Genomic DNA, 60,948 nt, shown 5'->3' on the forward strand with positions numbered 1-60,948 from the left:
CCAGAGTGGCTGCTGGAAGCCTCTGGTGTTTGAGAACCCTAAAAAGCCTCGTCTCCACCCCCCTGCTGTCAGTTCCTCTGTATCCCAAAAGTTCGGTCATCCCTGCAAACTGGGACGCTCACTCATCTCTCATTGCCAGAAGCCCCCTTCTTTCTCCCTGGGCTGGGGGAACAGGTGACAGAGCAAGGCACATCAAGAGGAAGGAGTGAAGGGGGATGCTCTGAGGGAAGGGAGGCAGAAGGGGAGATGGGGCATGGACCCCCAGACTGATTTCCAAGGGGCCCTGCTGCTCAGACATGCAGATGTGTTTGCAACAGCCAGGTACCCCTTTCCCTCCTGGGAGCTCTCCAGCCACCTTCCTTGGAAAGAGTGAGAGTCTGCTCATCCAGATCCTTTGTTAGAGGTGCAAATCACAGTAACAGGGAATTGCCAAAGACTGATGCCTTTGGGAAGGGAAACGCGTGCCCTGACCCTACTCAGCAGCTCATACTGTGTTTGGGGCTGGCCTCTGGCCAGAAGTTGCTGCTGCGGTGTCTTGAAAACACTCAGAGAGCCAGGGACTTTCCAGGAGCCTGCTGCCATAGTGGGACACAGACTGGGCAAGGAAGGAATCTGGGCTCTGTGACTGCAGAGCTCTCCTGGGCTCCTTTGCGAGCAGAGGGAGTCCTGTGGTGGGTTGGTCTGTGCTGGTGGCAACTTGTGACATCTTCCCTCCTTCCTTCTACGTCATTTGTCTTGTTACCACATAGGCTCTGGGAGACACTTGACCAGGGTAGATGGCTACAGGATCAGAGCTCTCCCAGCTTCTTCAGCACAGGGGCAGTGTTCCAGCTGTGCCAAGTCTGGGGATTCATCCAGGTGCTCAGCACCTGGGCACCACTGTCTGGGCAGGTTGCACAAGTAAGGGCTGGAAAGGCACTAAGTACCAGCATGGCTCTCCTTTCTCTGCCCTGTCCTTATGCCACCAATGCTTTGGGATTGGAGGGATGGGTGACAGCACACAGGATGCCTCTGGGGACCCGTTCCCCATGCTGCCAAGTACTCTGGGGAGATGCACCTGCAGATAATCTGCTACTGCCCATGTCCCATGCCTGCTGCTTGCCCCAGGCTCTGCTGCCCAACTCCACACCAGCTTCTGTGTTGCACAAGTGTGTGGGGAGCTGCCTCCCCCTGTCTGGGTGCTGGGCACGTGGGTATCCCCCTGAATGGGATCTCTGTGCGTGAATGATGGAGAAAGCCCCAGGAGTGCAGCCCTGGCACACTGCCTCAGGCAGTCCTGGAGGAATTCTTGTCTCGTGGCCCAAGAGAGGGCTGCACGGCAGTTGTTGATGATCCATGACTCCAGCATTGCCTTCTCCCTGCTGAGGGGAACAAGAATGCGGGCATCTTACACAGCTCTGCTTTCTACGGCAGCTGGGACTTTGGTCTTCTCCTGGGTTATTCATTGTCCTTGATGACTATTTATCAGGGTCATTATCAGGAACTGTTGGAAAGTCCTGGGCTTACAACCCAGCTGTCAGGCAGCGGGGCTCTTGAAGGGGTTTGACCCCCACTATCATTGGTTAGACCCCATGAAGGCTGCCCATCCCACTGGGCCTCCCAGGACACAGCTGGTATGAGCATTGGGACTGGAGCTAGCCAAGGAGCTGGAGGCCAGGGTGAGTGAAGAGGGGCTGTTAGCAGCGGGTGGTGAAGTATGGCAAGGGGGACTTCTTGCTGGTGGGGGTTGTCCAGGGGGCCTGGAGTGATGCTGGGACATCATCTCTTCTCAGAGGAGCTTTGGAGCAGGGTGAGGGGCAGTGACACCAGATGCATCACAGGAAATTCCACTTAAATAGTGGGGGAAAAATTTTCAACTTGGGGACATTTCAAACACTGGGAGAGGTTGCCCAAAGCAGTTGTGAAACCGTCCTTGGTCTCTTCCAGATTGTGCTCTGGTGATTACCTGAAAACATAAAGGTTTCTGAACGTCCTCTCCTGAGCAGGAGTAGTGTCACCCTAGCTGCTCAGGGCTTGGTCTGGTCAAAAAGGCCATCTCTTTGGATGGCTTTTGTCACCACAGGAATTTCCTGTGGGGTCCTGTTCAGCTCTCTGGGTTCACTTCTGCATAGTCCCCATCTGTCCAGCTACGTCCAGCTGTACAGGGTCCTGCCACCCTGCCCTGTGGGTTTTCACATCCTTGTCAGCACATTCCTTCACCTAGTCAAGGTCCCCACTCATCCTCAGCTCCTCACAATTTGCTATCAGCACCAAAATATGGTGGGCTGTGCTGTTTCCCCCAGCCCCGTTGCAGTCTGGCCCTCACACATCCCAGCCCTACAGCTGTATTCAGCTCTGTTCTGCTGGGGAGCTCCCCGAGGCAGCCAGACGTGGATGGGGGCTCAGGGGGAAGGGCTGTGGGCTCACCCTGAGACGCTTCTCACCTATTACTTGTGTCAGTGGTTTGGCTTGGAAGCAAATCATGAAGTGGGGGAGCAAAACAGGTTGACTCCTTGGTTTCTTTAACAGCTTGGCTACTTTCCAAAGTCCCTTTCAGGGGAGTAAACACCCGACCCTCTGAGAGCAGGTAGTGGCAGGTTGTGAGACTGTGTAGGAAACTGGAGCCCACAAACTCATCTAGCTGTGATGGGAGCTGTATCTCCAGCATGTCCCCCACCTGGCACCCCACACCATGATGGGCAGCCGGGAACAAGACAGGACGTGTCTGTAAAGGGGGGCTTGCAGCTTACAGGAATCCCCCACCCTCTACTTCTGCAGCCCTTGGCCGGCTGGTGGGCTGCCTGCCAGGCTGTCCGAAAACGAAAGCAAGGAATCCAGAGATAAATAGGAGCAGCCTCAGCACGAGGCAGCAGTGCGTGTTCTGCTCCCAAGCCTTGTCCTGCTACCAAGCCTTGTCCTGCTCCCAAGCCTTGTCCTGCTCAGCACCCGAGGCAGCACCATGGCTCTCCGCCTCTTCCTGCCGCTGCTGCTGCTGCTGGCTGCCACCCTCCTCATCACCCAGGCTCAAGGTGAGGTATGAGGAGCCGTCCTGCCTGCTTGAGCTGGTATGGGGCAGGGCGTGCAGGTACTCAGTGGGGTCTGTGCAGGGTGCTGGCCGGTGAGGGGGGTGTTTTAGTGCATTGGCGTCTGGGGTTTGCGGTTGTATGTGGGGCTCTGTGTGTCTGTGCGCCTGTGGCATTGGCTTGCAGTGCTTGCTCGGCTTGGGAGCGTGTCTGTGTGCATGTGGCTGGTGGGGCAGCAGCACCCGGAGCTCAGAAGAACAGGCAGGAGAATGAGGTTCAGTCCCTTTTCAAGGAGCTCATCTCTGCCTCAGTTTCCTCTCCACCACTCTTGGATGTGGTGTGTCATATTCCTGGGGCCAGGACTGACCTGTAACTGGGCACTGGGGTTGAGAGCTTCCAACACCATGTTCTGCCCAGGATCACCCCCAGCAGTGACACCAAACAAGCCCTGTGCTGTCAGCTGGCACTCTGTGCTGAAGATGTCCCGTTTCACTGACCATCCCAAATCCCACATCCCCTCCTTGCTCACAGGCATTGGAAGCTCAGCCTCAGACTGCTGCCTGAAGCACAGCAAGAAAGACATCCCCACTGGTGTGGTGGCATCCTACCGCCTCCAGGGACCCGAGTCGGGATGTTTTCTGCGTGCTGTTGTGTGAGTACCCTGTGGCGGTCAGGACCACTTGGAACAGTCTGGCTTCAGACAAACCCTCCCCTGTCCTCCCGCTGTTCCCCACCTCCAGCAAATCTTTCTGCTGCTCCCCCAGGTTCACCACCAAGAAGAACAAGAAAATCTGTGCCTCTCCCTCTTCTGATGCTGTCCAGAAGTTGATGCGCCACCTGGACAAGAAGGCCAAGAATGCCAAGAGCAGGGCACAGACCCAGCGTCCCAGGAGCAGACCCAAGAAGCAGAGGCGGGAGCGGGTCTAAGTCAGGCCTGAAGAGGTGGGTGAGGGGGATCAGTAGGGTGAAGGTGCTGCACCCCATTCTAGATCCTTCTGTGTGGGTGGGTGGGCATTCAGCTCCTGGTGCAAAGCCTGGGAGAACTGCCAGAGCCATGGCTGGAGCACGGAGGCACTTAGGGAACGACTCTCTCCTGGTTTGTGCTTGCCTTGAAATTAAATTTGTTTCTGGAGCTGCTGGGATAAGGCAATGCTTGGGGATGGGCAAGGCAGGTCATACTAGGGAATGGCCCCCATTTGGGGTGGGTGTTCTTGCTGAGACCCTCTCCATCTCACCCCCTCCTCCTTGCCTTTGTTAGGATGGATGCCTTCCCACTGGTGACTGACCCACGGCCCGGCAATGGCAATGGAGATACACAAACCACACACCCACCCACCCGCCGACCCCAGGGCGGGGATGGGGCAGGCTGGGGAGGATTCCCGCTGCCCCAGAACCTCTTTGTTGCTGCTATGCCTGACACAGAGATCCCCCAGCACCTGCAGTGCCTGGGTGTTCTCAGCAAAGCAGGCACCCAGGTCGTCACTTGTCCCACGGCCAAATAGGTGGGGACCTGGGAGTGGGAACTGAGCCATGGCCCCTAGGGGGAAGTGGACAGGCTTCCCACTGAAGGGGAGTTATTTAGCCTAGCAGGATGGCCGCTTTTCCTATGACTTTTTTTGGGGGATATTATACATTTGTATTTATATTTGAAAACTGTGCTTTCATTCAGTCTTCCTGAAAGACTTTACTTCTGTCTCCTCGTGCTTCACAAAGTAGCCCTTATGCTGCAGGCTAGATTTTCTGGAAGGTTTCTCTTATTTTTCTACCAAATAAACCATGGCTGCATTTTATTTTCCTCTCATCTCTTTGCTCCTTTTTGGCTTACAAGGCCGTGGGGTACTAGGCAGGTCCCAAGTCCTGTGGTCCTACTTGAGCTGCTTGCTGGGTGCTTCTTTGTCAAGCAATTAATATTGGCTGAGATGCAGAGTTTTGGGGTAACAGTGTGGCTCTGTGTCTAGGCTGTTCTAGTATTTCAGTTTTTATGGTGCACTGTTGCATTGTAATTTGGATAAAGATAGCCACAATTTGTCCCTTTGGTTTTTTTATTTTCTTTTTTAGGTAAAACGCTTCCATGAAATAAGAACTAATTTTTCAATTTAGTGGAATTACACCCTTTTAGCTCCCCTGGCTACAAAATTGCAATGAAATCAGAACAAATTGTTTGGTTTAGTGGGATTTTATCCTTTTCTTTCCCCTGGCTTTGCTTGTGTCAGGGATTCAGACACTGTTAAGACAAATGCTTAGTTTTCTGGGAAAAAAAGCACCAGGATCCCTCTTATACTTATTTACCAAATCTGAAAAGCCCACATGGGGAAAAATGCATGTGAGGGTGTGAAAGTGGGGGAATAGAAGATTTCGTAAAATTCATTGTAGACATCCTGCAGCCATTTGAGACCATCTCTATCCCAAACCTTTAGTGAGGGAAGTCACTAAGTGGAGGACACCTTTAGGTGAGACTGCAGGTAGAGGTGGGACAGAACCCTGGGACAGGGCTGGAGGGGAAATGGCATCTCCCTGTACTTGCAACTTGCCCTCCTTGGCATGCTGAGAAGGAGCAAGTTGAACAGCTGTACTAGAGCCACACTGCTATCTGCTTGCAGAGATTTTGAATGTGGACTTTGGTCAGTAAAGGTCTATTAAGTCATATAAATGCAATAATAGGATTTGCAGAGCTTAACAGTATCAGCACGGGCTGTGTGTTCATTGGAGTAAAGCTTGTAGCTGAGTGTTTCTACCAAGTACATATATCTGGCTTGACTGCTTTATTAAGAGGGCATTTAGGTGTATTATTTTGAGGCTGTGTAAAGTAACTGTGAAGTCCAAGATACCGGCTCTGAGCACGGGACAGGCACTGAGCTGTCTCCTTGCTGCTGCCTCCTCCACATGGAGCACGCGGCCGTCTGCCAGACCGGCTTTTGGACAGGATGTGTGGCAATAAAATATGCTTTATAACCAAACTCACTCGTTCCGGCTGTTGTGATGGGCTTTGGTGGGGTCGGAAGGGCTGCATGGTGGGGTCCTCTCCTGCCCCACACACCATCATGCCCCAGGTCCAGGCTTTTGCAGTGTTTCTGTGCGATGCGTCCCTGGGGTGCTCAGGCTGGGAGCTCTTGGCACAGGGGAGCAGTGCAAGTCCCCTCTCTTGTAGCTGTGTTACCCAGCAAGGTGGAGACATCCTGGTTGCTCATGTGATCGCAGTGAGGGGTTCTGAGGTGCCAGAAAACATGGGCACAACACTGGTTTGGACACAGCATCTTTGCTCATAGCCGAACCTGTCCCTCCAACTCTGACCCATCCTGGATGTGCACTGCTTGTTCAAAGCAGGGGCTCTGTGCTCCTTGCTGCTTTGGGACAACAGCAATAAAACAGGTTATTAATGAGGCTGTGCTTTGCTGGGATCCTGGGAACTGACACCTGCATACAAGGAGCCAGCTGGGGGTGCTTGGGAGGGCTGGATGAAGCCCTGTATTTGATGGGGACACACTGCATCCAGGGCTTAAGGTTGGCCCTGCCTCTGATGAACTCCTTGTGCTAGTTGTGGTGCCAGGGGATTGTGAAGTGGTCACAAAAATTCTCTAGAAATGAGGTCCAGCCCGATACATCTGCAACCACAGACAACTAAGCATGAGAAAACGGCAGGAGTGAGCCAGCATGTGTGAAGCATGCCCTGGTGTCACTGTGGCTGTGGAAGTGAACACTGCACAGAAGAGCTTGTTCCCTTTAAATGCTAGGAGGCCATTAGGCTAAAACAGGTTATAATGACATGGTTGTGGTGGTGTTCTCATTTGCCCTAAAATTTACCCAAAACCCAGGGTCTGGAAGTGCACCGGAGTTTGTCCCATGCTCAGGAAGGCACACGTGAGCATGGACACAGATGCATGCATGTAACCCCGTGTGTGCCTGTGCCTGCACACACACAGGTGTTTGCACTCTGCTTCCAGCTTTACTGCCAAATGCTGCTTCCCAGGAAAACAAGGTGGCAGGGTTACTCTCGAGGCAGGCGTGAAACAGATGGCCACAGTGCTGCTACGGTGAGATGGCACCAGGCAAACACCTCTGAGGAGATTCCCTGATAGAGGTGATGAGCTGGGACCTGCAGCACTCAGTGGGCACCAAAATTCCTTCGTCACAAAGGACCTGAATCTACAGACCCCAGCTGGGACAAGAGATGTGAAGAAGAAGGTCTAAGACGGTGCAGAAGTGAAGCAGCAGGAAGGATTTGCATGGCTGTACGCCTGGGCAGGGAAAACCTGCTGCTTTGCCCCATCTGCCAAGATAAGGCAGTATTGATGAAGTGTGTGCTGGGGTAGTAGGTAGGCAAGGGCTGTATAAAATCCCACCTAGGCATAGAATCAGTCTGCAGGGAAGGAAAGAAAGCTGCAACAATGTCAAGCTGAGCAAAAAGTTAGGAAAGCTCAACCACCCTGGAGCAGAAAGGCTTCAGTGACAGCAGAGAGCAGCCAGGCGAGACAGAAGACAGAACACGGCCAAGAAAGTTTTGAGCCCAGGCCAAATGATTAACTCAAGTCATTAGCTGGTGGAGACAATGCTCTGGGGGTGTGCCAGCAGTGGAATGCTCTGGGCTGTGATGCCAGGCGGAGCTCCAGCAAGGCCCACCTGGACAAAGGCACACCAGCTCCGTCCCTCCATGCCATGTCCTTGCCCAGCAGCAGGAGCTGGCTGTACTGCAGCAGCCTCATGGGGACCAAGGGCTGCTTTTGGGGCTGCACGGGTGTTAGAGGGGCTTTGGTTTCCAAGCAAAGCTTCAGGGTGTTCTTTGGTGTTCTCTCCACCAACACTGCTCTCCTGAGGTCTGCCATGGTCTTCAGAGCAGAGAGGAGGTGGAAAAGTGGCTGGTGGGCAATAGGGGCTCTCACCCTTCCTGCCCCAAAGTATTTCGCAGTCCTGACCATCTCCTGGCACTCATTCCGTCCTAGAGGGCACAGCCCAGAGCTTCCTCTCAACCCTTTTTTTGCCTACGTGTAACTCCCAGGTGTCCTCCTTCCCCCACCTTTTGTTTTGCTGTCTAAAGATCCTTGGCTTTGGGGTGTCTCATGCTGCTATTCCTCCTTCCATTTCCCCAGAAACTGAGGTCCCTCTGCTTGTCTCCAGTCCTTGTCTCCCCATTGCAGATCTGCTCCTGGGCTGCAGAAAGCACCTGCTCTACTCTAAGGATGTCATGTGTTGGGCCAACCTGAGCCCTGACCCAGAGTTGCAGCAAACCAAGAATTCCATGGTCTCCCTGCCCATTGTCAAAGAGCCAACAGAGCAGTGAGAGCAGCCCCCAAGAGTTTGTTCTGTCCCATATGCTTGTAGATCTGTCCACAGGTGAATTTGGTGTGCAGCCTCACTGGGCATTCTTCCCTGCCAAGCCTGACACAGGAGATGTCAAGGAAATTGCTGTGGGCTGCTTTTTGTACAGGTCTTCGAGATGTCCCCAGCCATCCCCTCTGGAATCCCTGGACAGGTGGCAGAGAGGAAGGGCTGGGGGCATCCCACCTGGCCACTGACATCTCCGTGCTATTTGCAGGAAGCATCTGGCTGGGAAACTGCAGCCCAAGGGTGATGCTGAGGGATACATGTGTTGCATGGATCTTGGGAGATGGTCACTTGCCTAGGAGTGCAGAGCAAGACACGAATGAAGGCTCTTGGATCTGCTGCTCATCACTCATGGTGACCTCTGGGCAAAGCCATGCTTATTAAATTTTCCCCCCTTATCTCCATTTAAATCAGAATGACTGTGTTAACTCAGCTAGAGGAGATCCAGTGGGGCCCTGAGCCCCACAGTCTGCTGTGGCCTCAGTCCCTGTGCTACACCAGGACTGGGAATGTGGTAGGAGCTGTGTGAGGCTGCCACGAGCTGGGTGTTGCAAGGGGAATTGAAGCAGCTTTAGTGCTTGCCCAGAATTTCCCAACAAAATGAATGCATCCAGGCCAGATCCCACTCCAGGGACTGGCTGTAGCTGGAATTTGCTGAAATTCCCCCTTCGTCCTTTCCAGCTCCGTAGCTCAGAGGTGGAAGGCAGACCACTACCAGACAGCCCGGGAACCAGCTGTCCCAGGGGCTCCTGCGGGCCATCAGGTGTTAAGGAAGGCAGCAGCATGGCCAGTGCTCCCTGAGGAGAGCCCAGGGGTGAAGGTGATACCCACATGGTCCGTTTACATTTTCATGAGTTGGATTTCCCACAGGGATCATTTGTTCCTTCTGATTTCCACTTTAATTAACAACTGCATTATCGAGGTTTCTGCAGGAGTGAGTGCTCATGGATGCTTCATGCTCTATCCTGTGGTGTCCTTGGGGCTGGAGCTCTAGTGCTCCCTAATTGCTCAGGAAGAGGTTTAAATGAGTCAGTGCACACAATGCTCTTCCTTCATCCCCACCAAATCCCCTGCCAGCTTGTGCCTCTGGGAACCCTGGACCCTGAAGCATTGCTGTCTTTCCCATCTACACCACCTCTTCTCGTTCCTGAGGCTCAATTCTGTGGGGGGGATGGCTGACCTTCCTGAATGCCACAGGGATGCACTTCAGAGATGACTACACTTTTCTTAGAAAACCTACTGACCCCAGTAGAGGGGGGAAACCCACCACATTCCCCTTTCACAATGCAGGCGGAAAGCCCCTTTCCTCACTCTCTGATGTTCTTCCTGGGGAGCAGAGGCGTGTGAAGAAGCTGTGCTTTCACCCACTTGGCTCCCAGACAACTGTCATGAGGAAGAACAACCTCCCTTTCCTGCCCATGTAGTTGGAAGGGCTGTGGGCAGCTCAAGGGATAGGGGGCCCCTGCAGCCGGAGGTGGCTAAGAGGTTTAGTCCCAGATAGATATATTCCCAACTCAGCATGCTCCTTTTGGTGTAGAGCCAGTTGGGAGCCAGCAGCAGGCGGGAGAACCTTGTGCCAGGGAAGTGGTAGCTGGGGACACTCCTGCTTGCCATGGAGTGCAGGACCCAGCAGTGCCTGGAGGGGAGTCCCACAGCACGGGACACCCAGTAACCCTTGGTTGTGCTCCAAGATCTGTCAAACACACTGAACATGCAAGGAGATGTGGGTTTGCTGCCAGGCAGCACCCCCAGCACCTCTTGCCAGTGGGTCAAGGCTCTGCTCTTGGGACCCACTCTTTGCAGAGGGCTCCACACCATCAGACCAACCCCCAGCGAGGAGCTGGCTCTGGGTTAGGAGCAGTTCTGGCCACCAGCAACCAGGAGCTGTCAGCCTCCCTGCTGTGACATCTCTTTGGCAGCGCTCTGAGGAGATCAAGTAGAGACCAGGTTGCAGAACCAGCCTACATCCCCAAACCTGCAGGGAGCCCAGGGCTGATGGCAGATGCTAATCCTCCACCACCTAAACTCGCCTTCTGCTGGCTTGTGAGTGTCAGCAGGTGCTGACTGAAGTTAAGCTGGCACATCCTGTTTGTGCTACTCCTCCTGCCCACCAGCCCCCGCCTGATCCCTTCCCCACAGCGCTGGCTTGCCAGGGCACAGGAACAGACAGAGGCAATGCTTTCCTGATGGAGGGGATCACCCCACATATCAAGCTGGTGACGGTGCTGGTGCCAATGCACGCATACAGCACCATGTCTGGTGGCATGGCTGGAGTCTCCTCTTGCTTCTTACCATGGAGTGGGGAAGGGGCAGAGCCTCTCCTACTGTTGAGAGGAGCAGAGGGACTCACTGAGGTCCCTGGGTCCCAGCTCTGTGCCTTGTAGCCGGGTAGATATTTGTCCACAGTGCTCTCCACTGAGGTGCAAGGACAGTCCAAAGCTTGAGCAAGGGAAAAGGTGCAGGCATAGAGACTCTGCTCCAGACTTCGTTCACCTGTGTTGCTAAGTATTTTTGCTGTTGTCAGTGGGAATTTATCTGCGTGCATCTGGTACCTTTACATTTGTCCTGCCCCTGGGCCCCTCACAGAAGACCCTGACTCTGGCAAGCCTCCAATCCCCTACAGAGCAGCTGCTGACAGCAGTGAGCCTTCCTTCCCTGGGCTGACAACCCCAGGGCTCTCTGCTTCCCACAAGGGACTGAAGCAGCCTGGTTTAAGGGACATCACTGCAGGTGGCACTGGCACTGGCACGGTGGTGAGTCACCATACCAAGGAGAAACAACCCCCGTCCCTGTGCTCCTGTGAAGATTCAAAGCGGGAGTGCTGGTCCTCTCTCTCGGCAGTGCCCACGCAGCGGGTGAGCTGCTGGCAGCCTGCACCATGTACACAGCCTCCACGGGGGATTTCTGCTCTTGCATGGAGAAAACCTGTTTACAGGAAGCTCTGTAACTGCTTTTAGCCAAGAACCCATTTTCTGGGACACCTGCAAATCAGGTTGTCTTTTGGCCTGTGAGATCTTGGCCCTGGGGAGGGGCATGATGCAGTACTGGGCTCTCCTCTCTCTGCTGGCTTCGGATATGCCCCCATGCAGGCATCAGGGAGGGCAGGGAGAGACAGCCAGGCCCCAGCAATCAGATGGGGAGACTCTGGGGGGGAGACAGACATCACCCCTGTAGCAACATATACCCCCAAAATGGGGTTGAGTCAAGTTCTACCCCCCATAGCATCAGAGGGTTGAGTCTATGCAATATTTAATGTGAATGTCCCAGAGTTGTCTTGGAGAAGAGACTGGGAAATGTGTGGGGTGAGATGCCCCATGCGCCATCCCAGGGCCCTGGGGTGCTTTCACAAGGTAAAGTGACCCTGGATGTGCCTGGTCCTGACCAGCATCACCTGTGGCCTGAGTGCTGGCAGAGAGGGCAAGAGTGTTTGGCTACAGGACTACGGAGCAGCTGGCTGCAGGGAAAGCAGCTGCTGGGATGTTCGGGAACTGCTCAAAGATTAAAATCCAGCCTGTGGCAAGACTTGTTGCAAACTCCCAACCTTCTCCAAAAGAAAGTGAAAGTCATGGGCTGGAAGGATATATAAGCAGCGGGGAGCAGCAGCAGAGCACAAGGAAGCTGTGCAGAGCTCACCTCTCCTGCCTGGAGTTCCATCGCCTCCAGCCCATCCTCTGCCAGACTCAGCAGCAAAATGCAGCAGCTTCACCTTCTCTGCCTCAGTCTCCTGGTGCTGGGACATATCCTGGATGGTAAGAGGGGACCTCTCAAGCTGCCTTTCTTGTGAAGGAATGAAGGGAGAGAATTCAGTTTCTTCTCTCTTTTGCATTTCCAGCAGACTTTTAGAGGGACAAGTAGCTGGGGCTCTATCACAGCCCTCCTGCATCCTCTTCTTGTAACCTGTCCCACAGGGACTTTGTCCTGCCCAAAGTCCATACAGGAGCCTGCGGGGCTCTGGGGCTGGGAAGGTGAGTTTGGGAAAGGCCATGGAGCAATCCTGCCTCCCAGTGCCCTAGCCCAGCTTGCACACATTGGCCTGGGATTGCCTTGGTCCCATTCTCCCCAGTACACCAAGGGAACATTCCTTTCACCCTGTGGTGTGGGGCAGCCTGGAGGCAAACGGCAGGGCTGGGAGCCAGAGGGAAGGTGTCTGGTAGGGCAGGGTCCATGTTTGAGGGGCTGTTGGTGTTGGACATGGCGTTTGCACAGGTCACAGCTGTCTGGTTGGGTGACATTAGAACCTCTGCTCTGTGGTGGGAAGCTGGGGGTGGGTCCAGACGCCTTGTGGTGTTGCACCAGACCTTGCTGCTGGGGGCTACAGACATCCGTGGGCGCTGCCAGCCTTGTCAGGCATTAGCAGTGAACACAGCATTTTCTGGGAGGGTGACTCTGGATCTCCTTCTCTGCAGGGAAGTGCAGACAGGTATGTCCTTCAGCTGTCACAAGAAGGATCCGTGGGGGCGCTGGTGGTGGGGTGGCTGCCAAACCTATGATTGCTTCAGTAAATAAAGCTGAAGCCATCCCCAGCCCCTTGGAAATGTGTGTCTGTACTGCAGCACCCTGACGTGGGGTAAATAAAGACCGCTGTGTCCTGCCTTGCTAGCCGGGGTGCAGGAGGGACACAGTCATGCCAAAGGGTTGCCTTCTGCCTGTTTAGTGTTCCCCATCTCCTTTGCTCTCTGTTGGAAGGGGGCAAAGGGCTCCTGGCACTGGGGTGTGAGCACAATAAAGATGGTGTCTGTGTGCCCAGCCAGGGCAGCGTGCAGCACCATTCCTGCAGGCACCATCCCGCCGCAGCCCCTTCACCCTCCAGGGAAGCTGGGAGTGGTGCAGCTGACCTCAGCCTCCATGGTGTGTTCCTTCTCCAGTGCATGGCGGGAACAACGTCCTGGACTGCTGCCTGCGGACAAGCGAGACGCCCATCCCGCGGCGGATAGTGCAGGATTATCGGCTCCAGCTGGTGCAGGACGGCTGCGACATCCCTGCTGCCATGTAAGAGCCCACGTGGTGATGGCTGAGGGAGAAGGCCTCATGATGGCCAAGGGATGGACCTTGCAGGGAGGCAGGATTGGAGGCAGAGGAGGATGGAGGAGGGACATTGAGCTGGATTTGAGGGCGAAGGAATAGGGAGAGTAGCGGAAGAGATCCTGGAGGTCCAGAGGCTCAGTCAGAGGGGGAGCAGCTGAGAGGGGAGAGCATGAGACAAAAGCCAGGGGAGAAAGTCATCTGAAGGTAGAGATGGAGCAGGGCAGTGAGGTAGGCATCGGGTGAGAGCTTGAGCTGTTCTTGAGCATCCATGGGGTGTCCTGCTCACTACATCTTACTTTTTCTCCTCATGGGCCTGGAAGATTCATCACCACAAAGGGCAAGCGCCTCTGTGCACCCCTCCATTCCCTGTGGGTGATTCGTCTCCGAGAGAGGCTGGATGCCAGCTCTGCCCAGAGGGTAAGAACCATCCCTGTTCTCAGCCAGGCGTGAGGTCACCTGTGGCGGGGGTTATCCACTGCCAGAGAGGCTTTTCCAAGTGCGACTGGGCTGCTGGGAAGAGCAGGGACATGATCTACTGAGCCATGAATAATTTGTCTTGGTCTCCATCCTTCCCCCTTCCAACTGGGACCAGTCTGTCTCCTCAGCAGTCCCTCTTCCACCCCAAATAAATGCATCCCTGGGACTTTTGTCTACCCAGTGTCACTCTTCTCTGAGCCTGGCGTGTGCCATGGAAATGGCACCGGGAGCAAAATCCCTCCTCACTTCTGCCCTGCAAGCTTGGAGTCTGCTGCTTGTGCAAATTCGTGGGGAGGGCTTGTGATGAGTTTGGTGGGCGCTTTGCAAGCCCTGACAGGTCCATCCCCACCATGGCTTGTCCAGCAGAGGAAGGGACTCTGGGGAGGCTCCTGCCCAAGGAGCACACTAATACCAGTTGGGTTTTTCACTTCCCCAGGCCAAACACCAAGGCAAGTAGGTCCCAAAGAAGCCCTTGGCTGGTCCCAACAGCTGGAGTGGGACCAGGTCCCAGCCGTGAATCTGATACTAATGGAGCCAACCTGCTTCCACCTCCAGTCTCAGGGCTGACCCTCCTTGAGACTCATGCCAGTGTGTGGGGCTGGGCAGAGCCCTGTCTGCTCTCTCTTTTTCCCTCTGTCCCTGGTGTGATCCGGCAACCTGTGACAGCCTGAGCCAGAAGCTGCTGGACTCCATCACCTTTGCAGTCTGGAAGCTGCTTGATGGACTGATCTGCGAGGTGAGCTGGGGAGTCTCAGACTTCCCTTCAGCACAGCGGCTGTGACCTCCAGCTCTAGCCTGATCCCTTTTTTTTCCATTGTGAGCCCCAGCCTGCAGTCCTTCTGCATCCCTGGGAAGGGTTGCCAGCACAGGGCAGTGTGGGGAAGGAGGGGAATGATGGAGAGGTTCCACAGTGGCCACGCATTGTGCTGATCCTTGCCAAGCACAACTCAGATGCCCTTGGAAAATGCATGGCTGATGTGGTTCCTCTCTCACTCCTGGATTCCCTGCACTGTTTCCCTTCTGCCTTTCCTTTCAAGGGTAGAAATAGAGCCACTAATGTGCAGCAGGCAGTGATGTGGCTCTTATCCCCTGCCCCCTGACCATGCCTGGAGGTCATGCTACTCTCAGGTTATTTGCTGCTAGGTCTGTTATTTGCTGCTAGGTCTGTTCATTGCAACAATTCCATGTGTATACTGCTTCTTTACTCTCTTTTTAAATTTTTTTTTATTGTGCTGTGATTTTGTTAAATAAAAAGAAAAACCAGCAGGTAGTTTTCACGCCTTGTGTTTGAGCCTGAAAGCCAATGTGGAGTGTGTGGTGAGCAGACAGCATTGCCTACTGTGCTGCAGTGGCAAGGGGGCTGTGCTGAGATGTGGGGAGAAGGAAAGAGGATTCATAGGGGTGAGAAACACAGCAGCTGGGCTGCAGGTCTCTCCTGGGAGTCTCTCAGCGCAGTGGCAAAACAAGTGCCCTGCTCTGCACTGCTCAACCGGGCTACAGGAGCAGGTCCCTGGGGAAAGGTGTGCTGGGATGGGGAAGGAGGGAGCATGCCAGTGTTGCATCATGCAGCCTGAACCACTTCAGTCCTGCCTGTGCAGATGCTGGGTTGGAGCTCTCCATCTCTCAGCTTCCACAGGAGCATGGGACATGGAAGAAGAGCTGCAGGAAGAGCTGCAGCTTTGTCTTTGCAGTAAAGGGAAACTGAGGAACAGTGTGGTTGATTACTCCAGCAGGTCAGTTCTTGCTGGCAGCTGGGGTGCAGGTGAGCAGAAAGATGAGCTTTTGGGGCAATGGAGGCTGCGAAGACACCTACTCCTGGGCACATCCATGGGTAAGGCACAGATGGCAGCCCCCCTGCTCCTGCCACTCATCAACAGTAGGCTGAGAGACTGTGCCCGTTTTCCTCCTGAGCCTTGGGTCTGCTGTGCACTCAGACTAAGGTCTTACTGTCTCAGACTGTCCTTATGTCTGCTTTTGCCCAGGCCATGTGATGTTTGAACAAGGCTGTTCTGTCCAGCTGAAGCACGGGTGGAACACGCACAAGTGGGATTTGTGTGTCCAAGAGGCAGGCACTGCCCTCTCCTCCCAAGCACCACTGTGTGTCTCTCTACATCATTAAATTAGTCGGGTTTGGTGCTAGCCAGCATGCCTGGGCACAGGTTGGGAGTGAAATGGACCAGGACTATTCCTGAAGGCAAGGGGGAGCATGGCCACCAGCCCTCAGGGAATGGCATCCATAGTGGTGCCGTGGCTGGGCTGTTCAAGCCGGGGAGTGCCCAGGTACCTGATGGCTTTTTGCTGACACCTCTTGGATGCAAGCTTAGTCCTGTCCCTTCTCCTCTCCTGGTTGCCTGGCTCACTCAGTTGGTGGCTTGTTTCTCTTTCAGGTGTTCTCCCCTCTGGGGTCCTCCTCCCTGGTATCTGCCCACACACTGCCCAGGGCTCAGATGTCTCTGAGCGTGACTCTCCCAGAGCACCAGCTCTGTCCCAGATCATTAACTATAGTGACAGCCCCAGCAATTCAATCCTGGGCAGAAGAAGGAAGAGAAGGAAGGCTGGTATAGGAAGAGAGGCCAAGACAAACAGTGTGAGTAGGAAATGAGAATAACTGGCGCTGGCTTGGACAGAAGCCTTCCTGCTGCTCGCTCAGTGACCTGTGAGGGGGCCGTGACTGGGGAGGGGGAGGATGTTTGGCATGGATCTGCTCTGAGGCTGAGCTGCTGCAGCTGGAGCTGGTCCCTGTGAAGGACAGGGACTGCCAGAGGGGCTTAGCCTGGGATGGATCAGATTCGTCCTTGGCTGCAGGCTACCATGACAAGGAGAACAGTGTTCTGGACCAGGAAAAATGAGGGAGAAGGGGCTTGCACTGCTCTCTGGGATGCTGGAAGCAGGTTAGTCTATTTCCATAAGAGTTTGAGGGATGTCTTGGCCAATCAGCCCATAGGAGCATGGTTGCAAAGCCCAGGATTCCCATCTCTCCTGGGAGCAGTAGATGTGTTCTCCTCAGAGCAATGCAGCTGCACACCACAGATCCCTGGTAGGTCCTTGTCTGCCATGGTTCTCAAGTGGGTGTTGATCCAGATCCCAGCTCTGGCAGCATGCTGCTCTTACCCCCCAGGGGAGGACAAGAGGAGATGCTGCCCTGGACCAGGTACGTGACCCTGGCTCCTGTCCCTCCTCCAGCCCTGCAGCAGCCTTTCCCCCCTGTCCAGAGCCCAACTCCTCTTGGAAATCTGTCAAAACCAGACTGGTTCAGTGCTCAGTAAACTAGGGAGTGAGTTTCTCTGATTCAAAATGTCAATGATCTCTTCAGAAGGAAGCAGCCACTTTCCTTAGGGAAAGCAGCTAGTCACTGCCACGTCAAAAACATCGGTTCCCAACCCAAAGCTAGTTTCAGTAAAAAAGTCCTCCTGTTTCTCACTCCCCAGACATGTTTTTTCTGCTCTTTTCCTACCCTCACTGCATCCTCAGGGATGGGTGGTGCAGGACCAGTATCCACTGCAGTACAGTGCAGACATGCCCTCAGTAGCTCTGGAGTTACGTGCAGGGATTACCTTGGCTCTGGAGCATTGACTGAATCACCTGTAGCCCTCTATTCAAAGCTGGGACCTGTATTTCACATGTTGTGGAGTAACAAGATGCTATAACTGTGAAGTTTTCACAGGGAGCTGGCAAAACTGCTGCTCTCTTGGTGACTGTGCACAAGGCAGGAGAGAAAGGACAAGGTTGCATCTATGCAAGCAAACTGAGCAGGCTTTGGGTTGCTCCCTGATAGCCAGCACTCACAGCTGGGATCATGAGAGCACTCATGTGCCTGGCATGGTGAAAGCAGTCTTGGATGCTTCACAGGCTGAGTTCAAGGGGCACCAGACACAGCAGGCACAACCTGCTGCGGTCTCAAGGTGTCTGACCTGGCACAGACATACCCAGCTGGGAGGTAGGATTGAAGGTTCCATGGCAAAAGCACCCATCTGCTTCTCTGCAGCAAGAGCAAGGCACCAAGGTAAATGCTACGTTGGCCTCCCTTAGTGCCCTGATACCCTTTCCAGGCATTTTACTGGAACTGGTTTTGTCCCTTGCCTCCAAAGAGATGGTGTACGGGGGCTTCTTCTGTAGCCATCATCCCCCATGTGTTGCACACGCTGCTTCTGGAGTGACTGGGAAGGAAGTGGCTGCATCCTCCCCACACGGACCTGCAGGCAAGGTGAGCAGCACCACAGAGGCTAAAAGCTGTTCTGCCTCTCACAGCCTTCACTCAGCTTCTTCACAGGACTCCTGGGTGTGCAAGAGTCAACAGGAGTTGTGGACATGCCCTGGGCACATTTGCCAGTGCAGGGGCCAGTTGTGCCCCATTCTGGTGGTCTCTTCTCCGTGGTGCCAAGGCAAGGGGCTGCTCTACCTTGGCACAAGTGCCAGATCCAGCTGGCAGAGGCTCAGGGACCTGTCTGGATTTATCTGAGGAGATGAGACATGGATGGTTGGGAAGGGTGGGAAGCCAGGTGAGGAAAAGCCCCTTTAGTCTGTTCCGTTTTACTGTTAGCTCTTGCCTAAACAACATGTGTGGATGATGGAGAGGATCCAGACCTGGCATCTCTCATCCTCAGGCCCCTGCTTGCTCCCCCCTCATTTCCAGCATATCATCACCACTGCTGCTTGTCTGGACACTTTGTGCTGAGATTTGTCCTGTGGGAAGATGCCAGCACTCTTAGCCAGGCCGTGTGGTTCCGAGAAGGAGCTGGTGCCATTCCTGCCGTGCTCCTCCTGCAGCTGAACTCTCCCTGGTGGCATTGCCCAGCCTGCACCTCCATGGCCTCATCCCTAGGACTGGAGCATGGGATTTCCCTGGCCTGAGCTCCTGGAGTCAAATTGAGCCCAAAAGTTGTCTTATATGGAGACCTTTGTGCCTAGACAGAACTTGACTCTGCTTGTGTTTTTAGAAGTAGCAGGAACTACAGCTCATTGCAGTGTGGGCTCAACCACGAGCCAGGCGCAGCTTTGCCCAGGTCCCAGAGCTCAGAACACCCTTTGGAAAGGAAGGGGGGACCCATCCTCTCTGCCTTCAGATGCACCCATCTTCTCTTTATGCACAGTAGCAGTAAAAGCTGGAGATAAAGACAAAACCAGGAGGACAAGCGAAGAGAACACTTAACCTGCTGACAGAATGCTCTGGAAAGTACCCGTTACCCATCCCTCTGGAACAAGCAGTAGGCAGTGACAGGAGGCTCAGTGCCATTTCTATGGCCCTCCCCACCTCTCCCTCCTGTTTTCCTGCTTAGCTGTGCCTCTAGGTAAGGCTTTCTTCTGCTCTCCACAGTGCCTGCCCAGCCACAGAAGGCTGGGGGGAACCTATCCTCCCTTCTTTTCTCAATTGCTCTGCAACCACAGCAAAATGGCCTGATTCAGGGAAAAACAGAGCTGTTTCTGTCAGAGACTGAGGTGAGGGATCACCACCAGCTCAGACTGCAGGGATGGGACTTGGAGGGACTAGTAAAGATCTGGTTAGCTCTGCTTGGGATGAGAGGGACAGCCATGGGACAAGAAAAGATGAGAAGATTTTGGACCTTCTCATGAATCTGTGAAATTGGTGTGCAGCCTGAGGCTGGCTGGGATGTATCATACCCCTAAGCATGTGAAATCTTTCCTTGTCCATGGTGAAAAGGGAAAGCCAGAAGGTTGGTGATATTAAGGCAGACCCAGGGGCTCTTCCTGCAATCTTTCTTTAGATCTAACAAGCACAAACCTCTAATCCTGCTGTCTCCCTCTGTCTGCTTGGGCCCCTGCTGCCCAGTTTCTGCCCAGTTTCCTTGGATCCTTCTGCCCTAGATAGATTTTACTGGCACAGTGACTGTTCTGTGCCTGTCCAGAGGATCTGGCAGCTGTGCTGTGTCAATGCAGATTTTCAAGGTGTGGTGTTCCACAAGCTTCCTGGCTTGGGAAGTTCACCTGCTGCAGCCTTTGGTCATTCCTTTCTCCAAAGACATTGTATTCTTTCCCACTTTCCCACTTTCCCACAGAAAACAACATTTTCTTTCTTGCAGATGTTATGGCTGGGAAAGCCCCTCCTCTGCTGGGATGTGCATGGACTGTCCCCACACTGCAAGCCCACAACTGTGTTTACATGGACGCTCCTTAATCCTGTTTAAATTATCAAGCTGTGACTTTCTGCTCTCTGTGGGAGGGACAATGCTCCACAAATGTGAGCTGCTGAGGTGGTCTTTGGCAAATAAATCAAGTGCTTTCCTTGAAAGTACCTGCAACTTATAGTTTCCCACCTTTTCATTTAGCTGACACAGCTTTTGGAAAGGCACCAGGCAGCGTTTACGGTGATGGATGACAGCCACTGCACTGCAAAGAACAAATGCAGAAGTGTCCCGGATACGCTACAACTACAGATTCAGCCTCTTCTCACAGTGCTTGGTTTCATTTCCCAGCCACTGCATTGTCCTCTGACCCTGCCAAGGACAGCTACCCCAGGGAATTCCCAGTGTCAGAGCCAACAGGGCTGTGGGTTTCATCGCCTGCCTGGGGTGAAAGCAGGGCTGAAATCTGCTGTGTTGAACCCAGCTGCTTCTGAAGGCTGTCTGTACTGTGCAATGGCTCTTTGCTGAGCCTGTGGGATTCAGCTGGCTTCAGGAGGGCAGCAGATACTGGAGATGCTGTCACTCAGCTCAGCACTCCTCACTTTGGATAGGGAGGCTCTGTCCTGTTTGCACTGCTTTGTCCCCCACTGCAGTACAGACACTTGCAGCAGCAGATACTTTGCAGCTTGACAGAGGATGGTAGGAGGGATGCTCTCTACCTCTCTAAACTGCTCACTAGCCCTGCTGCCAGCAAATCCAACACAGGTGGTTTGTTGCAAAAAATAGCATCTCCTGGCATGCCTGTGTGCTGTGAGCTGGTGTTCAAAACTGAGTTACTGCAGACTGAAGCAAAAAATCACCACAAAGAGCCATTTGTGAGTCAGCCTCATACCAAGAGGTGCTCAGGCCCCCAGCCCAACTTGGCAGCTGGTGCAGTGCTAATGGGAGAAGTGGGGGTTGTGTTGCAGCTGCTGGGAAGAGGAAAAGGGGATACATGTCCTGCAGCTTGCTGTCACTGCATCCCAGCACCATCCCCTTCCTTTTCAGCAGGGCCAGCTGCTTGATTTTTCTCTGAGATTTCTCTAGTGAGGATTTTGGACATCACTCATGAGTGGTCCTGTAGTGCATGAATTGTAAAAATCCAGATGGGACAGCTGGACTCTGGAAAGGTGTGCACACACTTGGGAGCGTTGTGGAGGACAGCAGTGAGTTTGATCAGAGGTCTGGATGATGTGGCCTCAAACAACAGGCTGAAGGATCTTGAGTTAATCTTGCTTCCAGGAATGGATGACACGCTCTCCAAGTGCACATATATAGTGAGGAGAAAGTGAAAAGAAGTACTGAGTTTAATTCTGATAAGTTGAGAAACCACAGGGGTCGGGCTTTTGGGGGGAAATTCCATTTAGCAGGAAGAGGCGGATGAAGAAATGCTGCATGTCCGCTGCCCGAAAGTTCTACAATAATACCAGAGCTTGTAAGAAACTGGAAGTAGTGCTGGCTCTGGCTCAGCATAGCATGGGTTAGATGACCCCAGGCAGTCCTTCCTAATCCTTTTTTTCCCCCTGTTATACTGTCCTAACAGGTTCCTAGGGGGTGAGGTGGAATTTCTCTGCCTTATTGTGTACTTCTGAGGGCTACATGAAATCCTTCACTTCCCATGACCTTGGGAACCTCTCTGAAAGGTGGAGAAGGGAGGATGGAGTTACACTCTGAAGCCCCCACTTACTTGTTGGATGCTTGATGTGAGGCTTCCTGTGGTCTCAAGAAAACCTTGGTCCTGGATGCAAACCCAGGATCTGACCTAGTGCCCATGTGATGAAGGTGCCTTGGGAGCATGGGGAGAGCTTGCCAAGGCAGACTGAAAGAAACAGATCTTGTGTGTCTTCCATTAGCAGTACCTTTGAAGTGGAGCAAGCTGTGCGATGCTAATAGCAGAGTGTGAACCATCAGCAGTGAAAACCAGCGTTCTTGTTGTCACCATCTGGGCCACATGCTAGGCCTTGGCAGGCTTGGCTCAGTTTCACCAGCATAATTTGAGTTTGGGCTTGAGAAAAAAAAAGAAAGCAACCCAAAGAGATAACAGAAAAGAGCTCTTCAGGGTGAACGTGGAGCCAAGGAGTTTAGCATCAAACGCCTTTTGAAAGCAGCTGTGCAGCCTTGCTCAGGGATAAATAAAGGCTGGTTTGAAGCTGGAGAGCTAGCTGGCAGAACACACTGTTCCCATCTTGCCAAACACTTCCCAGACCACCTGTCCTCGCAGGGCTGGGTTCCCCGCAGAGCTCTCATGCTGCTGCATGCTCTGGTGGAGTGCATGGGTGTATCGCCAGCATCCTGATGCTCAGCCCAGGCTTGGTGCAAGGGCACAGCTCAGGCTCATCTTGAGGGGGAAGCCCTTGCAAGGCTCTTTCTCTCTCTGGAGATCTCAGAGAGATGGAGACCATTCCACTTCGTGGTATATCCTCACCCTTGTGATGTTTCCAAGATTTGGAGTGGCAGGCAGCTGTGAGAGTTTGGCTGGCAGGAGATGGGCACTGCCTGGCCCCAGGGTAGTGCCAAGCAGAGGCCATGGTTTTGGGTTGGTGCAAGGTCTGAAGCACTGGAGTCAAGGGAGTTCTAATCAAAGCAGGCCCTCAAGTCTCTTTGCTCAGTGCTCTAACAGAATAAGGAAGGACTCAAGCAAAAAAAAATCTGGAACGAGATCAGAAGCCAGACACTCTCCTAAACAAAGGAGATGCATGGCCTTGGAGAAGAAAACAGACATGTAAATAGAGACAGAGGGGGCCAACAGAAGGTTGGGTTTCTCTGGAGCTCATTTGTCTTCCTTGTGCTGCAGCTGTCTAAAGTAAATGCTGGGGGGCTGTGGTGTGCTGGAACAGGCTGGGGCCATTCATCATGAGCTATGCCGGCAGTTGGGACAAATCCATGATGAGCAGAACCTTCCAGGTTTCCAGAGGGCTCTGCCTCACTTGCACCACTAATTTTGAGGCTGCAGCCTTTCTTGTGCTGCCTGCAGGCAAAGGTAGGGAGAGAACAGGGCATTCACCTCTGTGAATGTGACCCTGAGGTGCTTTGTTCCAAGGACTCTGGCTGGGCTTCAGGAGGGTCATTGCCCTCTCTGTTTCCAGAACCCCTTCAGTGCACTCTGGGAAAGAATTCCTCCTGGTCCAGATCTTGTCCTTCATTGACTATGTCTGCTTGTACTTACACAAAAGCCTCTGGGTCAGTATTTTCCAGACTGAACAGCCTCAGTCTGCTCAGCATTTCTCCCTCTTTTTCTGCTGCATTTCTCCCTCTCTTCCTGCTACATTTCTCCCTCTCTTCCTGCTCTCCTGTTCTGGACAGTATGTGTGAAGGTGGATGGCTGGTAGTTCTGCAGGGATTTGATATGGAGCTGCTACAATGGGCTTTCTTTGACAGCCAGGATATCAAGTCTTGGTACAGCTCTGGTGTGAAGAGGGTCTGCAGCTCCATGCCATACTTGCATGAGCCATCAGGGACAGCACAGGCAAAGAGCCAAACAACAGAACTCCAAAGTGAGACTTTTTCTCAGCTGCTTGCAAAGGAAAGCTGGAGGAGGCCACAGTGGCTGGGTTTTTGAGGGCTTCCCTGTGGAACAAAGGGGCTGTATTGCTCCAGAACAGCATTGTCCTTCCCAGTTTTCCTGTGGGATACCCCTGTCCAAGGATTTCCAGGCAGAGGCTTAAGAGGAACAGGAAAATGCCATCAAAGAAAGTCAAGCTAAACTCTTTTGGGACAGAACTGCCGAGAGTGCACAGGGGGAGCTAGGGAAGTCTCTGAAGTATGCAAGATGTACCAGGCTGGTATTCCTAAAAGAGCACAGCAGCAAGGAATGGAAAGTCCCTGGCTGGCTCTTCTGTGCCTGATAAGGCAGACTGGCTCCATGCCCTGCTAAGGAAGGACTTGCTCGTGCATCCTTTCTTACTGGAAGCAGAGGGGAGAGTCATCAAGATAACAGCCAGAAGGATGGGAAAAGAAAAGGCACCCCACTCCAAGCATAGCCATTGTGTTAGCCAAACTCCTAAATTGTTGGAAAGGAACTATCAAACTGGGCAGCATTGAAAGCTACTAAGCCCCTGAGCTCCTCTCCTTCTTGTAAAGCTACCCCTGTAGCATTAGAAGTGCACTGATCCCCTGGAGTCCCTGAAGGTCTTTTAAAGCCTCCTTCTTCTTCAGGGAGGCTGACCCAGCACCCCAAGACAAATTTGGTTAGAAACATCCCCCTCACAGCCCACTGCGGCATTGCCAGGGTCAACCCAAGCGCTCCTGTTCCATGTGCATCCCTGAAATGCTCAGGTAGAAGTTTAAGAGCAACAGCAGTGCTCTTTTCACACTCTCTGTGGATAATCCATTGAGCTCTCAGCACGGGGTGCTGGCGGGGCACAGCCAGGAGCTGGACAAACCCACCACAGGTAGGTGCACATGGTTCCCACACAAGCCCCACCTGGGGAAGCTCCTGCACTGGTGACTCCTGGGCGCTGGAAGCGGGTGGCAGGGAAGGATGACTCTGGAAGCCTCTGTGTCTGCTGATTTCTCTTACGTACCTAGTAGTGGTCTCAGCTGGAGAGAGAGACAGAGCGGGAGAGCCTCTGTCCTTACCCAGCACTGCTGCTCTTGGGCTCTTTCCTTCATCCTTTGCACTGTGAAATTTCACGTGATGCCTTTCACATCCTTTTATTCTTGTAGGAGGTATATACTGCCGCTCCTCTGAATGACCAAAGAGGCTCATTAACCTGTTCTCACCTTTCTTGTTGGTGTCTGCTGACGAGCCCCACAGGGTTCTGGGGCAGCTGCCCTGTAGTTGCTGCCCTTTCTAAGCATCCTGCTTGCTGAGCCACACCTCACCCTACAGGGGGCTGGGATGAGGGGTACCAGTAGAGGTTTTTCCCTGTCCTTCATCCCCAGGAGGTCTTTACCTACCCAGCATTTCTCACATCCTGAGGAAGTGGCTGCAGACGAAGAAGCTGTGAGTGCTGTCTGGGAGGGAGCGTGCTGGTCCTTTGACCTCCTGTGCTACGGGAACAAGAGCTCTTCTGGCTCTCTGCCCTGCTCTAGCAATGCTTAATCCAATGTCCCTGACTCCCTGAAAAATCCCAGCCAGCAGAAAAAGGCAGCCACCCGCTGGGAAGAAGGAAGGCACCATCAGGTCTCTTCTTGTCTTTGTTCGAGCAGGCAAAGTCCAAGGCTAGCTGTCACACGGAGCCATTCCAGGCTGTGGGTGTGTGGCAGCACATCCTGGAGATCCACGGAAACTGGCAGCAGAGATAAAAATACTGGAGAGAACTGTGCCTGAGGGCATCCAGTGGGGATGCAGGGCTCAGGACAGGATGCATGAGGCTGGGCTGTTTTTTTGTGAGCTTACCATGATGGGTACTTCCAGTTCCCTGCAGTAGAGAGCCCTGGACCACATCTGTGCTTACTATTGACTGAAAAATGCTCATGGGTCACTCCCAACACATTTCAAGTATTTTGTGGTTTGGTTGCTGTTAGTGGGTTTCAGCTGGTTTGTTTGTTGGTTGTTTTGGTTTCTTTTATTTAAAAAGAGAGTGATTTCTGTGGACAGGGGTGCTTGGGGTGAACACAACAGGACTCAGAGATGAGCACAAAGTAAGAGGCTGCTCTGACAGATGCCTGCCCTTCCTCTAAATTTCTTGCAGCTGCTGCTGCTGCATCCCAAACACCATTTCTGAAGGGACATGAGGGTTTGTGGACATGCTGTGGGAAGATGCCCCTTGTCACCAGCGTGCCCCAGAGAGGAGGAGCAGCCCCAGCAGAAGAGATTGCTCCCTGCCTGTGTCAGAGAGTTTATCAGACAGATGTAGCTGCAGCTCTGAGCCCAGAACCACCTGTGTTGTGGGAGAATGACACTGCCAAGCTCTACTCCACAGTGACAACAGGCTCATCCTTTTACTGTGGCCCTGCTACGGTCTCTGTGTGCCACTCACTGTCCTCCTCCTTCCCTGTGTACAGGAGTGGCAGAAAACTCTTCCATTCTTTATATGCTTGGTCTGTTTAGATGAGACTGTGAGGGCTTTAGGGTCTAGTGCAGGTCTGAGTCTCTGGACAGCACCTGTGAGAATAAGAGTTCCTGTGTGGCTTGGAGGGGCACACATGGTTGGCACATCCTGCACCTGAGTGCTGATGCTCCTTTTGGTGTGCAGGAACCACAGCCACGGTGCTGAGTGCTGGCACAAGCCACGGGAAATGCCACAGTGTTCTCTTTCCCCCCCTACTGTCCTAAAACCACAGGAAAACACTGTTACAAGCCTCCAGGCCAGGGTAGCCCTGTTTTGGTCATGCAACGCTTGTCTTTGCTGAAGATGCCATCTCAAGGAGGCTGTGAGGTGCTGGGATGGGTCCACAAGCTTTGCCTCCTCCCATAGCTCCCTTCTCACACAAACACAGAGCAAGGAGAAGGCATCTGCCAAACTCCCACCAGCACCAGCAGTGGCTGCAGGCAGGCAGTGGGAGCTGAGCACAGGTGACAGCCACATATGCCCATGGCTTATGGTGAAAGAGCTTGCAGAGGACACAGCAAGCACGGGAGGAACCCAAAAGCTCCATCCTGGTGGGTCTCTGCTACTCTTTTTCAAGGTTCCCATGCTGGTACATGTAAGCTAATGTCAGTTCAGAGCTGACATCGCATCAGAGCCCTAGACACATTCCGTACTGCCATCGCCTGGCTTTATCCCTCCTGGCACCCTCCTGGAGTACTTGGATGGTGTCACAAGGCTGTGCATGGCCTCCTGTATCTGTGAGAGGACACTGAAAGCCACTTGGTTTGCAGCCAGGCATGAGGTGAGGCTAGACTACTTATCCTGCCCCAGGTGCATGCCAGTGAATACTTCCCAGCTAATCAAGGTGCTTTCCAGTGAGCTCCAAGACATGCACAGCTAATGTCTCACACCAGTGCCATTTACCTCTGCACTGAAATAAGCTGCTGATTACACAGCAGTAGATTAAAGGGCTTTCAATATCTTTATTGATATTTCTGGGTACAAGATACAAAAACTTAGCCTGGAAACTGTCTTCAAAGAAAACAAGAAGTGAAGGTAAATCTAAATGATAAAGGGAGAACTTGGCATCTTATCCTCCTTTTCACAGTCTGCTCAGATTTGCAGATTACACAGCCCCGTGTACATTTCAGTAAATACTCACAGTGGTACAACGAAGGTTCGTTTCCTTGCAGAGATACTCGCAAGCCCCACACCTTGGTCTTGTCCTCTCTCTTCTTGCACCGTCAATGGTAATTTGTCCTTTGCTGCTGATGGACTGTGTGCCTTGGAGAGGCTTGGCATGGCCACGGGCAGAGGGGCAGTGGGGAGTTGTGTTGTCTCCTTGCCATTCTTAGCAAAGATGAGGAGAACAGGAGAGATATGAGACATCAACAGCCCAGATTCCAAAGATACAAGGAAGCTGGGTTTCCCTTGGTGTGACAGGAGCAAGACCCAAGAGCTGGGTGGGCAGCACCCCCCTCTTGCCCCTTGTGGGGTTTCAGCTGCTGTCCATCACCCCAACATCCAGTCTCCTTGTCTTTGTGGGGCTTTTCTTACTTTCTGGATCTGAGCTGTGCTTTGAGGAAGGGTATCAGAATTATTATGCCAGGGGAATCACAGTACTGGTCACCATGGGCTGTGCTGGAGCCTGTGCAAAGGGAACCTGCACTTCCCTTTGCAGCTGATGTTCCAGTGAAAGTGGCAGATCCTTTCAGGTTTTTATCTTTGAAGCGACTGTCTTCCTGGAGAAATGAAAGCATGACCTTTCGGGCATCAGTACACTTCCTCTGGGCTCCAGATCCCAGTTCTAACACTTTTGTAGCTTTCCAGCCCTGCAGAGCAAGGAGCACTGCAGAGGTGAAGCAGGTCTATAGATCACCTGTCAGGTCTTCACCGGGGATCCTCATGCCACAGCTTAGGGACTGCTGCTTTTAAAGGATTGTGATGCAAAAAGGAAGGTTATTTTCTGCAGAACTGGGCTCTGGAGCAGAGCCAAGCTCCTATGCTTATGTAATAAGAATAAGCAAACAGCAAAAATCCCGCAGGAAGGGGAGGCCACTAACCCACAGCAGGATCTGAGCCACCAACAGCGCCGACTTCTTCCTTTTTCCTCCATCTGAGCCTTTGGTTTTTGCTGGGTTCCCCTCCTGCTGGGCAGCAGCAGGCTGCCTTCCTAGCAATGGTGGCACACGAGTTGTACTGTGCTTCCTTCCATTTACCCATCCAGTGGGCCCCGAACCCAGCAGTTCTCTTTAGCCAGGCTGCAGGCAGCAGTCTGATCTTCTTGACTGTCCCAGCTCCCCTGAAGACAGAGCGGTGCCCACTGCAGGGCATCAGGGCTGCACAGGTGACAGCAACTGAAGCAAATGTCCCCTTGTACCGGAATACTCTGAGCATCATTTCCGGCAGGTTTTGGCCCAGGTCAGCTAGCCTGACTCCAAAAGCAGGCATCATTCCCAACCAGAAAGCAGTCCTTGGCAGAGCTGGTTTCTTAGTGCAAATGTATCTGGAGCGTCCTTGCTCCTCTCTTTGCAGGCCTGGGGGTTGGTTTCTGCACAATGCTTCTCCTGGGGCTCTCGGAGTGCCAGGTGGGTTATTGCCTTTACCCTGCTGAAGAGCAAGGCCAGATGGGTCTGCAGAGGCTCATCCCTCAACTCTGCACACAGCAAAAGCATTTCCCCAGCTCCTTTGGCTACCTTGCCTGCTCATGCATCTCATCCATCTCCTGCTGGGGGATCTGAACAAGCACAAAGAGGATGCCCAGCCCCACAGTCCCTGTAGCCTCTTTGAGTCTACCACCAGTGTCCCAGATCATTCCAAAACCCTGGGAAAGGCCACTGGGAGAGAGGCGCAGGTCCTTACCCTCAGTGCAACTCCACCAGAATTACTGAAGCATTGGCACTTTCATGCTTAGGGGATTTTCTCACCTGGCAGCACAAGCTGAGGGATGTGGATGGTGTCACCCTGCTGCAGGTGGGAGAGGACATGGTTCTCAGTTTGCTTCAGCCGCTGGTTTGCTGGGTATCTTGAGACCTCTCCTGACAGGGCCCAGCCTCCAGGGGTCTGAGACACGGTCTGAAGTAAGACCAAGGGGTGGGAGGGTGGCTGCTGCCCGTGGCAGCCTGTCACCAGTTAGAGATGCCATGCAGAGGCAGGAAGCATTTGTTTGGTGGAAACCATTCCCAGAACTCTGAGCCTACAGGGAAGGGCCAGAAACACTCCCAGGACCTGGACTGGAGAGCTGGAATCAGGCACACATCAAGGGAAAGATATGACAGCCTCAGACATGGGGACTTGTTCATTCCTTGGGTTAAGAGCAGGGGTCAAACCCTCCTGCACTGGTAAATCTCAGCTTCAGGAGTGAAGTGGCCACATCTGTTCTCAACTTATGTTCTGCTGCCTGCAGAGGCTGTGAGTTTCACCAAGGGATGAGGAAGCCTCAAGACACAGGGGTGTACCAGACCCCACACCATCCATGTTGTCACTGCTTCTACCCTGTTGTCCCCATGCACCAGCACACGCCAACACAAGGGTTGGCAGGGAGCCCAGCTGGAAAGGGCCAGAAGGGCTTTTTACCTGCTTGGCTCGTGAATCAGTGGCTATCACGATCCGTCACTGGCTTGCTGCCCTGAGCCACAGGCTGCAGACTGGCTCTCGACAGCTCCCTCAGATTCTATTCCCCAGTCACACTTTTCCTTTCATTTTCTAGAGTTTTCTCTGTGACTATTAATAGCCTTGTGACGGACTTGTCAGCCCTTGTGGAAGAAGAGGCAATAATCTCTTCCTGAAGGAAGTGGCTAGGAGACCCAAAGGATCCTTCTCACCCAGGTGTAAATGATACCAAACAATGTGCCTGGGAGGAAACTGAGGCAGAGAGGGCAGAGGAAGCTGTGAGGAGCAGGGCTCCAGAGCCCTTTGTGGAGGGAATACAGCTGCTGCCATCAGTTAATTAATGCTTGGCGGGGGCCTGCCACTGGGAACCCCACTGTTGGGGATCCATGGTGCTCCTGTCTGAGCACTGCTGAGCTCTGGGGCCACAGGCTTGCCACAAAAGCAGGCAGCATGCTGTGAATGGCCAAGAGTCCTGTTGGGGGTCTACAAGGAGTGCTTTAAGTGGGATGATTTACTACTTCCCATTTGGCAGCTTGGCACTGGAGATGGCTGCCATCCCCTCCAGCTACCCAGAGGTCTTTATTCCAGAAAATATTGTTTTGAAAAAGCTGTCCTTGTCCCCCAGGTGAAAGTACCCACTGGGTGGACTGAAGGTCTGCAGGAGGATCTGCATCCAGCATCTTTACCCTTGGCTGGTGTTAGGAGCTGCTGATCCTGCAGGGGCAGGGGTTTTACCCTTCCGCAGAACCTCTTCTCCACCCAGGACAGACACAGCTGAGATGACACACTTTTCTCTTGACATTGCCTAATTGGCTTGATTTGTCCATATTAAACATTTACCATCCACAGTTAGCTCCCTCATTAGCTATGACACATCATGTTTAACCACACAGCAATATTGCAGCAATGCCAGGGCCAGCAGCAAACACTCAGGGAACTTCCGCACAAGGATAATGCAGAGACCATGAAAGAATCTGGGCCTGAAATCAAACTTAAACAAGCCTGGGAATACTTCTGAGCTGGTAGAAGACCTTAGACAAGTGTGCACATCCCCATGCACAGCCTTCATCCCTGCCTACTTTATTTACACACAGCATAATGGCTTGTCTGTGGACCTGAGCACTTGCAAAGAGGAATTAACATGCATTTGGTTCACAAACCACAGCCTAATTAATTCCCAGCAAAGCTTCTGGGCTTCACTCTGTGGCTGTGGATGTTCAAGGTGCTACCCAGGGTTAACCAGATGCCTCTCCTCCCTGCCCAGGGTGCTCAGTCCCACCGGCATAGGGCAAGGGATGCGTCTTCCAGGACCAGGGAGAAACCAGGAGGGTGGGAAAGGAAAACAATTTCAGAAATGACAGAAAAAACAAGATGAGGAGCATGCCGGGGTCCCTGCTACCCCCAGAGCCACGCTGAAGCAGCCTCAGGCCCGTCCCCCCCAGGGTATTTCCCTGAGGGCTTTCTCAGCCTCCTCTCACAGGGATGGACGCAATTTCTCCAAAGGCTGATTTTGAAGGCAATGTTCGCCATCTAGTGGGAAAACAGAGTCTGTGTATCTCACTTGCCTGCAGAAGGATGGGGGCTGTGGTTGTTTTGGCAGTAGTTAGGGGCCACACGCCCTCTTGCCCATAGCTGGGCAGCGGCTCCCAGCTGGGAGTTCCGGGGAGGAGGGAAATTGGAAGAGGTGTTGCTGGTTTAGCTTCCTGGGGCAGCTCGCCAGCCATAGATGCCTGCCTGAGTGTGGATCCCTAGCCCAAGCCCTTGGAGAAGTCCCTGGCTGAGCTGCTGCCCAGTGTAAGTGGGGAGCTGAAAGAAGTGCTCTGCAGTAGGGGGAGAAGCACCATGTTCTGGATAAATGTTGCCTTTCAGGTCAGCAAATCCCGTGGGGATTGGTACCTTCCAGATTGGCATCCTCCCAGGCCTCCCTCTTTCAGGTTTGCATCCTCCTGGGGATCAGTGCCCTCCAGGTTGGCGTCTCCAGCACTCCACTGGCAATCAACACCTTCCAAGTCAGCATCCTCTCTGGCATCAGTGCCTTCCAGGTCAGCATATGTCTGGTGATCAGTACTTTCCAGGCTGGCTTTCCCCTGGGAATCAGTGCCTTTAAGACCTGCTGATCATCCTGGGGGTCAGTCATCATCCCAGGAAGGGATCCTGGAGATATCTGACACTTTTGGCACCTTACCACCTCCCGATCCATCAGCACAGAGGTGACTATGCTGGTGCTGGTGCCTAGAATTCATGTGGAGCTGAGCTGCTTCCACATCTGGTGGATCTTCCCGTGCAGAGCAAAGGCTGGGAGTTGTTTGGCTGTGTTGTGAACCTGCAAAGCCACATGAGACTCCCAAAGGCACATTTAACTCTGGTCCATCATACTCAGGATGTGGAGAAAAGCCCAGCTGTACAGAGCTCTGTCTGCCCAGTGCCTGCTCCATGCAATCCCAGAAACATGGGGAGCACTGGAGTGCCCCAGGTGGTTCAGAAGTTCCTGCATAGGGCTGTCCGTAACCTCTACTTGTTTATTCTGCCCATGCAGACAACACAGCTGATGTGGCAGTGGATGAAGGGGACCATAAGGTGCAGCTGGTGGGAGGAGAGTAGGTAGAGAGGCTGCCCAGGGAAGCTCCCAAAGTGTGTCCTGCTCTGTTTTGGTCCTTGCAGCCGGAGGAGAAGATGGAGATCCTGCCACGGGGAAGGGAGGAGATATCTCCTCTGAGCAAGCGATATGGCAGTACCAAGGAGCTGTAGTCCTCGTGTTGCACAGCAGAAATGTGTGCATGGGAAGCACACAGCACATGTCCCCTAGTGCCACCACACTCCAGGGCAGGAACACAAAACACTGGGACCTCTTGCTTGGACAATAGGACTGTTTCCAGTGGAGAAAAAAAAAAAAGCCAAAAAGCTAGCAGGAAAATCGCGGGCTGCTGCTGCTGCTTGGAGCAGTGAGCAGCCATTTCCCAAGAGCATCATGAGCAGCAGTGCTTGGGCAGAGCTGTGCTGCTGGCTGTTGTCTCCCAGCATCTCTGTGGCCACATGCTTGGCATTTCCCATCTGTGAGAGACCAAAAGCATCCTAGAGGCAGGGAAGGGGCCAGTCCCAGCAAGCAAAGAAAGAAACAACCCATATTTGGCGGGAGAAGCTGACAGTGCAGTAGCAAGAGATGTCTCAGCTCTCTCCCTTCTCCACATCTGTTTGGGTGTCAGCACATCTGGCCCAGCAGGTGATGTCTTTTCTGTTTCAGGAAAGATGGGCAAGGAATTTTCAGGCCTGTGGCAGCTAGAAAGGGAGGCAGATGAAGAAGAGGGAGCATGGGGGCTCGCAGGGGTCTCTAATGGGTTGGGTACTTGGATCTCTAGCAAGTTCCCAGGCAGAGGTATCCACATGCAGGTGAGATGAAAGCCATGGTCAGGGTGAATGCTCAGCTCTGCATTTTTAAAGCATTTGTGTTTGGATTCACTGCATCTCTGGGCATGGTTCCTGCTATTCCTACTCTCTCAGTGTCTGGGCAGCATGAGATGGAAGCAGCTCCTGAGGGGGATGCAATCCTTCTGGAGATGCCCCACATTCTCCCCAGTACTCTCAGAACCTGCACTGGTGACAATTCAGGCTCTGTCTCCTCATGTCAGCTGTGATACCACTTACATGAGGACTGGGTGCATGGGTCACACCCAAGACTTGTTCCCAAACACAGTCCTTGCTCTCTGCCCATGGGCCTCTCACCCTTCTGCACAAGTCAGCCCCTGCACAGTGAGCATCTTTGATGCTTAGGATGGTAACTGAGTGTCCAAACTACCTATCCATACATTCATCTATAAATCCATCTATCCCTTCCTCCCTCTGAAAACCAATCCATGCATCCATCTATGCATCAGCACATCTTCTTCCCTCAATCCATGCATCCTTCCCTACCTGTTGAACCCCTGACTGTATATGTACCCTTTGCTCTCTACATCACCTCATGACATAGAGATGTATGTTTCATGGCCTATGTCTCCCACATTCTGCTGAAGCTGCTTTCTTCTTTCCTTGGCTCAGGATTTGGCAGAGAAGGAAGCAGAATCAGCCATGAGAGGTAAGTTGAGACTGTTTGCTTCACAGTCCTGTGCAACTGGCCTCCTCCCCTGCAAAATGTGGGCTGATCCTGCCAGCGAGGCAGGGAGAGGAGGAGGCTAGTCCTGAGGGCTAGCTCAGAAATTTGGCAGGGTTGGTGGCAGTCAAACAGCCGGGGCAGAGCTGCACAACCGCCCACAGCCAGTGCCCTGCTGCAAAGGCTTCTGCCAAAGCTATAGATTTCCCAAACAAGTCCCTGCCTGAGACGTGATCTAGCCACCCTCTGCTGGATGGAGACAATGGACATGGACCTCTCTGCATCTCCGTGCTGGGGACCTTCCCCGGTGTGTGGCATTGCCTGATGGAAATTTTTTAAACCAGTATATCCGAGGCCATGTTCTCCTGCACTTTTTTCCTGCTGGGCTTGGGCTGGTCCCTGTTCCATGCCAGGAAGCTGGACCCATCCCTGTTCCATGTGGATGCAGTCCATGGGCTGCTTTGACCTGGCACATTCTCAGCATATGCAGGCCTGGCTTGTACCAGCTCCCCTGGCGATCTTGGCACAGCATCCACTTTGGGGAGGGTGGGATACAGCAGCAAAGGCAAGTTTGGATGTGCCTCTGCCTACTTGGGGCAGGGTGCGTCCAGGCAGGGCTCCAGCCTGCAGCAGGAAGCCTCTGCTCGCTCAGCGGCTGTGCGAGCCACCAGAGAGCCCAAGCCTTGGAGGAAGTGCCCTGGCCCCACAGTGGGACAGGGAGGTGCCGGCACTGGGACTGGTCTCATGGTCCCTTCCTGTTTTTCTTCTCCATGGCTTGAGGACAAAGTTGATTTTGGCATCTGGATCCCTCTCCTTTATTCCAGATTGCTGCTCACCCCGGCCCTTCCCTTGCATGTTCTCTGGTCCACTGGAAAGCCCTGTCTGCCCATGTCCAGCACCAGTGCATCCTCACCTTGGGCACCTGGGAGTGCAGCACCCAGCACCAGGCATCTTTGTTACCCAAAGCACAGGGTTTGTGGCTTTCTTTGGGTCCCCAAGGCCTGCGTGTCACATTTACAGGCTGCTGGGGCAGGGAGCTGAGCCATGGGGCATCCCAGCAGGCAGCTGCAGTGCAGGCAGGCAGGACTTTGTGGTGGCATGTGGCCCCCTTGCCTGCTCTTGGTATCTCCAGCTGCCAAACGGGTGGCAGGTCATGACTCCTTACATCAGAGAGGAAAGGGGTCTCCCTGTAGGGTTGTGGCCAGCAGGATGCAGTGATGAGAACCAGATGTGCCTCTCCTGCCCTGAAGCTGCCCTGGTCACCAGAACTGGATGTCCCCACTGCCTGGCCAGGCAAGCCCCAGCTGAGGAAGGGGACACAAGGCTTGCCACATGGGGACAACAGATCTATGGGTTCCCTAGGCAGCAGCAACACACTTCTATTTCGAGCGTGCCTGGGCTTTCTGGAGTTTATAAGCAGGCAGAATACAGGGGCCAGAGCTGCTGTCTCACACACTCTCCCATTTTCTGGCTGCTGTGCTGCTACATCTTGAGCAGGCATCAGCCTCTAAACCAGCACCAGATGCCAGGAAATTACTGAGTTGTTTGCAAACACCGGAGCCACACCTATGGGAGGTACATCACCTGTGTTCCACAGCATCTCTGGGCAACCACTGCCTTGATCCTCTCCACAGTGGCAGAGGGGTGGGATCTGGTGGTGATGAGAAGAAGCTTCCAAGCGGTAAATGCTGCCAATGCAATGCTGGGAACTGAGAAGAGACAAGGGTGACCATGACAAGACAAGGCTGACTGTGTGACACATCAGAATGTGGTTTGGATGCTGGGGACCAGAGCCCAGCAGGGCACAGCAGTGTGATATACCTGGAGCTGTCAAGCTGTGGGATACCCCTGGGAGAGGGGATGTAGCTGCTGAGCCTGGAATGTGCTGAGTGTCCCAGTGCTGAGCCTGAGGCAGGATCTGGCTCCTTGCACCTCCCCATCTTGATGCCCTGCCCTACCTGGCCTGTGGAGAGCCCTGCTCTGGTCCAAGGACAGTGCCACACCAGTAGCACCCTGTAGAGGGCTGACCCCCATCTCTCTCATTCACAGTGTCTGTGCTCATGAGGGACACTGAGGGGCTGGAACCCCACAAAGCCAAGCATGGAGACCCCTCACGACCCCACACCCAAGGGCACCCAGTGAGGGCAGCAAGGAGCCTATGGGCACATAACGCATTGCAAAAGGCACAGCCTGCCCCAGATCTCTCCAACCCAGTCCACACAAGGACCAGTGCAGGCTCCCTCTGCATCGTGGGTTCACAGGCAGCCCCAGGACCTGCATGGGTCCCCATCCTGCACTGGCTCTGCTCCCTGTGCTCCATGCGTTGCTGCTGTCTGAATTTCCACCGAGCTCCATCTGGATCTCGTTGGGCTGCTGGCACTGAGCACCGGGGTTGGGAGGTGCCAACACATGGAAGCCATTAGAGGGGCCGGGTCGAGGTGCGGCAAGGGGGCCACATGCAGAGCGAGGGGGGCTGTGCAGAGGGTCCTGTCTCGGCTGTCACGCTGGTGAGGGCAAGGGACATGTCCCACACAGCTGCCTGTCTGCAGCCTCTTCTGGCACTTAGCCTCGGCATGGGTCTCTCTCAGCCCCTCCAGGCACCTGAGGAGAGGGCTGAACAGTTTGGGAAGTGCCTGTGCACCTCCTGCAAGGACCATTCCCGAGCTGGCACTCACCCCTCCCTTGGCACAGCATGATCTGCAAAGGGGTTTTGCCTGGACAGTGCCAATAATAGCATTGGCATATCCCCTTTATTGGCATCGCTGCTCCGTCCAGCCACAGCACGGGGGATTGGGGCAGAGGGAATGGGCAGGGGGTGTTCTCTTCCACCTGCTGGCAGCTGGTGGGGGGTGACAGGCAGGGATCAGCACCCCTCGGCTGGCACTGGTGCCCGGCACCCCCGGGAGCCTACACCCATGGTCCCCCTCAACACTAGGCAGTGAAGTGGGGCTGGCTCAGTGTCTTATCCCCATTTGTTTAGCAGCACTCGGAGGTGGAGCTGGCCTGTCACCCTGAGCCTGAAGTGACTCCAGCTGGCTCCTGGTGGGCTCAGGCAGTCCAACGCTCCTGGGAGCAGAGCCTCTCTCCTTAGGATCCATCCTGCAACCCCAGGGTGTCGGGGGCTCCGGCAATGTCCACAGCTGTGGGGTGACCCAAGAGGCGTGGGGTCCATGGGGGCCAGCAGTGGCATCAAGTCCCACGCGTGGGCAAGCGGGTGCAGGGAGCAGGGATCGGCCAGGGCTCACTACAGGATCTGAGCTTCTGCAGAGAGAGAGGACAGGGGGTCAGGGGGGCACTGGGGACACTGACCTGCCCCACACTCTGCACTCCCTGCCCCACATTCCCCCCATTCCCCACCCTGCACCACGACTCACTTGGTAGTGCCTTCAAGTGGGTGGCAGCAACCAGAAAGTTGGGTTTGGTCTTGTCCTTGCCATGTTTCCTCACCCGGAGCCTGAGGATGAGAGCAGTAGTGGCTGAAGACCCCAAGCAGCCCCCCACAGCATTGGGATTGCCCACTTTCCCAGTGATTCTGCTCTGTGTCTCCATCCAGCTGTGCCCAGCTCAGTTTAACCTCTCCAGTGGGTCAGCTCCAGGGCTACAGCAGGAATTGGTCACAAGTTAGAACAGGATTGGGATGGGAACAGGGACTGACAGCAGAGCAGGAGCATGGCATGGAGATCTCATGCTGGGATGAGAGGGGACCCAGGGACAAGATTCCCAGGGAGCAAAGGCACATGGAGGGGTGTCTGTGCTGACTCTGGAGCATGAGAATCCCCAGCAGGAGCCTTTGGGCAGATAATAAAAGCAGCAGCATCTTGAGGGGATTCAGAGAAAGGTCCCTTGGATCTGGGCTCATTGGAAAGAGCCCAGGCCAGGCTGGGCAGTACTGGGTGTGCTGGGAAGAGGCCCTGGTGTGGCACAGGGGCAAGGGGAGCATAAAACACCCTATAGGGCATCAAGTGTGTTTTGGCAGGGACCCCAGAGCAGGGCTGGGGAATCACAGGGCACTCCATGCTGAGGGTTCAGGATGGGATGGGGACAACAATCTTACAGCCCCTCCTTCTCAAAACCCAGCCTACCAGATGAGGACGGTGATGACAAGAACAGCAGCCAGGACGAAGAAGGCAAAGATCCCAAGGGACACCAGGACAGCCACCTTCTCCAAGGGGTCACTGTGATCTGGGACAGAGAGACTGTCACAGCCAAGGGATGCCACAGTCCCCAGCACGCAGGGGATCCTATGGCACACTCCTGGACACTCCAGCAGCCCAGCCACACACGGGCATGGGGCAAGAGACCCTTCCCATTGCTCTCAGCCACACACATGGTACTCCTGCCCACCACCCCCAGCTCTACTCACTGATGGGCTCAGGGTTGGGAGCCTGGGAGGGCTCCTCAGCCAGGCTCTCCAGTCTGGCATCTGTAGTGGTTTCTTCACTTGCTGTGGAGGCCAGGTCTGGAAGAACAGAAGAGATGGAAACACTCACCAAAAGCATAGGCAGCACCCCAGGGACCCACAGAGAGGAGCAAGGAAGGGTGTCCTTGTGTCCCAGAGATCCCACGAGGCCAAGGGTGTCACCAAGGTGCTAACGGTGCTCTGGAAGCCCCACTCTGTCCCAAGCCTATGGGGACAATCCCCAAATGGCATCGGCACAGCTGTAGACTGACATGGGCTGTCTACAGGGGTTTTGTCCTCCTGCAGCTCTGCCTCCCAGCCTTAAGTGGCCTGGGAGTTGAGACTCGCTCTGGTTGATATTTGGGGGAATGAATGCCATGGGGAAGGGACTTAGGAGGGGCTTTGGGGAGGGATGGCACAACAGCCTGTCCCTCTCTCACCTCTGACTGGTGTTGCCCGGGCCTCGGCACTCCACTCGCTCCAATTCCCTGCATCCAGGAAATCCTTGGCACTGACTTGAACCACGTGCTCCAGCCCAGCGAAGGCATCCGTGATAACCTCAGACAGATTCACCGTCTCTACCTGTGCCAGGCAGAGGGGAGCTGTGGGGCAGGCAGGGGCATCCCTCACTACCCTCCCTGGCCCCATGCACACCTCACTCCTTTGCTGGCCCTGCCTTTCCTTGCACACTTACCACGGACCAGGAATGGTGGATGATGGGTCGGTACTGGAGCCGAAACCTTAGCTGGAAGTGGGGTTCCTTGGGCCAGGAGGAAGGGTACTTCCAGCTCACATGGAGCCGCCGTGGGGCCAGGGGGATGGGCTCCACCACTAAACCCTCTGGAGGGTCCGGCTTAACTATGTGGGAGAGGACAGGAAGCCCTTGTCACCCCGCACTGCTGTGCACAGGGGTGTAGGGTTCCCCGCTGCCACCCACAGGTAACTGCCCAGCGATGGACAAATAGTGGGACAGACAGATGGGTGGACGGGGACTCACTGATGGCCTGCATGGTGACATCAAGGAGGCGGTAGTTGAAGCCCAGGGGGTTCACCTCGGTGATGTTCAGGCGGTAGGAGCTCCAGAACTCTGACCTGTGGACGGTGCAGGTGCCGGGGCGGGACGGATCCTGCAGGCACAGCCCCATGTGCCCGTTCCTGTTCCTGCAGACAGGGAGGCAGGGTGGCGACACGTCCTACTCACCCACCATGCACAGTTTCCAAACGCTGCCAAGAAGGAGCCATGGGAGACCCCCACGCCAAGACCCTGGTGGGGGAGGCAGCCCCTCTGGCTCAGCTGCACTCATCCTTCCAGAGTCTGGCATGTCCCTCTGGGCATGACAGAAGGGACCCCCGTCCCAGCTCCACACTCCCCTGGGAGGGTCCCTCCCTGAGGAAAACCCTTCTCCCAGACTCTCAGGCTTAGGTAGCTGGCTCTCTGAAGCTCTTGCTTTGGGGTCCCTGCTGAAGACAGCAGCAGAGCCTCTGGGATGGGGGCCAGTCCCTGGGGAGCAGGAGCAGGGTGGGAGTCAGTCCTACCTCCGCTTTTCTTCGCCTGTCAGCGATTTCTTCCTGCCATGGAGACAGATGGGAAAGCAGATGATTAGGATGAGGGGGCAGCACAAAGTGAACCCCACCACGACCCAGAAGAGGGACAGGCTCCACACTGCAAAGCAGCTCCCCACTCCCACGTTGACATACACATGTGACAGCATGGGGGACAGAGCTAAAACCACGTCCAGCTCTTCTAGAGAACAGCCTGGCAGCAGGAGCTAGGGGTCCCAGGGAAAAGAAATGGGACCCCCTTCCCTGCCTGGGGTTTCATCAGCAAAGACATGGAGATACTGATAAAAGCAGCTCCCCTGTGCCTGGCTTCACCCTCCCCCTACAGGCCCCCAAATCCCTTGCTTCCACTCCCCCTCCCTGTGGACCCCCTGATACTCCACTCAGCCCCCTCCCCACCAAGCCCTCAGCTCCTGCAGCTTTCAGCAGGGCTGTGCTTTATGAGCTCCTTTGGACTTCAAAGCCGCCCGCTAATTTGGCTTGCAGGGATAATTAGAAGCAGTGATGCTGTCAGGGCTCCTTTCATCCCAAAGCATGCCGGAGTGTGGAGGCTTGCAGATGACCTGCTTCTCTTTTATTGCCCCTCTGGTGCTGGCAGAGCTGTCAGAAGGGAGGGAGCCTGCCTGTGCCAGCCCCTCAATGCTGCTGAGACCCCCACTGAGAACAAGCAAATGCCTGGTGCTCTGTTCACCCCAAAACAGAACCTGCTCTGCGGTGCAGCATGGTCCTTGGAGAAGAGAGATGGCCAGATGGATTTGGTGGTTATCCTTGGCTGTGACCCAGAGCTCACACCATAACTCCCCCAGTCCATGCCCTGTAGGGATATTCACCTGTATGTGGTGATGTATCTGGTGGGGAGGAAGGTCTCCACAGTGGAGGTCCAGGAGCAAGAGAAATTCTCATAGTCAGATGCTCTGCAGGACACAAAGGGGACTCCAGGCAGGTCTGGGGTCCGGGGGAAGCAGCAGTCAGCAAGGAGTCCCCCATCCTGCAGCCCATCCAGCACACAGGGATGCCTGTGTCAACACAAAGCCCCCTTTTGGCAAGCCCCTGGCAGGGGTGCACGCACCACCCTCCCCCTGGAACAGCCCGTGCTACTCACGCCCCAGACGTAGGGACACAGTGTGCAGGAGGCCGCCGTCCTTGCCATGGCAGCTGTATGTTCCCATGGAGGCCAAGCTGGCACTTGGCAGCACCAGGGATCCCTGCTGGACGGCTGAGCCCTCTGGCAGTGCTGTGGCACCTGCTCGTCTCCACTGCACTGGTGAGCTGGGGAGGACACCAGGCAGGCTGTGTTAGGGGACAGGGATGGCAGGTCACCCCAGGCCCACCCTGTAAACCATCCCATTGGATAAATCCCTAGGTGTGCACGGAAAAGACTTACCCAGCACGGACACCAGGGCATGACAGGTTCACGTCTGTCCCCAGCTGTCCATACTGCACTCCTGGAGGGACACACATCCCCACATGTTAGCACTCCACACCAGGGCTGGGGGCACAGGTGGGGAGCCCCTGGGGCTGTATCCCACTGTGGGCACTGGCTGTGGGGTCTTGCTTCACACAGATACCACCATGGAGGTCTAGTAAGGACTGGTCCCAGTTGGGGCTGGGCAATGAGCAGATACAGGGGAGCACTGGCCACAGGTTGGCCATCACTGTAGCGTGTAGGGCTGTGTTTCATGTAGCCCTGGTAGGTCTGTTCCTGTCTGGGGGGAGTGGGATGCCCTCAGGGTCCTCATGCCCGGGATATGGAGGGGGTGCTGTATGGGGGGCTTGGTGGGGGTCTCACCTTCCTCTCCCCAGTCTTCAGGGATGGCAAAGGAGGCTGATGCCAGGGCCGCAGCGAGGAACACCATCACCCTGCCCAGGCCTGGGATGGAACTGCGCATCTGGAGGAGGCAGACAAGGGGAGGAGAGGGTGTGATTCCCTTCAGTGGGGCAGCTGGCATGGCCCACAGCCCACAGCATTCCTGCAGGGCCATGGATTCTGCATCTCACTCTCATCTCATCCCATCCTGCTGGGGACAGAACAGGGACTGAATCCCGGGACCCCAGCTGGGATATCTGGCAGTGTCTGTGCCACAGTCACACCTGGTTCCTGGCTCCTGAGCAGTCCCCACGCCTGGAGCAGGGACGCAGAGAGCAAACACTGACCAGGAGCTTGGGGCTGTGTGGGTTGGCGGGATTAAGGGTTCTTTGCCATTGCAATCCTGTGCTGGGAGTCTTGGCTGGCTCCCAGCCCCCGGGTGGTCCGGAGACCTGTGCATGTGCAGCTGGGGTGGGAAGGGACCAAGGAGAAATTCTGGCCTGTATTTATGTGGCAGGTGACAGCAATCTGATCTAAACAGGCTAACACAGCCAGGGAGAGCAGGGCTGTGGTATCTCAGGTTATTTCAAGTCTCACATCACTGCCCAGGCCTGCACCCACTGTGAGGCTGGTCCATGTAGGTCTCCATTTGTGGAAAAATGGCCCTGAAATCCCTTCCTCCCACTCAGAGATCACCAGCAGGTCAGGGGTGAGAGAGGCAGGGGATACAGAGTCAGGGGTGTGCACCCAGCTCTTCATGGGTCAACCCCTGCCACAGACTGGAGTCTCCCTGCCACCATGACCCTTTCCATCCCAACCTACACCACTGTGCCGACATCAGCCAGTGTCACCCTGGCCAACACAGCCAGCTTTGCCCTGTCCTGCCCTACCACCATCACCCTGCCCATCAGAGCCAGCAGTGTTCTACAATATCCACCCCAGCCAGCACCCTTTCTGTGCCAGCCAGCACTACCCCAAAGCATCTGGACCCTCCTGCAAAGTCCTGCATCAGCAGGACATATCAGCCAGTGTCACCCTGTCACCCAGCCACACCACCCTGTCTGTGCCACCCAACATCACCCCAGGGCATCCATCCCAGCCCGCATCATCCTATCCCTACCAGCAGTGCCACGTTGTCTCATTCAGTCAGAAATGAATCATTTCTCCCTAGAAGACCCCCCTGCCCACCCCTCACAAATGGACAGGTCTGTTTATTTACACCCACACCATTAGCTTCTGCTCCCAGCTGCAGGCAGGGGCTGAGGGCACAAAGGGCAGTGAGCTCCCTGCCAGCCCCAAGTGCAGGCATAAATCTGTAGGCATAAATCTGTGTCCCCCTGGGTTCAACAGCTGAGAGACTGGAGGGAGGGATGCTCCAGCCCAGCAAAACACCCCAGAGCAGCAGCCGGCTCCCCTCCTGTGGTCGACTGCCCATGGCCACAGACCAAACCACCTGGCAAAGGAAACAAGAGCTACAAGGCAATCTGCTGCAGGGGGGAAGGCGTGCGGCACCCCACATCAACCCCGCTCTGAACATGCCAGGCAGCCTCAAACACAAGCCCCAAACGTAAATAATTTCATGAGACTGTCATAAGCTTTTCCTACCAAACCACCCTAGAAATATTCCCACGAAATATCAGTTAAAAGGTCTCTGCCAAAACTATGCTGGTAAGTAACTGGGAACATTTGGCCTGAAAGTAAAATATTTTGGTGATGGGGAAAAAAAAAAAAAGAAGACAAAAATGAGTGTATTAAGTCTCAAAAGCAGCAACCAAAAATAACTCCAAAAACCACGTGGGCCAGAGTGAAGGAATAGTTCTGGGAGGAGGCGGGGAAGGGGAGTGGGTGTATGTGTGTGTGTCAGGAAGAAGGGAGAGTGTGTTAATATACAGAAAGAAAAAATAGCTTTAAAATAAAATAATTTCTTCTCCTGACCTGTCTTTTCATTCAAACACTGCAGAGGGTATCCAATATGTCTCCATAATGACCCTAGTGGTTAAGTCTAGTTAGGGACCTCTCACCTAGACCCTAATCCTCGTGGTCCGTAACTCTAACCCTTAAACCTAACCCTAACACCACTCATCCTGATGGCCAGTCCACATCCTCCACCCTTCATCACCCTTTGTCCCAGGGTCCTCCCAGAGCTCCCCACCCTCACCCCAGCATCCCATGAGCTCCCCTGCCCCAGAGGGCCACCCCTGCCAGCACAGGGTGGGAAGGCAGCACTGAGCCCCTACAGACATACACTGACTCAGTAAATGACCCACACCAGCACTGCCAAAACCTATCCCTGAGAGAGCATCGCTGCAGAGAGAAGCAGCAGGGCAAGCCCTTCCTTGCCTGCCCAAAAGCCACAAACAACAGGGGAAAGAGCTACAGAGCTGGAGAAGATCCAGAGCCCTCGTCGGCACCAGGTGCAGAAGCAGGGCAGGGGGCCAGAGGCTGCAAGACAGGCTGCCCAGAAAGGATCCCCTTATTTTCTGCCACCAACCTCCCTGGCCAAGGGAAAAACAGGTGTGCAAATGAACACAAGTGTGAGTGGCCAGGCCCATCTTCCTTGGTGGCTCCACGCCCCCACAGATGGGCACACAGGCAGAGAAAACATCCCTTGATGCTTGCACCAGCAGTGACACATTCTGGGGACACAGAGTCCCGGCACAGTGGTCCTGGAGCCAAGCTGGGACAGAGGGAACAATCAGAGCTTTTCTTCTTCCGTTCATGCTAGTCCTGGCCAGAGAGACACCCGCCGCCAGCCTGGGGCTGGTTGACATCCTGATGCCACGGCCAGGGTAGAGGGACCCAGCTCAGCCTGGGGGCGTGGTTTGGTCCTAGCAGGAAGGGCAGCAGTGCCAGACCCTGTACCCTCAGCACGGGATGCTCCTGTCACTGGCATGGCCAGGGTCACCAGGCAGCCTGTGACACCCGGGGATGTGAGCCAGAAATGCAAAGAGTCACTCTCCATCCCTCCCTGATCCTGCTGTTCTGCTGGGCACCACTTGAGCTCATGCAAAAGCTTTCAGGCAGTGGTGGGGAGAAATCCTGACACAAGCCCCTTCCTGCATGCAAACTGAAGTGCTATAAGCCAAAACTTCCTTCAAAATCACGGCCATGTGCACTGGCACCGATGTCCACGTCAGGTGTGACAGTCCCCTCGGCACAGCTGCTCTGTGCCATGCTCTGCCGTGGCCTGGCAAAGCCCAGCACAGATTCCTGGGGGAAGCCAACTTTCCATTGTGCTCGGTGCTTTGAAAGACGTTGGGTTTTGTTTTCTTAGTGTTTTTTTGTTTTGCTTCATTTGAAGTCACTCTTCAAAGCAGATGGGCCACACACAGAGCTGGGATGGTGGGGACAGGGACAGAAGCAGATGACACTGTGCCTCAGGGCTGCAGATGGCAGCGCGGAGACGTGGGATGCTCCCCACGGAGCACAGAAAGCTGGGGTGCCTCCTAACCTCTTCCCAGGGTGGTGGGGGGCAGTATTGCTGCAACAGAGATATGGCAAATAACCCAGGAGCACTTGGCAGCTCTGCCTGTCCTGTACCAGGCCCTGATGGAGTCACCCACCTGCAAAAAGCAATGGGCAAAGGCCCAAAGCTGGTTCTAATGCCCCAGAGATGGCATCACTCAGTACTCCTCCTGCTCCTGAGCTGGGGGAGCGTCCCTGGCCCTGTGCTACCAACCCTCCTCTCTGCCAGTGACTGCCATAGGAAACATGTCCTACATTGAAATGCATCATTTCAAAGCAGCAGGAATTCCTCTCTCCTTATTTCTCTGTGGGGTTGGGAGCAGTGCCTTGCTAATCCCTCTGCTCCTGGCAGGAGCACCATGCTCTGAGGAGCCATGGCATGGTCTGAGTATATCCCCGTGGCCACTGACCTGGCCAGGGACCTGGAATTGCCCCATCCCTGCAGCACCGGTGACTTCCATCATCGCTGCATGAACGCATGCCTGTGAGGTGGGGGAGCATCAACTCCACTGCTGGATGGTCCCCTGCAACAGCCACCCGTCCCCTGAATGCTGCTGGCACCCTCTCTGGGTGCCCAGAGAAAGCCCAGCAGTGGGTGCTGGAGGGAAGCATGTCCCCCACCACCTCCAGGGCCACCAGGGCCGTGCACCATCTCCAGGGCTACCAGCAGCACCGGAGGCAATACCTTGCCCACCTTGGGCACTGCAGGCATGATGCTTTGTGCACTCCCCCCTGGTGCCTTTGGGACCTCAGAAAGGGCTGTGATCCTCTTCACCACTTTGGTGGGGTGCATGGGTCCCCATGCCTGCTGTGGTGGGGGTACCATGCCATGCTGGGCTGTGCCAGAACACGCACACGCACAACTGCAGCCAGTGCAACCCCAGCACACTGGAATTACCCCAGTTAAACCAGTAAAACCAGTTGGAGTCTTTCCCTGTGAGGCCAGTGCAGTCCAATAAGCCTGGTGCACAGTCTGAACACAGGACTAAACCCAGCACAGTTCCGAAGTGGGGCTTAATTCAGGGCAATGCAAATATGGGATTATACCGCACTCAGCCCAGGAGAATTAAATCCCATTCAGCCCAGGAGGAGAATTAAATACAGTGCAGTCTAAATGTGTGGTTAAACTCAGCCCAGCCCAGGAGTGGGGCTAAACCCAGCTCAGCCAGAATGTGAGGCTGGACCTAGCACAGGTCAGACATGTGGTTATGCCATCCTAACATGGGGTTAAACTTGGCACAGCTCAATTCAAACACAGGGTTAACCTCAGCATAGCCCAGTCATGGGGTTACACAGTTCAAATGTGGGGCGAAGCCAAATGCAACCTGGGAGTGGGGTTAACCCCAGCTCAGCCCAAACACAGGGATAACCTCAGCATTGTCCAGGGAACCAGTTATCTCCACAGCCAGATACAATGCACATCTCCATCCAAACTACACCAATCCCCTCCAACATCCACTGGTGACACCCAGCTGACCACAGCCCCACCGGTGTCCAAAGCCAAGCCCAAACCCCTCCATAACCTGAGGGTCACCTCTCTCCTCTGTGGAGCCAGCAGCTGCCAGCAGTTCCTGGTGCTGGGGGGCTCCTACACACCTCAGCATGCCAGCAGCACCATGGAGGTCAGGCTCTGCTCTTACCCCAGCCGGGAAACTCCCACCCCAACGCCCTGATTTCCGCTCTCCTCTGCTCCATCCTGCGGGAAGAAGTCTCTGGCTCCCAGTTGTAACTGGAGGCATCGGCAAGGGCCAAAACAGCGAGGGCTCTGTTAGCAGCCAGCAGCCCTGACACTGTGCCAGCTGGCAGCGCTGCATTCCGAGGGGGGGAGAGAAGGGGCGCCCCCTCTCCATCCCCATCCCCACACTCCTCTCTCCGAAGCCACGTGCCAGAGACATTCCTAAAAATAATCTCCTGGCTGTAAAGAAACCTAGCAGTGCTGTAGCTGTAGTGCTGGTGGGTTTCTTTACAGCTTGGAGATTATTTTTAGGGTGGAGGCATGGAAGTTGGTGGGAGGGGGTGCTGCATCCCACTGTCCTTGGCATATGGTTGCAGGACAGGGATGGGTACAGTGCTGGATCTGGGGACACGGGTGGGACCTGCAGCAGAGAGCTGGGCCACCCTGTGATTACAGCAGGGTGGGAAAGGCTTTTTCTGTCCCAGGAACATTTTGGGATTTGGGACATTTTTCTGCTCCTGGGCTCAGCCCAGCCTGGCAGAGAATTCAGTGAACACGCAGCTCCCAGTATGGCGGAGAAGGCGGGTACCAGCCTGCAGCCTGCCCCCCAGGACCACCTGCATCTCCTAGACCAAAGTTCCCCCATAAGCTGGCCCTGGAGCTGATACAAGGGTGCATGTATCCATGTATGTAGGGGACAGACGTAAGTGTACATACCTGTGAATGACCCAGGCACACCCAGCTCCTTCTGATGCTCCTGATGAACTCCAGCCTGGGGCTGGGAACTCTGATCAGGAGCGGGGCCCCACAGCATCCCCCATACACGATGCTCCCCCTTCCCTCCCCCTGCTCCAAAGCTGGCCAGAGCCCAGAAGCCATCAGGCTCAGCTCCATCCCTGAGGCACGAAGGCACACGGGTCAGCCAAAACACAGCAGGGCCAAAATAAACAGCTCACCTTACACAAATGCTCCCCCAGCTAGCAATTTGCTGTCAGTCCTTGTGCAAAACAAAATCCCTTTTGGGCAAGAGAGGGATTTCAGGAGTCATTAAGGACCACCTGGGCAGCCAAATAAAGCCATCACCAAGGGGTGGCCCAAATAAAGCCACCGCCAAAGGGTGGCCCATTAACCTTTTGTACACCACCAGCAGAGTCCCTGCGGGAGCAGGGCAGGGGGATGGAAATTGCAGACCCCCGACAATGTGTGATGTGGGGATAATGGCACCAGTCTCCTTCACCTGGTAGGATAACCATGACCTGCCTTCTGCAAGCTTGGAGCCAACCCTACCTGCTTTCACAGAATCATTGAATAATTAAGGTTGGAACAGACCTCTAAGATCATTGAATTTGCTATGTGGAGGCAGCTCAGGGGAGGCAGGAGGGTGCAAGGCACATGGCAGGAAGAGAGGCTGGGAAGACACCTCATTGGGGGCAGCATCTGTGCCCCCACACCACACTTCTTATCAATCAGACGGCAGTCCCCAAGCCGAAAGGAGCTGGAAACATGGCAAAAAGTGGAAAGACAGGGAAAACCTGGGGGCTGTAGTACAAGGCCAGAGGACGGGGGCTGAGCCCTGCAAAAGTTGAGAAGGTTGGAAAAACACCGTCCGGCTCATTTTTTGCTAGGGGAAAAAAAACCGGGCCAAGTTCTGAAAGATTAAGTGTGATCGTATCCAAGAGGGGGAAAGCAGGGCCATGCAATGAGTGTGCTGACACATCTCCTTCCTCAGTGCTGGAGAGAAGCCCCAGCCCAACTCAGGGCCAGCTCTGTTTACAGGCTCCTATTGTCTCTCTTTTTTCGTTTGGATTCCCCCCCTCCACTGTTATAGTTCAGAGTAAACAAAAGCAAGCAGCCTCTCACTCCAAACATTTCAGCCATCCCAAACTTTCTCTGGAGGGGGGCTGCCCATGGAATTTTCCTCATCCAAAAGAATTTCGAAATGTTCCCATTGCAGCCTGCTCTGACTGGAGGCCAAGACAGCTCCAAAATTCTTCACGAAATGCTTGAGTTGCCCTGTGCATTGCCACAGCTCCGGCTGTGCCCCAAAGGCCCCCAGTGCACAGGGATATCCTCTGGCTCCACCAGAGGGGCACAGAGGCACACAGAGGCACATCCCAGCCTCCATAATTCCCCACAGCTCATCCCATTCACCTGAAGTGAAACAGCAGGCCTTGGTGAGCCTGGATCCTACCTTTTCATATTTTAAGCTGATACTTCAGTTCTTATGCTCCAAGTCAGCAGTGCTGGTGCAAAGTACTTGGGTGCACTGGGGGGTATGTGTGGCAATGCACCTCAAGAAAACACAGTATTTCCCTTTGCAGGCAGCACCTCCATAGCACCAGGCAGAGGGTGCAGAGCTCCTCCTGGGAGTGATCAGTGGCACCTCGAGCACCAGGAGCGCAGTTTGCAGCAGTGATGCCTCCTCAGTGCTGCCAGGTAACCGCACGGGCAGGCAGACAAGGAAGGGAGGGTGCGCTGCACACATCCCTGAGGATGGGGGGGGGGCACAGCACTGTGCCCTGCACACCCCTGGGAGATGGGGTGTAGAAGGGAGGACAAAAGGTACTCCAGAATGAGCCAAGTGATGGGTGCCACCTAAGTGTGCTGCTGCTCCCTGGCGCACAGCATGCTGTCAGGGTATGCATCCTGGTCCCTTCTGGGAGGTAGGACCCCAGCGTGGTCAAGGAGAGACCCCCAACAGCTCTCTTGGCTCTGGCTAAGTACAGATATGAGATGAAACCCATGAGACCCTGGCATCAGGGTGCCAGCACTGCGCAGCCCACTGGTAAAGGGGGCATCGGAAGCGGACCCTGAAACAACTGGAAGGGGAAGAGCCCAGCTAAAAAGCCCCACAAAAAAGCCAGCAGTTGCAGGAAGGAGCACCTAAAGCTCAGTCCAGCATGGATTTGGATGTCAATGCAAGCCACTGGAGTGGCCTGGCATGCTGAAGTCCCTTGTTTTCTTTCCAGAACAGTCTCTGAATGGGTGTCACCGGGTAGGTCATCCTGCAGCCCAAAACACACCCCGGCATGCTGGAGAACCCCCACATCCTCCCTCTCTGGGCACATGCAGATTTTGGGGACCGCAACCCCTTGATGAACATGCTGTCACCTCAGGAAGGCAAAACACTGCTGGTATCTGCTGCACCTCCCACCCACAGCATCCCACCCGGGATGGACACCGAGCCCCATGCCACCACAGCAGCACTGGCAGGGAGGAGATACCTCAGCTCCACGCTGGGCTGGAATCTTGCTGTGGGATGGGGCTCTGCTGGGTGCCCCTGCTGCCTCTGCACCATCTCCCTGAGCCGCCTTGCTGGGTTCTCCTCCTCCACGGAGGTTGCTGAGTGGTTTGGCGTGGGAGCGGTCCTACCCCCCCATCCCCAACAGCCCCCTCCCCTATAAAGGGGCCAGGCAGCGGCTGTGTGGGGAGCAGAGCCCCCGACACAGCAGATGGGGTCTGTAAAGTGAGGCTCCCCCAGGTGTGTTTGCCTTGGCCAGGGCTCAAGCCCGTCCAATTAGAGCTATAGAAAACATATCTTACAAAAAAACGAGGGGGGAAAAATAATCCTCTCCCCTGTGCTGGGGCCCAGGGTTTGGCCGGGGTTTCTCGGCAGGCCAAGCACAGGCGATACAGGCTCCGCTGGCAGCAGCCTGGGGAGGGCGGGATGTTTGTGGATATTAAAATGCACTCGTAAAGTAGAATAAAAGGGCAGCCTTGTTTCAGAACGAGTCTCCAAGGCTTTCCCCTCTCCCGTCATGCTTGGCACCTGGCCGGCAGCACGAGCAGCTCCCCCTTCCCACAGCCCCCTCAGCCATCCCCAGCTCGCCCAAGGGCTGAGGTGCTGTCAGCGAGACCCCAGCCCTCATGGCGTGAAGCTCATCATCTCCAGGAGGGAGCAGATTTGGGAGGGCCCCCCTCTACAGCTACCCATACTGGGTCACGTTACAGCTGTGCTTCTGTAAAACCCACCCTTGCACATCCCTTCCTCAACGCCTCCGCAGCTCCCTGCTTTCCCTTGTCCACTGCCCTGCCTGCATGGAGCCAAGGCTGCCTGGCCCCAGCTGCTTGGCAGCAGCCACATGGCAGCACCACTGGTACTCCACTGCTTGGCCTCTCCCTGCCTCCCTGCTGGAAGTAAAATAAGCTGGATGGTCTTGTGGTCAAGGCTTAAAATTATTCACAGGCACCCAACACCCAGTGCCCACTCAGAATGAGGCATGCCATTGTCCCATGGGGCTCTCCACATTCCCAGGGACCCCATAAATCTCTGGAGAAGCCCTCTCCTTGGGATATGTCCCCAAATCCATCCCTGAAGCAGGATGCTGCCTCTCCACAGCATCGCCTCTGCCTCCATGCTGCCATGTCCAGCCCTGGAAAGTCACAGCAGCAGGCTGGGAAGCAGTTGCAGGCACCAGCCCAGCAAAGGTGGCCCCACCCTGGCCCACCTGCTCAGCTGGAGATGCCCAGCACACATCTGGCTTCACCACAGCCTTCTGCTCCCCTTCCCAGCTTGTAAAGGAGGGGACTGTGGGCTGCGAGCCCAGACGCACCCCCCATCCATCCCTGACCCCATCCCTGTCCCCTGTACTGGCTCTCCAAGCCCCCGTGCCCCTGCCCCACGGGGACCCGAGGCACATCCCATCATCCCCAGCCGCGGCCCAAATGACTAACGCCCCGGCAAGCGAACCGGGTGCCGTCGGGGCGAGCAGGGCCCGTCCCTTGGCCGCTCTCCCTCCCCGCAGCGGTGAAATCACGTCTGGAGAAAGCCCGGGGACTGAGGCGCCGGGGGCCCCCCGCTGCTTCCCAGCGAGGATGCTGCTCCCCGCCTGCTGGCCGGCTGCCCCCACTCTGCAAACCCCACATCCCAACAAAGGGGTGCTCCAGGCATGCAGCCTGCAGCACAGCCTCATACCTCATCTCCTCCTCCTCCTTGCTCCAGATCCCACAGCAGCATCCCAGCTGTGGAAGTGGCTGTGAGATGCGGAAATGCAGCAGCAAGCCCCAGATGCTCATAAAAGTGCTCCCGGGGAGTGGGCAGGAGCCTCTAATCTCCCTCTAACTTCTGTAGACGCGCCAGAGGCTGGGGGGCCATCGGGGATGGAGGGGGTACCCCTCTTGCTGACACACCACCCCGCCACGGCAGAGCAAGCTGGCTCATGGAAGGAGCTGGTGGCTCGGGCTGCCTGGGACCAGCCCTGGGCAGCAGCAGAGGGGACAGGGAGGGACGGGCCACCAGCACTCGGCCTCGGCCTGGCCGGCGGCACGTGCCGGCCGCGACGGGGGGTGACTGACGCGGTTCGGTGAGCGCCTCCGCCCGCACGGGAGCGTGGCTCCGCGTTAGGGTTTAATTATCCGCCTTCCTCCGCAGCCCATGCTCTCCTCCGCCTGAACCGCCACAGGGACCCCGGGAATGTCGTCCATCCCCTCCTGGCCGGGGCTGCTGGCATGGAGCGAGCAGGGCTGCGGCGGGGAGCTGGCTGGGAGCACGCCGAGGCTGCAGCTGGGGGCTATAAAAAGCACGGCTGTGGTATGCAGCGAGGCACTGAGAGGGGAATAAAATAAAATCAGGTGGTGGATGAGTCGGGTGCTTGCTTCTGCACCAGGTCTGGCGACCGTGCTGCTCCCCATCATCCCTTCCCTGCTCCCTGCCCGGCTGACAGCCTGGTGAGGCTGGGGCAGAGCGGAGAGCGGGGACTTGGCAAAGGGTGGAGGACGTAGGGCTGAGTTGGCAGGGAGTGGAGGGGGTCAAGGCTGGGGAAACAATCGCTGGCTCGGGTACACGGGCTCCTGCCAGGGATGGAAGCATTGCAGCCACCCCTTGCCCAGCTCAGAGACGCCAGACCCGGGCATTCAGGCTTCTGGCAGCTCGTACTGGAGGATTAACCGTGCGCTGATTGACGGCCAGAGCTGCCTTTGCCAGGAGGAAGCCCCACCATACCCCAGCACCCGGATCCTGGTGGGGACCTCATCCAGAGGGGACAGTAACGCTGCAAGCTGGGGACAGAGAGGGCTCCCCTTGGGCCGGCAGGAGCTCCCTGCTCAGGGACGTGCCGTGTTTGCACATGTCTGAGCAGGGGAAGGTCAGATTAATTTTAAACTTGAATAAACAAGGAGAGAAGGCAATGCCAGAGCTCGCCCTTCCCAGTAGGGATGCCCAGCAGCAGAACATAGCACCCGCAGTACAGCTCTGCCCTGCCCAGGGGTTCACATCCCCCTAAGAGAGCTGGAACAGACCCACACCCGGGGGCCTCCCTTTTCCACAAGGAGCTCCCAGCTGAGTCAGTGCTGGCAGCAGGGAGAGCAGCTCCTGCTTGATTTTGCAAGATTCCTCTGGTCTCCATGGGGAAGTACCCACTCTGGGACCCCCATCCCACTGGGAACAGTACCAGGGCTTGCCTGTTCCCTGGCCACAATGCACAATGCAGTCTTGGGAATGAACAAAGAGGAGAAAAGAAAATGGTAAAATTGTTTGTAGGTCAAGAGGAAAATGGAAAAAAATAAAGTTTGTGTTTTTCATGCCAAAAGGAAAATGAAAACCAAAACATTTTGTTCTAAATGATAGGCCTTGTTTAGTTTTCAGTGGTTTTACTTTTTTAAAAAGGTTTGAGTTAAATCGAGCTAAATTTGTCTTCCAAACATTACCTTGGGGCAGGGAATAAAATAAATTGGAAAAAAAAAAAAAAGAAGGATAAATCAAAACATCTCATTTGGAAAATGTCAAGAGCAAAACTCCACGGCTTTTCCAGCCTGGGAGAACCGCAGCCGGGCGCTGAACCCAGCCTCGGTTCACAACTTGTGACGGCCCCCCCGAAGCAACTTTTTTCCCGGAAAATAAAGCAACTGATGTCTGGCATGGCTTGTGCCCTGGTGCCCAGCTCCCATCAGGGATGTCCCCACTGCCCATGCTGGTCCCCAGCACCTTCTGGAGCATGGAGAGACCCTGCTACAATCGGCAGCCGTGCGCATGAGCCGAGTAAGAGCTGAGCTGCTCTCCAAAACTCCTCTTTAAATGTCTTTTCTATTAGGTCAGCATTCCTGCGTCGCCCAGGGAAGGTGGTTACGGCCGGCAGCCCGGCACACAGGCTCCTTGGTGCTCGCTGCTGGCTCTCCGACAGCAAGCTGCCTGCCCACGCTATTAAATTACTGAGAAAAATGGATCGTTTCAACAAAAATTAGGTGCAGGAACCTCTCACACAGTGGCAAGGCAAGCTGGTAATTGGACATTCATAGAACTGGCCACAAATGCTGCCTCTGGCTCCACTCAACCCTCCTCTGGTTGTGGTGAGGGATGGTAGAGAGGCATTTGCTGCCACCCCTGAAATGCTGTCACTGATGGAGATGCAGCAGCCACGTCGCCAGCAGCAATGTGAGGTCCCCCACATACCCTAGGAGGGTTAAATGCTGCTGCACGGCCCCTCTGCCCTTGATAGGTGGGGAAAATAAGTGAAAAAAGCTCTCAGAGACCTTCCCAGGCACTGGAGGAAGAAAGTTCTCCATGCATGGCTCACCACCAAGCACCCTGTTGGGGACACGTCTCATGGGGACATAGTTTGGGGATGCAGCAGGACACGCTGCCCCAGTACCATCCCACTCTTACAGCAGCACCCCAGGGGTGAAAACCAAGATGACCTTCCCCACAGGCCTTGCCTTGCTCAAGTTCTTCATCCATCAATCCATCCATCCATCCATCCATCCATCCATCCATCCATCCATCCCAGGCACAGCACCACTGCTGCTCCAGCTAAGATTGAGCTTGGATGATGAGCTTCTCATCATCCTCCCAGACCACTGAGTCCAAGCCTCAGTGCCTTGCTGAGCAGAGCTCTCCAAGGCATCTCCAGGGCAAACCACCCAGCTCCAGGAGCTGCCAGGGAACCCAATGCATATCTGCAGCCTCCCGTTGGGAAGGAGGAATGTGGATGTGCAGCAGATACTCTGAGAGACCAGTCTCTCACACTGACTGCTCCCTGTGCCAGCACAGGCACTGGGGGGGCCTCATCTTCCTTGTTATGTGCACTGTTTTTTGGATGCTGGGGTGCAACAACTGTGGGCACAGTCCCACTTGGAGAGGGGAAATGGAGCTGGGCAAAGGATCAGGGAGGCCAGAGAAAACGGACGCCTCCCCTGGCACAGCCATGCTCCAGCCGTGAAGCTGCAAAACTCAAAGCCAGGATGGGGTGGAGTAGCCTCAAGGGAGCCATGAAACAGCCCGGTGGGAGCCTTGCAGGAGCTAAAAAAATCAAAAGCAGCCGAAGCACCGAAGAACCCCTGGGGTTGCGTGTTGGCCCTTGCAAGACAAGGATGGAGCAATAGCTGGTTGGGTCCACCAGCTCCTCCTAAGCCTTGAGGCCTCAGGCAAAACTCATGGAAAGCAAAGACTCCTGCAGACCTCCCCAGCAGCCAGGGGCTGGCCCTGGCCCTGAAAGGAAGTCTGGGGAGGTGCCAGCTGGCCTGGGCACCCTGCGTGACAGAAGCTTTTGCAAAACCAAGCCGGGCCACTGCAGCTGGGCCATCCCGGGAGACCTTTGCAGGGCTGTTGCAGCACAGCTGTTGTGAGCTCTGTCGCAACACTGGCACGGCACTGGGCTGGACCACAATGAAGACCCTTCATGACAGCGCTTTCGGCTTTTCCCTGTCTATTTTTGCAGGAAGGTAAGAGTGGATTTGCACCTTTCTCGATGTTACTGAATTCAAAAGGCCCTGATACCCTAAAAAGGGGCTGGTGATGTGCCGATGGGACTGTTGGTATGGCCAGGATGAAAGCCTTCTGTCCCAAAGGAAGCATATGGTGAAAGCACAGGAAGGCAAAGGAAACAGCTGGACAGGCCCAGCCACGCCAGCCTGGGGGCTCCAGGGATGCTGTGCCAGCCCCTCTGCCTCCCACGTGCTCTTCTGTGAGGACATCCACACCCCTTAGGCTGCCAGCAGGATGGTAGGCAGCAGCCCTAAGGCTGGTCTGGAGCTCCCCAAGGTGGGACAACACTTAGCTACAGCTGAGCACAACACTCATCAAAGTTAGGGGGTCAGAAGATCCTCCCCAAACTGCTGCAGAGATGATGGTCCACCAAAGCTGGAAGCTTCCTCCTTCCCTTCTTCCCCTAAGTGTGTCATCAGCACTGGCTTCTCAACAACAGTTGGCATTCCTTGTTTACACTTTGGGAGGTGAAATAAACCAGAATATGCCCAAATGATTTTTTTCCCACCATCAGGATTTCATTAGATGATGAACTGAGCTCTTCCACCTCTCCCTATACGGCAATCTCTGCGGGTCCGTAACAATCTTCATTAGGCAGATTCTATTTTGGCCGTTTCCATACTGAAAGGAATGGACTAGAGCTGAGCAGCCTCTGAGGAGCCTCAGGCTGATTTCCAAAGTGCTTTCAGCATCCTCCCTTCTCCTGGGCAATGCACTCTTGGCTGCATGAAGGCCATTGCTACCTGCATGGGCCAGCCCCATGCCCGACCATGTCAGATCTCCTGAGGTCCCTCCAGCCTCCTTGTCCTCCCCAAAAGCATCTTTAGGAAACATGTACAAGCAGGTGGATGTGATCTTCCCCTGCACAGACTCTTCCAAAATTCCTCAAAAGCCTTTCAGCAATGACCAATGCCTGCTGGAGCAAGCCCAAGCTGTGCTGATCAGATGTGACCAATGTGACCACAGTGAACAGTCCTGGTAAGATGGAGGCAAATCAGGTCTTGACAAATTTCTTGTCCCTCTTCTCCTGGATGCCCCCAACCTAAACACCAGAGTGGGAGGAAGTATTTGTCAGCTTTTTTTTGCCACATCCCAGGCTCGTACCACCAGAGAGAAGGAATTGCACCTTCCAGCCCAGCTATCCACCTGTACCAGAGAGCTTGGCAGATGCTCCAGGGGGTGCTGTGACCTTTCAAAAGAGCCCAAAACTCACCCCGTCCCACTCCCATGCGAGGATGACTCAGAGACCTGGGAAGCAGCCAAACTTGAGAGATAATTCCTATTTACACATTGATCCTTGACACTGCAAACCTGCTACTAATCTCCAAAGGAATTTTTATTTTTCCATGGAAAAGGTGCATGGGAATCTGGCTGTTGGACAGACAACTGCAACAACAACTGCAACAATAACTGCAAGGCATCTGTGCCCTGCCCCACCTTCACAACCTGGATGGGAGAAGAAAACCATCACTAGGAGGTGCAGAGAGGTTTGCTGGTAGGAACTTGGGTCATAGGGTCATGACATCCCCAGCCAGAGAGATTTGGTGATTTTCACACATTGCGATGCTGTTGTAACCACAGGAACACTTAGAAAAACCAAAAACTCTCTAAACATCCCAGCAAGCCACCTCAGACATCCCAGGGCTAATCCCTGATGCTGGCATTGTATCAGCATCCCAAATGCTGCTGAAGCCCCAGTGTGTTGCCTACAGGGAAGAGCTCCCATACCATCCAAGCACAGTCCTTGACGATATCTTGGGCAGGGGCAGAGCCACCCTCTTTCATGCCTAAACAAGAGGAGGGGAAACAAGCTGTGAGAGATGCCGAAATTTTCCAAAGGGAGAAAAGCAGAGACACAAGCCGGCACCTGCCCCCTCCTGCGGGAAGCATCTAGCAAGGGGTTTTCCTCTAGAGCCAAACCCGCGGGAGAAGAGGAGGCAAGAATCCTTTGGCATGCTTAACCTAACGAGGAAGCTATAAATATAGCAGGGTAAACACCGGAGAGGGAGAAGAGGTCTTGAACTAAAAGCACAATGTTGGCACAAACCCACAGGGGAATAAGCTCTCCAGGAACGTATTCGGCAGGAAACCGGAGGGAGGTTGAGGCCTGTGTGAGCAGGAAGAGCCTGGAGTTGCCTTTGAACAAGAGCAGAGTAGAAAGAAAGGGTTTGAACTGAGTGCTCAGCTAGTTCATGGCAGGTGAGGATGCCACGCGCTGTTACCACCCGTGAGGGTTTCCCCACTCAGGATGGTCCAGGTGAGCCGTGTGAGATGGGCAGGGGAGGCAGGACACCTTCATGTGGAGGCTGCAGGTGTGGGCTGCCTGGGTGCCCACCCAGCATGACAGCTTCTGATAAACCCAGCAGCTGCAAAGGGGAACTGCTGCTGCTGCTGCCACGATGAAAACGGCGGGGAGACTTGCTGTGCTGTGAGTCATTCATTCATCCTTCACAAACAGGGCCTGCACTTGGCCAAGCATCCTCCTCCCCCCGCCGCTGGGACAGCTTGCTGGGACAGGGAAAAAGTGGCTTATTAGATACAATCAAGTCAAGTTTTCCCCTCCCTGTGAGGTTCCTCTTCCTGGAATAGGAAGCACAAGGCCAGAGCGGCTTTTCTTCCACCTTCCTGCAGGCTCTGCCTGTAGCTGCACCCTCCAGGGAGCCCTCCCCACCACCCTGCTGAACCCCACACTCCCTGTTCACCCACCGCTGGTGACAGCCAGTCCTGAGCACAACCCTGCTGTCACCAGTCAGACCCTGTCCCCCACCAGTCCCACTTTGGCTGCCAAGGTCAGTTCACAGCTCCCTGGAGAGCACATATTGCCCCTTTCATTTCCCCCCAAAAAGTGCCAGGTTGGTGGGGCAAAGGGTGTGTGGATGATGAAGGGGCATTGTGGCCATATCTCATCCTTGTCCCCGCCACAGGAGGGCCTCCACCAGCTCCCAGCTCCCTGTGAAGCTCCTCTCCCTGCGCCAGGCTGGGATGCCATGTGCCTCAAGTCACAGCACACGCAACCTCGCTGCGACCTGCCCTCCTATAAACAGCAGAGTGCAAATGCACCACCTCCTGCTGCAAACACAACAGCCAGACATGGGGCAGTCACCTCCCGGCACACAAAGTGCTTGGCCAGCCCCAGAAGTCTCAGCTCTGGCTATGCCACCAATGCCACTCAGTCCAACACCATTTTGTGTGCATGGAAACACATCTGTGAGCTGCTGCAGCTCTGGGTTTCTTCCCATCCATGGGGACCAGGCACAAGGCACCCTTGGGCCTCGTCTCAGAGGGGTCTCAGTTTGCTGACAGTGATGTCCAAGCCAAGCTCAGCCCCATGGCCCTCTCTGATGGCCTTCACCAGCCCGGAGGCAGAGCTTGGAGGGGACCTGGTGGGTGGGTGACACAGCCAGCCTCTGAGAGTGGTGGTGGGCACAACCCAGAGCTGGGCACTCATCACGGCTGGCACAGGACAGAGAAGCTGGGATTGAGACAGCATCCCGGGGCAAGGAAGGACAAGGCAAGCAGAGCCCTGCCAGCGCCCGCGCATGGGAAAGCGCCTCTCTCAGCGCCTCTCCTAATTGGGAGCAGCTTTTCCCTGGACCCCCCAGGAGAAGAGGGGGCCCTTACAGGGGGGGCGCTTTGCCTGGCATTCCAGCCTTTCTCCAGAAAACTCCCTTCAGAGACATTAGGGGTGGCAGTAGGAAACGGGGGGAGGGTGGTTTGTGGAGGCTGGAGAAGGGGCTCAAACATCCCACCCCAGGAACATCAACCCCCCGAGCATCTCCGGGCAAGGCGGAGGCGCGGAGGGCGGAGAAGGGGGAGCAGCACTGGGTACCCACAGGCAGCCGGGAGGGACGGGGAGGGCAAGTCCCTGGCAGCTGCTTTGCGAGGGGACACAGAGACACAGACATCCACACACACCCGCACAACTTTCTCCACCCGGGCAGCAAACAGCTCCGGGAGCCGCCTGACCGCAGCCGCGCGTCCCTCACCGCGAAGTCGGGGCGGCGGCGACTCGTTCCCCTCGCGGGCCGAGGACCGGGGGACTGTTCCCTACCTTCCTGCGTGGCGCCGCGGCTATGTGTCCATGGCGCTAGCGGAGCGGGAGCCGGGCCGGGAGCGGGAGCGGGGCCGGGAGCGGGGCGCCCGCACCGGGCTGGCTGGGGCCGGTAGCGCAGGCGGTGCGAAGCCGCCGGGGCTGCCGCCGCCGCTCCATTGGAGCAGGGCTCTGCCAATCTGCCGCCGCCACCCCGGGACGCTTCCTGCCAGTGAGCCGCCCCCCGGGACCGGGAGGGATCCGAACCCTCTGCCCGCCGCCTGCCCGGGGTTCGCGGTCCTCCCCGGGGCTCCCCGTCCCAGTCCGGCGGAGCGCTGGGATGGGGATCCCACCGTGGCACACTGATGTGCGGTGCCCTCCGGAGCGCGGGTGTCCCCCTGAGGCTCAGGAACCCCCCGAGAGTGCACAACCTTCCCCGGTGCTCTTGGAGGTCAGCACCTCCTGCGTTCACCAACCGTGCCTGCCCCCATCCCTGCATCCCGGAGGAGTGGAGGCAGATACATCCTGCCTGTGACTCAGTTTCCCTGGCCCCTAGGCGGGCCGTTTCTTTGGGGTTTATTATTGTGGTGGTTTATTTGATGGGGAACATGCAGGGTTGAAATCTGGCCGCGGGGTTTGTGTCCCTGAGTTGAAGAAAAGGCTCCTTTCTCCTCGCAGCTTGTGGTGCGTGTTTGCATCCCTCTTTTGCAGGACACATCCACCACCCAAGCTGCTTTCCCTTGGAAATGGGTTTTGTATGCCATTTTATTGCAGTGAAAATTTTCAAGAGGAAAAAAAATTTGTTGAAAGTCTGCAACAGGAAACCTGCTGGTGAAGACCCTCTGGGAAATTTCCTCTCTGGTGGCACCTGAGGCCAAGTCTGGTTTGGGGTTTCACCGTGTGATGCCATCAAGGCACTGCTGGAGCCCTGGGATGGATCCAGTGTTTCCCTCCTCTCCAGACAAGCTGCCTGTGCAGAGATAATGGACACAACTTCCAGGTGTGTGCAGCACCCATGCAGCTCTACTTCTGCTGAAAAAACAGAAGGCTCTGTAGGCTGGCAGGAGTGAACAGGGTCACAGACTCCCTCTGCAACCCTACAGTGACAAATTGATCCTTGCCCATATCCAGGCACATCTCTGAACCATAAAGTAACAAAGAACTACCTGCTGCTGTCCCATCCTATCTCTACAACAGCGTAGAAACACGCCCATGAGCTATCCCACTTCCTGTGTATCCATATGGTCATAAACCAGTGTTTTCCTTCATCCCAGCTCTCCCATGCAACCCCACCGTATCAGACTTTGGGAGAGGTGGAGGTTGTGTGTGAGCAGTGCCTGTATTGGCTGCACTGTGAGTGTTGTGCTCAGTCACGGTTGAGGCTTGGTGCCCACATCGCCCAAGGAATAGCCCAATGTGGCACATCTGCTCATGGCTGGGGCTACTGTCTCACCAGCCACATGTGGCCAGTGCCATCCTGCCTGCACTACAAGAGCTGGGGCTGTGCCAAGGCCAAGGATGTCCCTCCTTGAGGCAGCTCACGTGGCCTCTCAGGTGCTTTGCAGGAAGGTTCTGGTTCCACCAGCCTGCACACATCTGCTCTCAGCTAGCGGCTCATGTGGATTTTGGGAGCCTGGGGATGTAGGAGGGGCTCATCCTGGGCAGAGAGAGGTTTCCTCCATTCAGCTCCAAACTTTC

At 55.1% G+C, this 60,948-nt stretch overlaps 3 protein-coding genes across 8 annotated transcripts; 2 read left to right on the plus strand and 1 right to left on the minus strand.

The window, feature by feature from the left end:
* Positions 1-2,834: 2,834 nt before the first annotated feature.
* LOC104686560 (C-C motif chemokine 21) lies at positions 2,835-5,959 on the plus strand. The gene is made up of 4 exons (XM_010395071.4): positions 2,835-3,008; positions 3,534-3,654; positions 3,767-3,944; positions 4,261-5,959. Exons 1-3 carry the CDS (start codon positions 2,939-2,941, stop codon positions 3,927-3,929), a joined length of 354 nt encoding a protein of 117 aa, XP_010393373.2. The 5' UTR covers positions 2,835-2,938; the 3' UTR covers positions 3,930-3,944; positions 4,261-5,959.
* Positions 5,960-11,908: 5,949 nt separating this feature from the next.
* Positions 11,909-15,100, plus strand: LOC104686559 (C-C motif chemokine 19). The gene is made up of 4 exons (XM_010395070.4): positions 11,909-12,070; positions 13,187-13,310; positions 13,667-13,763; positions 14,260-15,100. The coding sequence occupies exons 1-4, from the start codon at positions 12,013-12,015 to the stop codon at positions 14,278-14,280; spliced, it is 300 nt and encodes a 99-aa protein (XP_010393372.1). The 5' UTR covers positions 11,909-12,012; the 3' UTR covers positions 14,281-15,100.
* An 11,776-nt stretch (positions 15,101-26,876) lies between these two features.
* Positions 26,877-59,397, minus strand: IL11RA (interleukin 11 receptor subunit alpha). Of its 6 annotated transcripts, none has more exons than XR_005603861.1 (14): positions 51,438-51,707; positions 41,365-41,464; positions 40,960-41,020; positions 40,678-40,865; positions 40,406-40,520; positions 39,552-39,584; positions 39,013-39,176; positions 38,710-38,873; positions 38,456-38,597; positions 37,980-38,075; positions 37,699-37,798; positions 36,991-37,070; positions 31,426-36,877; positions 26,877-28,527 (listed from the first exon to the last, which is right to left on the minus strand). XR_005603861.1 is itself a non-coding variant. In XM_010395068.4 (13 exons), exons 2-13 carry the CDS (start codon positions 41,462-41,464, stop codon positions 36,861-36,863), a joined length of 1,260 nt encoding a protein of 419 aa, XP_010393370.1. In that variant the 5' UTR covers positions 59,272-59,397; the 3' UTR covers positions 26,877-36,860. The 6 variants fall into 6 exon arrangements, 4 of the variants coding, with proteins under 4 accessions (XP_010393370.1, XP_019139013.1, XP_039423265.1 ...); XR_005603860.1 differs by having other exon boundaries at positions 26,877-27,842; positions 27,981-36,877; XM_010395068.4 differs by lacking the exon at positions 51,438-51,707 and adding an exon at positions 59,272-59,397 and having other exon boundaries at positions 26,877-36,877.
* Positions 59,398-60,948: the final 1,551 nt, after the last annotated feature.

The sequence above is a fragment of the Corvus cornix genome, chromosome Z (assembly GCF_000738735.6).
Source record: "Corvus cornix cornix isolate S_Up_H32 chromosome Z, ASM73873v5, whole genome shotgun sequence".
In the NCBI taxonomy this organism is placed as follows: domain Eukaryota; kingdom Metazoa; phylum Chordata; class Aves; order Passeriformes; family Corvidae; genus Corvus; species Corvus cornix.

Coding starts and splice junctions, on each gene's coding strand:
- LOC104686560 (XM_010395071.4), top strand. CDS start 2,939: ATGGCTCTCCGCCTCTTCCTGCCGCTGCTGCTGCTGCTGGCTGCCACC. Junction 3,009..3,533: donor CCTCATCACCCAGGCTCAAG/GTGAGGTATGAG, acceptor CCTTGCTCACAG/GCATTGGAAGCTCAGCCTCA. Junction 3,655..3,766: donor TGTTTTCTGCGTGCTGTTGT/GTGAGTACCCTG, acceptor CTGCTCCCCCAG/GTTCACCACCAAGAAGAACA.
- LOC104686559 (XM_010395070.4), top strand. CDS start 12,013: ATGCAGCAGCTTCACCTTCTCTGCCTCAGTCTCCTGGTGCTGGGACAT. Junction 12,071..13,186: donor GCTGGGACATATCCTGGATG/GTAAGAGGGGAC, acceptor TTCCTTCTCCAG/TGCATGGCGGGAACAACGTC. Junction 13,311..13,666: donor TGCGACATCCCTGCTGCCAT/GTAAGAGCCCAC, acceptor TGGGCCTGGAAG/ATTCATCACCACAAAGGGCA.
- IL11RA (XM_039567331.1), bottom strand. CDS start 51,479: ATGCTGCTGTGGGATCTGGAGCAAGGAGGAGGAGGAGATGAG. Junction 38,598..38,709: donor TCCACCATTCCTGGTCCGTG/GTAAGTGTGCAA, acceptor TGCCTGGCACAG/GTAGAGACGGTGAATCTGTC. Junction 37,799..37,979: donor TCCCAACCCTGAGCCCATCA/GTGAGTAGAGCT, acceptor TCTCTGTCCCAG/ATCACAGTGACCCCTTGGAG.